Here is a 72,089-nt window from a genome sequence, read left to right as displayed (position 1 = left end):
GTAATTGGCAGGCAGATAAGGGAAATACCAGTGATAAAGAGTATCTGGACTTTATCAAAACCTTAGATAAGATTCCTTTGATAATTTTTTGAAAAAGTTGAAGAAATATGGGCTGGGTAATAGTATAAAAAGTTGAATAAATTTTCTGAAAGAGTGTTGTTTACTTAATGAATTATTAACATCTATCTTGAGGGAGCAAATAGTGACATGCCTCAGAATTCCGTAATGTCCGTCATTTTTATCGATGACTTAGTTGAAGAGGTCACGCTCATCAGATTTGGGGATAACAGGAAGCCAGCTGGAAGGGACAGTAAATATACTGGATAACAGAATCAAAGCTAGAAATATCTGGGCAATTTGGCAAGAGAGACTAAATTGAACAAGATGAAGGGAGTAATAAATGCAAGGGCTCTATATTCAGGTCCCACGTAGCATCTGTACGAGCACGGGGGCGTGCGGCAGGTGATACAGTTCAAGAGGAAGTTTAAAAGAGAGTTGCTTTGTTTCAGTTGGCACTAAGCTCAACAGGTATTACTGGTATAGATTGCCAATTCAACCTTACAGCGTTTTAACAGAAATATGAAATGGAAGATGAAGCAGGTAATAATCTCTCTCTATTTAAGACTAATTCAGCCTCCCTTGAAATTTTGCATTTTATTCTTTAAGAACAAAGACAGGGAAAACTGAAGCAAGACCGACAATGATAGTGATGACACTGAAGCCAATGACGTAGGAGGCTGCATGGAGCAGTGCAAAGGGCACTGGTCAGGGAGACCGGAGCCAGGCTGTGCCATGAACTGGCTGTGAGATCCTAGCCAAGCCAGTATTTCCCTCAGAGCTGGTGACAGGCCTCCCTGAGTGGTGGTGGTGGGCTGGTCTGCTCTCCTCAGCTTTGGCCCTCTGGTCAGACCATGCTGTGGGTGGGTTCCTTTCTCCCTTGTCACTCATCCAGGGACAAGGCCTCTGGAGCGCCCAGCAAAATTTTGCACTCCTGAAATGCCATTAACATTCACAAATTATACCAATTATTTCCCTTGGGAAGCCTTCAAAAATACCCTTTCTTTGGCTCCATGGGAAGTCAAGCTGATGGCAGTTCACATCCACAATACCACACACGACATTTACTGAGGCAGGAAAGAAAAAGGCCTAAGACAGCAGGCTCTGAAATCCCCAGACTCGGAGTTAAAACGCAGCCTCTCCTACTAGCTTCGTGAGCACTTACTTAGACTTCCTGAGACTCAGTTTTCCTGTCTGTACAACAGGGTTAATACCAGGCTCAGAGAGATGTGAAGATTAAGTGAGACAATGCATATACAAAATATAGCACCATGTGGAGCACAAAGTAGGAGCCCAATAAATAGTATACCTAATATTACTACTCCATTTACTACCACTATCCCTCCCCTTTCTTCCTCCCCGCTCCCATCCTCCTCCGGGGCCAGGTACTGTGCTGGTTGCAGGGAATATGGTGGACTCACATCCCCTGCCCCCGCCAAGCTCACAATCCAACCAGCACCGTCCAGATCAACTTTCTGCCACGATGGAAATGTTCTACACATGCATTTTCTAACGTGGTAGCCAGAAGCCGTATGTGGCATTTACATACTACAAATGTGATTGACGTGACTGAAGAATGGAACTTTAAGTTTTATTTAATTTTAATGAATTAAATGAAAATGGAAATAGTCCCATGTGGACATAGACAGCACAGCTCTAGATACTTTCCTGGTACATTTCTGAGGCTGCCTAGGCTGAGCAAATAAAGATACATTATATGTTAAAAAAAAAAAGAAGAAGAAGATAGCAGGAGAGGAAGAATGAAGGGGGGTAAATCAGAGGGGGAGATAAACCATGGGAGACGATGGACTCTGAAAAACAAACTGAGGGTTCTAGAGGGGAGGGGGTGGGAGGATGGGTTAGCCTGGTGATGGGTATTAAAGAGGGCACGTTCTGCATGGAGCACTGGGTGTTATATGCAAACCATGAATCCTGGAACACTACATCAAAAATTAATGATGTAATGTATGGTGATTAACATAACATAATAAAAAAAAAGATACATGGAAAGACAAATGCACAAAAAGCACACAGTACAGTACCTGGAAAATTCTCTTATTTGTTCGTTCACCACATTTAATTGTGGTGCAAAAGTTCTATCTCAGGTGCTGCGGCCATGGTGACGGCTGTACCTTCAATGAGCTCACAGCTTAGTGGGGCTATGCAGAGAAGTGATTTCACCGTAGTGAGGGAAGTGTATGCACAGGTGCTATGGGTGAGGCAGAGAGAGGTCTCTAACCCAGATGAGCAGTCAGGGCGGGCTTCCCAGAAGGATGGCTTCAGATCTGAGCAGAGTCCTGAATAGATTTCAGAGAGGGGACTCAATGAATATTTATTCAATTTACAACAACAGGTTATACTCCAGGGCCATGAGACCCAGTGCTGGTGGCAGAGGCGGCTATGGGGCAAACACTGTCTTAGGGAAAACTCATAGCCTAGGGCCAATTTGTCGTCTTCAAACAGTTCCCCTTTGTGTCTTTTTGTATTGCTTAATTTCATTTTTCTTCTGCAGCCGTATCTTCTCACCTGGGGGCATTGTTTGGGGATGTTGTATATAATCTTACTTTTTATTGCTTTATTAGTAGTCACTAACCATAACTGATTTGGTGGGGGGTAGGGAGGCAGAAGAAGTCTGTTACATATAAGGTGACATCAACTCGCACTGTGGTTTTGATGCGGAATTCTTTTCCTTGGTATAAACAAAAGGCTCCGTGAATATGGCCAGTACGTGAAGAAGCTGTTATGGATTGGTTGGACTGGCTGCATCTGGCTGTGACAGTGATGCACTCTAATAGGAGTAAGGATTATTCTAATTACTTACATGGAGCAGTGGGATCTTACGAACATTTGTATATTTTACACGATTTTTGATTTGCCCAAAGCTGATATGTGACATCTAGCCAGAGAATTCTGCCACTGACAGTTGCTCACATAAAAGCAGGTACGGCTCTATACTGTATAGTTTCCATAATCACAGGTGTGTGTGTATACAGCTGGATGATGTAAGACCCAGGATTTAAACCCAGGCTGAGTCCTGAGTGGTTGCCTAGCCTCTGTAACTATTGCTTCCTGCTCTCCCTGTCCCCTCAGTTAGTGTTGTAGCAAAAGTCCTTGGCGAACATCATTTTCATGGCTGTGTATTATTACACTGTCAGTCATTTAGCAACTACAAATAACTCTGCACAACATCCCTGCTGCATACATTTCCCAAATACTTTCTTTGGATAGATTCCCAGAAGCAGGATCACTGGGCTAAAGGGCATGAAAGTTTCAAGGCTCCTGATATATAGGACAAGCTGCTTTTTGAAAAGGCTACACCAATTTACACTTCCATTACACTGCTCTGCCGCAGTCAAAGCAGATGACCTCTAAAGACTCAAATAGACCAGGGCCTCATGTGACCAAACCACACCACCCGAGCATCCCCCTGGCCTTCTGGACGAAGGAATCACTAGCTGTGTGGCAGGGGCAAGTCCCCTGAACTCTGTGGCTTTGATTATAATGCTTGCCTCAGAGAGTCTTCTGAGGATTGAATGACACAATGAATATAAAATACTTAGCACCTAAAACGTACATTTAGTAGATACTCAATAAATGTAGGCTCACTATAGGTTATATGATTTCAAGGCAAAAAACGGATAGAAAAGAAATATGCCAATATAGTAACAGTGAGAAAATTGGGTGGTGGAACTGTGGGTGGTTGTTTTGATTCTTTGCACACTTTCCAACTTCCCTAATTTTTTTCATTCCACTCGAATTACTTTTACACTAAAAAGATATATGTAATGATGGAAGACAGTAAGATGTTTTTAAAGAATTTTACCACAACTCTCCCTTCTTCCAAAGCAGGAGCTGGGGGCAGCCTCCTCCCCTAGGGATCAGCAGGAAGGGTTGTTCCCCTGGCAGAGCCTCAGAGTGCACAGCTGGGACCTCTGGGTGCCACCTGTTGAAAGTGCTCTGTGGAGAGTTGGTGGGGGAATCGGAACTGGTGTCCTTAGTGGTTTTTCGTATCTCTAAGAGTCTAGATTCCAAGATGCTCTGATATTTATCCTTTTCTTCCCAGGTCTTGATTGATCTGAACCAAACACTGAACTAAAAGTATAAGGTGACCATACAATATTGTATGGTGACTAACATAACAAAATTAAATTAAATTAAAAAAAAAAGTGTAAGGTGGGAAAGACTCATCTACTTGCACCCCTCCCAGAAAAATACCTGAGATAATGCCTACAGTGCTACACATAAACGCTACACAGACACATAAATGTTAAGGGTGACTGGCAAAGAGAAGACTTAGACCAGGGGTACAGCAGGGAAGTTAGCTTAGTTGCACCTGCTTTATTTAATGCGTATAATTTATATTCAGAACAGACTCTCTGGCAAATACAGTCCTTTGTAACACGTCGAGCGGCGAAGTCCCTTCCCACGTTAATCAGGACATATCCCTGGAATGAGAGGATCATAAAGCACAAAGGTAGGGGTGTGTGCGTGTAAGTACTTGACCAAACCGTGATGACAACTGCCCTTACGATCTAACGTCCTTCACTGACAACGAGGGTGCCTTGTGCTCCAGCAAGTGGCTCTGGGGGGCTGTATTTTACAAAAAGCATCCCAGGCACCGAAATCCCGGATTCATTCTCCCCACTTGAACCTGAGGGCCTGTTCCCAGCCCTGTGTCCTGACCGATGCCCCTCATCAGTGACTACCCCCGGTCCCCACCTCCAAACCCAAGGCGCGTGCCCCCAGACCCCGAAATGAAAGAACGACAAACAGCGCTGCCGGGCCCTCGCTGGACGGCGAGGTCATCGTACGCTAATGCAGCGGGAGGAGCGGGCCTGGCCGCGAGCGCGTCGGCGGGTTCTCAGCTCTCCCGCGCGCCACTGCGGTGCAGCCACACATCACCGCGCGCTGCCGCAGACCCTCGGCGGCGGGGAGGGGAGTCGTGCCCGCCACTCTCAGTTCCGCCGCTGGATCGCTCACATCTGGAGACACCTCCTCGCTCCTGTCCCAGGCTTCCCACTGCAGTGATGGCGGGGGTAGGGGCGGCGCAGCAGAGTCACCTGTAGGGCTTTCCGGAACTCCGCGGCCCCCTCCGCAAATTCTAGTCCACCCATCCAGAGGAAGAAAATGTCAGAATATGCAGGGTGAGGTGGCCTAGTGGAGTTTTGGAAAGCCCCACAGGTGATACTAGATGCTCGCCCTTCAAGACACACACACACACGGACACGCATGTCGTGACTCGGTCACTAAACAGGTCAGCTTTATGTTCTCTCCCGACCTTCCTCTCCCTCCCTAGCTCGTATTTGTCAAGGTGTCAGTGTTCTCTCCAGCCTCCCTTCAAGCTCCCCTAGCCCAGCGGCTTTGCGGACTGTCCCAAGGTCCTGGAACCCCGCGGGACGGTCAGAGGCTTTGGCGGCCAGACGTTAGGAAAAGTGTCCCCGCTCCTCGCCGCCCTTGGGCACCCTGGCGCGCGAACTGGCTACCAAGGAAGCAAGGTGCGTCTAGAAGGCGAAAATCTGGTCAGTGGCTGGAGCCAAGTGCCCGGAGCAAAGCTGCCTCCCACCCGCACACCTTTGGGGTGTGGAAGATCTTCCCAGTCGGAGAGGGAGCCGCTGCCCCACCCGTGCCGCTCCCGCGTCCTCAGCCTTCCAGCGGGGCATCTCCTCCCGCAGGGGCTTTGCGGCAGGTGGCAGCGCCAGGGTGGGCACAGGGGCCTCGCCCGCGGCTCCCTTCCCTGGCCGCGCGACTGGCTCCCGCTCTGCCCTCCTTTTCCAAGTTGCGGCCGCCCGCGAGCCCGAGCCCCCTCCGCTGCGCCGGCGGCCGTCTTACCTCACCATGCAACACTTGGTTGCGCGGTTCCCCGGGGCGCTCCTTCCTCGGGGCTTATTCCCTTACTTGGGAGGAAAGAGGAACCGAGAGACAGACGGGGGACCAAGGCTGTGGTCTGGGCGCCTTCCCGCCAGCGCAGCCCTCTGAAGGAGGGGGGCAGCCCGAGAGGGCGCCGCGGAGCTGGGGCGGCGGTGCTGGGGAGAGGCAGAGCCGGGGTCCTGCGCCTGCCCGCGTACCCGCGCCTCCCAAGCAGTGCGTCCCGGCTGCCCGCTACTACGGCACTGCGGCGCCCCGCCCCTAGCCGCCCGGCGAGTCCGCCTGCCACTCTCCCGCGGAGCCCTGCCCCCGGGCGCAGAGCCCGCCCCGCACCTCCGCGCGCGCGCGCGCGGGCGCGCGCGTTCCGCACACGCGTGAATGCGGATCCGCTCGCTGCGACCCCGCGTCCCTTTGGTGTAACTTGGGCGCGGGCGCCGCGCGGTTCGGGCACTTCTCCCTGATGGAGCTTCGGTCCGGGAGGAGGAGTCAGAGGCTTAGGGATTCGGGGAGGACGCAGCAGTGGTGGGCTCCTCAGGGCGCCAGAGGCCCGCTGACTCCGGGAACGGAGGACAACTGCTTGACCAACCGAATACCCACTGGGCATTTCCACATCTCAGCCGAAGTCTAGGCTGCCTTAAGATCCCGACCAAATCAGAGGGAAAAAAATGCAAATTAAAAATCAACAAGTTCTCTCCGTTTCCTGGGGACTCAATGTCTCTAACCTCCAAATCGCTTCCCCGCCCCGGGCACATTATCTGACAGCTCTGGCCCTGGTGGCAGGAGACTGGTGACTGTTCAATCTGAAACGATTTCCCCCTCCGCAGGTATGGTGGGGACCACCGCATCCCGCCGGCGCTGGCCGGATCACACCTCAGGACTGAGAGCTGTTAATTCCCTTTCTCCTCTGGACAGTTTTCCCGCGCAGCAGTCTGTTCTTTAAAAATGTGGAAAAGCACAGAAAAGGGGCTGCGGGTCAGGGGTTAGGGATGAAGGCCAACACTGGCCAAGGCACCCTGACTTGTTGCTTCTTTTTCCCGGACGTGCCTGTCCGCATGGGTTGGTGGTGGTGGGAGTGACACTATCTAAGGCATGTCATACCAGCAGGATGACTTCTGTCCATTTCACACCACATTTAGAGTCATCGGGAGTTTGGACTCTCATTTGTAAAATATGTGGAGTTTACCATTTTCCACAACTGAGAATTCTTTCCCGCCAGCAGGCAGTGAAGGTCCCCGGGTCAGGACTGCAGCCAAGAAAAGCTTTCTGCAGATGTGGAGGCGCCAAGGGGCCTTGGGTGTCTGGGCATTTGGGGTACAAGACTCAAACATGAATGTCAGACAGCTCTGAGCACCCTGGTGATCAGTGTCCATATTAGACCGTGTGCAGGCAGGCTGATGGGACAGATGAGGAACTGAGCTTCAGAAATTTCCCCAAGGTTCCACGTGGCAGGGAAGGCAGAGCCAACACCGGAACCCCGTGTTCACACTTCACCCTATCACTCATTATTCTCATTTCATTCTATCACCCCTGGTTGGTTCTCAATGCTCCCTTTAGCTAGACTGTTACAACCCTAGTGAGGGTGCTCTTGACGTTTTTCTTGTATCTGGTTTCCCTTTGATTCACTGACTCATTCATTTCACAACTATCTGTTAAGCTTCTACTGTGTCTTCAGGCACTTTCCTTTGACTCTAGTCCTGGGCTTTCCTTGGGAAGAGAAGAACCGAAAAACAGAAAGGGCTTAGAACTGTCCCTGTCCCCGCTAGAGGAGAAGGCTGCTCACAGGCTCACGTTGTATATTCTCAAAGTGCTAGCTTGGGTGGATGTGAAAGACACGCTCCTTGCCTTCTGAACTGCACTATCTGTGGAGGAAAACACACTCATATGCATGTCATAAGAAAAACATTCTTTGCTCTGTCTATTCCTGACTCTTTCTAAAGAAGGCAGAACTGATGGAGAGCCTCCATTTGCCTGAGCATCAGGATGGATTTGGGGGTGCATGCTTGCAAGTATGGGGTTCTGCCTCTTAGAACAGGAAGGAAATACACTGGATGCAAGGAATGCGGAAACCATGCAGAGATAAGAGTATGGAGGCCTGACTTGATCTGGAGCTCACTGAGGAAGACTGAGGAGAGAAACTCCCTGAGCAAAGATTTGGAGAACAGAAGGGCTTGCCGAGAATCGTAAACAGTTTGCTAGGAAGGTGGGGGTGTGTGTGTATGGCTATGAAGTCTCTGCTCTCCGCCTTTCCTATAACACAATCATTTGTAAAGGCAATATTCCCCAACTTGTTTGTGAGGGGATGCCTTTGGGGAACTCAGGGTAGGGCTGCATTTAGCATCTGGGCTGATGCAGGGTGAGCACCGAGAAGCCTATGTGGACAGAGGGCTTGAAGACAGCTGACCATTGGGTTGCACACTAATAAAATTTGGGGGAAGGGTTGTAACAGAGGTCAAAGCAATGGGGAAGGCAGGGAGGGCTGTGGGTTAGGGAGAAGCACCAAGGAGAATGGTTATTTGGATTGCGACATCAGGGAGGAGGTAAGGTTTGTATTTGAAAGGGGAGTGGGGATCTGATACAAAGCTCTGCAGGACAAGGGCACTCTAGGCTGAGGGCAGAGTAGGAGGACAATCCAAGGTGAGTTCTGGGTCTTCGGTACAGGGAAGGAAGGTTGGGACCCTATTGGAGAGGGGCCCCAAGTACCCTGCCCATAGTGTAGACTTCAGTCCATTGAGTACTGAGGAGCTCTCAAAGGGGGACCTTTTCTGTTGTTCTTGCTTGGTTTTGACAGAGAAGAGTCTGGGAAGTAAGCTGGGGAAGCCTCTGATGCCAGTTTTCCCAGGAAAGTCCGCCCCTGTGCCCCTGTCAGAATGGAGAGCGGGGGGAGGGCCTAAGCCAGTGAGATCTGCTTGCTGCCCTCGTGAGGGACCAGAGCCCGGGTGGTGCAGGGGGCTCACTGCATGGGACGCCCAGCTGAAGGGCTGAGGTCCAGTCATGCTCCCCAGAGCCATGCAGCTTGGCAGGGCTGTGTCTGCCTGGAGGAAGGAATTTTCCCTGATTTGCACAGAGGCTTGGTGTGGGCTGACAGAGGCTCTGGCTGCCGAACTATCTTTGAAAATGCTGAAGCCACAGGGAAACAAGTGAGGATTTATTGCGCATTTGCTGTGTGTGTGAAGGCAAGGTAAAGTGGAAAGGGTCTTGAAGCCAGGGGTAGCTGTGAGCCTGAGCATGTCTCTGCTCTGCAGTGACAGAAGTAAGGAAGCTTACTTCTTCCCCTCGGAGCATCTGCAATCCATGCAGCTATGGAACAAACACTCAAAATGATTAAGAAGGAATAAAAGACAGTATAATATCAAGTGCTCAATTATATAGAACAGATTCTCAGGGCTTGAGAAGGGAGGGAGACCTTCTCCAGGTTTGAATAGTCAAGTCTTCAGCGAGGAGGGGGTCTGGGCTTCCTGGGGGCGGTGTTTGGGCTCTAAGTTGGAGAAGAGAGCTGCGAGCAAGGGGCCAGGGGCAGAGAAGCTGGAGGCTTGTGAGCATGAGTTTTTTAGCTCCTCTGGCCACTGTAATGCCATTCCCAGTCATAGCCCAAGCACTCCGATGAGTCACCCTTGTTTCTGCGAGACAGGGCATTTTTGGATATTTAACTGGCTCAACACTTAACGTTCCCTGAGACTTCAATGTTGGCAGCTCACACTCGCCATGTTGCTGGGGGAAGACATCATTCAAGCCGGCAGCTGATGCCTGATCTCCACTGCCAAGGCAAAACCAGGGCTGAGTCAGGTACCTGTGTCTGGAAATTTTTAAGTTGGACAGTCTGACAAACTGGGCGAACAGCACGCGACACTGCAGACAGCTGAGGTTAGAGAGGTGGGGTCAGTGACTGGGGACGCGGAGACATGGGTTCAAGTCTCTGCTCCAGGGGCTCCGTTTGCCTTTCTGCACCTCACTTTTCTCACCTACAAAACCAGAGGATTCTACCTGATGATTTCCAAGCTGCCTTCCTCCTGGTAGTTCATGATTCCATAATTGATGGAATCTTTCCATTTCATCAAACAAGTACAGGTTGGGGACTGATCTCAGCCAAGTCCTGACCTTTGCTTTCCTCTTTGCTTTGATTGTGAGGGCTGTGCTCAAGAGAGGTTGTGAGACGGTGGGATGGGGATGGAAGAGCTGGGAGGCTCGCTCCTGGTCACAGTTTATCATGAATGGGATTTGTGGATCCAGCCTGGGAATGTCGGCAGGTCAGCTCCCTTTGTGGGTCTCAGTTTTCTTACTGGTAAGATGAGGAGTTTTGGAAATGGTCTCTACAACCCCTTCTGGCTCTGATACTCTGAGTACTATCAACTGAACAACTTTTAAGTACTGCCCCATCACCAGGGTGGGAACCCCCTCACAAAGCAAGCTGGGAAAATTCCCATAATACCAACTGATAAGCTTGGGGAAAAGCACGAGAGAGAATCCATCAGGTTAAGAGTAATAAATAGACCATTTATATGGAGCTGGGAGACCCGCGTCTGTGTCTCTAAGCTGCAGTTCCCTCTTCTGTAAAGTGGGGATAGAAAGACCTGCATCACTGGGTGGGGTAATGATGAAGCAAGTGTGAAAATACTTTGTATATTTAGAAGTGCTATGCAGAAAATGTATAGTTAATATAGTCCGTTTCCATAAGACAGTCTGTTTTAAAAACAAACAAAACAAAACAAACCCAGTTATATCAGTTACTCACTTGTCTGCTTCCTAGGAAGCAACAATTTGGGTCAGCAAATTGTTGGCTCCTAAGGATAGTATTATTTTAACGTGAAAACTTTAGGACTGAGTAGCAAGACAGTGAGCCTGCCCCCCACCTAAGAATTCTGCATTGTCCCTTGAGTTACTCACAGTGGATTTCTCAGGAACTTTGATTGAGTTTACTTGACCGTGAAAAAGATACTCACCCATCCGAAATCCCGCTTTGATTATTGCCTGTCAGGAGAGAGATGGTGGAAAGAAGGGAAGTGTGAGTAAGCAGGGAGAAAAAGAAAGAAAAGAGCCTTTCGCCTTCCTGTTATATTTTGGGCAATGGATGCTAACCTTTATGCTCTAATGAGCTTGTAAAAAGGCTAATTTTGGTTCACTCACATTACTCTGGTCAGGGACACTGCTGTAGAATTCTTCACTGTGTTCCCTGGAGGGGAAGCTTTCATGGGGGCCCCTGGGAAAAACCACAGGGAGGAAAAGGTTCTCATTCCATAAAAGACCATATGCTTCCAAGCCTGCCCAACTCAAAACTTTTGAGAGCATCAGTCCATTTTTAGAAATATCAGTCACTTCTTTATCTCTTGTTAACCAGTTTGGGGGGACCATATATCACAATATGTTAGAAGTGAAGGGAGGCCCCTAAGTGCTGGCACCTACCTCATCCGTCCTTCTCATTTGCTGCTGCCGGAATTACTTTCTGAAGGTATAAATCCCAGAGCCCTCCCTTCGCTTAAAAACCTTCAAGCCTTCGGCTTCTTCATCCATAAAATGCACTAATGATATTTATGCATATGCTTTTGTGGGGTTTAGAAGAAATAGTTATAAAAAGTTTAGCAAAGTGTTAGTCACATAGTAAGCTCCTGATAAATGCAATTATTGTTATTACTGCTTTAGAATAAAATGGATATTCCCTAAAATGGTATTCGAGGCTCTCCATTAAGTGGTGCCAGTTTAGTCATTTTACTCATACATCTGCTAAGCCCTTCAAGGACCCAGTACACCAGCTTCATCATCCAAACCTACCTCGCACTCATCCCTCTCTGTATGCTACTCAGGCTGCTCCTATGGACAAGAGAACTGCCTTTCTTCTCTCTGGCTCTTTCTGTTGTGTCACCTCTTACACATACCCCACAGAAGTTCATTATCCTCTCTCCTGTCCATTGAAATTTGTTTATAATTTGTTCTGGTACTTACAACAGGCTACCCCGCCCTATTCCTGTGAGGGCAATCGATCTTCCTTAGACTACGTCTTAATCATCTTCCTATCACCCACACAGTATTGTACATAATAGGGGATCAATAATATTGGATTGAATTTAAAGAAGGCAATTAAATGTCCCTGTTGGCCCTGAGATTCTACCATTGAGGGAAGGTTTATTCCCACTTCCAAATCGTCTATGGAGCTATCATTCATTGAGTACCTCCCATGTGCCAGGCGCCAGGCTTCTTAACCCTCCCAAGAGCCTTGTGAGGAGAGAACCATCAGCCTCGCTTTACACTGATGTTGATTGCTCAAGGTCTCCCAGCCAGTAAGGGTGGGGTGGGGGGGAGCTGGTATTAGAAACCAGAAGCCTCAGCATGCAGTCTCCACTTCCTCTAAGAGAGCGTCTCCCACTCTGAGCTTGCCTTAATTCTCACACTATAGCACTTGTGAACAAATTGAACTGTATTATATAAAACAGGTTTATTGCTGCCCGGCTGTATTTTTTGAAATTTTTGTCTTGATTCTCCAAGTAGTTGCAGAGCAATATAATCATAGAAATAAATAACCATGTATTAAGCACATGTGTATTTAGCACTTTACACAAACACGTTAATTCTACAAAGAAGATGTTATTAATCCCATTCTGCAGAGAGTTTAACTGAGGCAGCTGCAGGCACTGGAGTGCTCGGGATGCGGGATACTCAGGGCAGAGGCTATTTTCCAAGAGTTACAAAGTGGTTTTTTGTTTGTTTTGCTATTTTAATCACCAGCATACCAGCTGAATCTCAGCCCTAAATGTGTGATGAATGAGTGATGGAGTTTCTTTCATCTTTGTAACCTATGCTCTTAACCCTAAATCCCTGATGCAAATGTATCCTGTGGAGTGACAGGTAGTCTTACCGGTGGAGGAAGGAGGGGCATGGCACTGGACCAAACAGAGAAAGCTCAGGTGATGACACCTCAGCCCAGTTGAGGTGATGGGGCGTTCCCTCCAGGCAGGCAGAGGTGTGGTCCTCTTATCATCTGGGTCAGTCTCTCCTGAGTGCTTGTGAGAAAACACGTCCCTGGGGACACCTGGGTGGCTCAGTCACTTAAGCGTCTGCCTTAGTTTCAGGTCATGATCTTAGGGTCCTGGGATTGAGCCCCACAGCAGCTCCCTGCTGAGCAGGGAGTACTTCCTCTCTGCCCCTCCCCCTCCCCTGCTGTCCCTCTCTCTCCCCACCCCCCACCCCGCCTCTGCCCTCCCCCCACCCTGCCTCTGCCCTCCCCCTGCTTGTGCCCTCCCCCTGCTTGTATGCCTGCTCTCTCTCTCTCAAATACATAAACAAAATCTTAAAAAAAAAAACACATTCCTGGGTTCTTTCTCCCGGGGACCCACTGAATCTGCATTTTAAACAAGTCTGGCAGGGGACTCACCACAGCCTATGCTGCTCCCCTGAGGGATCCATTCTAACCTTTACAACTGTTCTGAAGAAAACTGACTTTTTCTCAAGTATCAGCATCCATAATAAATAAAAAGAACCCATTTATAATTTCGCTTGATTGCTTCCCAGTGTTGCCTCTTGTCCAAAGGCTACTGTGTAGTTTGATACATTCCATATATTCCCTATGTCTATTTGATGATGTTTAAAAGAAAAGTTGCATCTCCGTATAGTTTTATTGCTTCCTATTATTTTCCTTTGCAAATGTGTCAAGTTGGAGCCACATTCTTAAGAGGGTTCTATAAGAGAGTGTATTCTGAATTTCAAACAACAATTTCATAAATAGACTTTTGGAACACAGCATGTTCCTAACTAGGGAACTGTCTGTATTTTAAAGTTTTTGTAGTTATTTGTCCCTAAGAAAAAGATTTTTACAATTGGCCCTAGAAGGATGTGGGTTGGGGGACTCTGAGTTTTTCCAAATTGACTTCTCACAGAACTCTGGCTATAGCGTGGTAGCTGACTTGATTTGCACATTGTTTTTATGTGTTTCTGGGAGTTTTGCCAATTTGGGACGTATACGTTGAAGGTGTAGGAAGTGGATTTCTTTTTTCTCGTTTGCGAATTTGTTCGTTTAACAAATGCTTCTTGGGCACCTCCAATGTACCAGATGCTGTGCTAGGGATTCAGACAGTAATCTCATTCCCAAGAGGCTCAGAGTTCTAGTAGGTGGAGCAAAAATTACAGACCACACAGGGAAAGGCGTTGGTGGTGAGACGGATGCTGCTGTGGAGTTAAACTCTAAAGGGGAGAGAGTCAAGCAGTCAGTGGAGGGAGGATGAGAGAGAAACCCAGAACACCCACCAGGAGTTCTTTAATTCATTTATATACTGGGAGGAGATACTCAGGACTGTGACTTTGTTCCTTTGAGTAATGCCAGCTTCTTCTGGGCTAGGCACACACCTGGCCATGTTCCCTCAATGTCTGTGGCAATAGTAAAAGCTCCTTTCCCTGTGCAGGGGTGTGGGTGCCGGGCTAGAAGCCGGAGGGGTGGGTAGACTGGAGCTAGTTTTCAAGTGGGTGAGGGGCAGGAGATGCTAACTTAGAGCCCTGCACTCTATCACTTTGTAGGGGCTAGGAGCTTTATTTATTTTTTTCAAAGACCCTACACCTGCTTTCCTGACATTTCTTCTTGTTGGTTCTGGCTTTGATCACTGGTATCCATAAGATTAGAATACACCCCTTTTTTTTTTTTTTAAATGACACATCTCTGTAGCTGCCTGATGGCAGCCCCTGTATTCTTCCTCCTCTCCTCCCCAGACTATTTACTCATTCATTCGGGTGTCCATCCAATAAACATGTATTTACTAGGTGTTCTTAAGGAAACTACTTGTCTTGGCACTCTGCTAGGTGCTGGGGATATGGGAATGAAGATGAGGTCCTGTGTTTAATGAGAGGACTGGTATGTGGACAAATGATGACACCAGGGCTTTGCAAGCGATCTGGGAGACAGAGAGGCACAGGGGATCCAGCCAGGGTGGGTTGGTGGAGGGGGGCTACAGGGACACTTCTTAGAGGCAGGCGACAATCCCTTAGCTGTATCTTGAAGGCTAGTCAGGACTTTCCATGTGGGACCTATTGACAACTGCAGGCAGTGGTGGTCTCGGAGCCCTACCCAGTGGTGTGCTCGAGACAATAGTGTGCATCTCCTCCTAATTCTGCATTGTGTGACACCATGTTGGTAGTTTGAAATCAGCCATGGTGGGAGCATTTACACCACTGCAATCTGCAAATGCTATAAATCAGGTCCCCCTGCTCTCTTCCCACCAGAGGTGGTTGTCAAATATTTACTAGGACGACATTGGCCCTATCACCCTATACCTCATGCCGTGATAGAAACTGTCACAGGGAAAAGGAAGAGATATAACTTAGTCTCTGGTTCTAATATGTGAATGGTCTGCCTACCCGCCTACTCCTACCTCTCCCTGGCTCCCAGGTAAACACTTCGTGGGGACACTCACAGTGACCACTGGGTCCCTCAACAGAAGCTCAGCTGAGTCTCTAGGAGTGATGGAGTGTACCACTGTGATGTGAGTCCTTGAGCTGGTTTCCAACAGTGGGTCTAAGGGTAATGAAGGTAGGAAGGTAGAGACTATAGGCCACACAGCTCTTGTCAAACATTTCCCTCAAAAATATCACTGTTGTTGGAGTGTAAACTTGTGTCTTTATTCTCAGGTCTTAAGGCAAAACTTGAAACACATCACTGCAAGCTTTCGATTTCTTTATCACCCCCATGTTTGGTCATTAAAATGTATATAAATTTGGACTTCAACTCCATGATCTTTTCATGATTTTTTAAAAAGATTTATTTATTTATTTTAGAGAGAGAGAGAGAGCATGCATGAGCAGGGGGAGGGGCAGAGGGAGAGGGAGAGAAAGAGAAAGATAAAGAAGCAGACTCTCTGCTGAGCATGGAGCCCAGACGCGGGGCTCGATCTCACAACCCTGAGATCATGACCTTAGCCAAAATCAAGAGTTGGATGCTTAACCAACTGAGCCACCCGGTCACCCCTTCATGGTTTTTTAATACAGAAATAAACAGAAATAATACTAAAATATGCTGTTTATCCCCTTGCTTTTGGGCAGTCGGGGGGCATAGCGAAGAGTCCCCAGCTGAGCTCCAGAAGCTGAGTGTCTCTATAAGTGGAGAGCATCACTGGGCTGCTTTGTTCTATATGGCTGTTTGCTCCTTGTATTTGAAAAGTTGACACTCAAAACATAAATACACTGAGACATTTTCTCCTGCAGCCTGGGCATTGGTGTTACCTCATATCTGCAGCATGAGAGAAAGGGAAGAACAGGAACTGGGCCAGCTAGTCATCAATCCCCAAAATCAGAGTCAGCTTATTTTGTTGGACTCCGGATGCTTGTTTTTCTGTGCTCTCTGCTGACAATTACATTTAATAGTAATTTAAGAGATTGATGCATATCATTTAGCCCTGTGCGGTTTCATACTTAAATTCTAATCTTCTCGGGGATCTCAAAGATCTTGAGAGGAGAAGAAGGGGAAAGAGAAGAGGTGCCACGGATGGAAGCACTGTCTTCTAGGTTATATCACTTCATTCTTACAATGCCCGTCAAGGGGGGGGGACAAGGACCCTGAAATTCAGGGGGAGGAGGTGAGTTGCCCAAGGTCACATGGCTGGGGTGGTGCTGACAGTGACGTAGTAAGAACTACTGAAATTAGCCCAGTTCCTCCCCAGCACTGTCTCTTTGCTGGGCCAGATCTCACCCTGACCCTGCAAGGAAGGTATTATCCGAAATATTCTACAGATTAAGAAACTCCGCCTCAGAGAGCTTCCATGACTTGGCCAATGTCACACAGCCAGGCTTCCCCCTGAAATTTGAACCCAAGACTGTGGAGCCCCAGAACCCATGCTCTTTCTATTAGGTCAAGCCATCCCCTGCAGGCAACTATGGGCTCTACTTTCTTTTTCTCTCCCAGTGTAGATCACTTTGGGGTCTCCTTTATATATAGGTTGGTTGTCATCTTTTGTCCTGTCTCATTGTTCCTGCTTATCACTGATCCTTCTGCTTTGTCCTGACAGTACCCCCCACCCTTGTGACTTTCCCCTGAGGTAGGAGCAATCCTGAGTCATCTTTGACCAGTTTCTTAGGACCACTAACCTGTCCCTATATCCTCCCTCTCCCATACCTAGAACCAGCAGAGAAAAGGCATATTCACAATGAAGGCAAAATAAGAAATGGTAGGTTTTTGTGTTCTGCACAGCGAGTGAGATTTCCTGCTAGAAAACTTAGAAGCATTTCCAGACCCAGCCATGGTGGTTGATAGCTTCCAAAAGGACTTTCCAGGGGCACCTGGGTGGCTCAGTCGTTAAGCGTCTGCTTTCGGCTCAGGTCATGATCCCAGGGTCCTGGGATCGAGCCCCGCATAGGGCTCTGCTCCGTGGGGAGTCTGCTTTTCTCTCTCCCACTCCCCCTGCTTGTGTTCCCTCTCTCGCTGTGTCTCTCTCTGTCAAATAAACAAAACAAAACCAAAAAACCAAAAGGACTTCCCAGGGAAGGGAAACTTTCAGATTGGTCTTAGCTAGTTTGGCTGTTCATCTTCCTGGAAATAGGGTCTGGGGAGATGAACTTTTCAGACGGAGTCTGTCTAACTGTGTACCCCAGCAGTTGGATTCTATGCCATCAAAAGGAACATTGGCAATATTATCTCCAATTCAGTATGTCCCACACTCAACTTGTCCCCTTGGGTTGCTGTTCAGTCCCTCAGCAAGGACAATTTAGTTTGTTTCCTAGCTCATTTCCAAATCTGCTGCAAGAGAGGCAGATTCTCCATTACTCCACTCCTTGCCTTCACTTAAGACTCTTATCATGTCTCCTAGGGTAACTCTCCATGTCATGCTCCCTTCCAGTCTAGTGCCAGTCCAATCCATACCTTCTGCCCTGTAGCTAGAGTGAGCTTCCCCAAATGCAGATTTGATTTTATCACTGTTGTGCACGTTTACCTTTTGATAATTTTATCTTTTATCTGCCCCATTATTTCAATATAAAATCATAAACTCCTTTGCCCAGCCAAAAAAACCTTTTGTGATTTGGCCCTGCTTACTTGTTCTGACTCATTTCTCACTTCTGCCCACTCCTGTCTATACTTCAGACATTCTGAACCCCTGCTTTTGGAGCTTTAAGTAGTTATTAGTCCTTATGATACTCTACAATATGTATTTTTACACCCTCTTTTAGGTGAAAAATGTGAGCCTCGAAACACACAGCTGGTAAGTGGCACAATCTGACTTTAAAGATGAATCCTGCCGTCTCTGAAGACCAGGGTCTTCCTAACAGACTTGGGTAGCCTGGCATACCTGTGGAGTCCACCAGGCCTGCAGTGAGAGAGAAAGGGAAAGACTGGACCACTTCTGCTCAGAAAGCCCTGACATTTTCTCACCATAGCCCTGTCCTGTCCCTCTGCCTCACGTGATTTTGCAGAGGTGAGGGGTGACTGAGCCCCATGATTAAAAATCACTGCAAAATTCACTGTGGCCAAGGAGAAGGCACACCATTCATCATGTGAACTGTGCTCAGATTCCATTGCTTGAGTTTAATCAGACTAATGAACCAGCTGGCTTCCTTTCTAAAGTGATTTCTGCTGTTTCCATTACTGGGTAACAGCACAGCAGGATTTGAAAGGGAGAAAGAAGAAAATTCAGCTGGGGGGAAAGGACACCTTCTGAGTGTGCCAGCTGAAGGCTTGGCTGTACTGGGGGAGGTGGGGCAGAGTAGCTGGGGTATGGAGGACGAACTGGCCAGGATCTTGTGGTGTCTGGGCCCAGCCTATCACCTCCTAGCAGATGATCCCAAGGAAGGGAGGAGGTATGTATGTATGTATGTATTTATAAGATTCCATTTATTTGTCAGAGAGAGAGAGAGAGAGAGCCCAAGCAGGGGGAGTGGCAGACGGAGAAGCAGGCTCCCCACCGAGCAAGGAGCCCAATGTGGAACTTGATCCCAGGACCCTGGGATCATGACCCGAGCCGAAGTCAGACGCTTAACTGGCTGAGCCACCCAGGCATCCCAGGAGGAGGTTTTAAAGTATTGATGAAGACAGCTCCAGGTGACTTAGAGGCCAATACCCCCTTCCCCCACCAAGGGAGTCCTTATCCACAGGCCTTGCTTCAGTGAGTGGCCTGGGACAGTCATATTGAACTAGCCCATTCTGGTCACTTAACATAAGGGCAGCCAGCCAATCTGGAGGCTGGCAGTGGCTATAACCTGGGTTTGTCCTTGAAAAGATGAGCGGGGACAAATTCTCTATCTCTGAAAACCTGAGCCTAGAGACACAAAGAGAAGTTGCTAGTTAGGTTCTGGGGAAGAGAGAGAAAAACTCATGTACATGTGGGGTCTGGGATGGCCATTATGGATTAGATGACATTTACGTCTGAGTGTGCCCCGGGGAATCCCAGTTTATCCCAGTATAATTATGACTGAGGCCTCTTTTCACTCTCATAAGTATTCTGGTTTGGAAGAAAAAATATTCAGTCACTCTAATTATGGATCATAATGAGTTGTGGAGCGGGGGGAAGGGGAGGGAGGAGAGAGAAGACTGGGGTCAGGCCTTGGAGAGCCTTGTGGGTTGGGCTGAAGAGTTTTGGATTTATGCTAAAGGCAAAGGGGATTTTAAAACATGGGAAAGTACAAGATCAGATTTGGCTTTTTACAAGATCGTTCTGATAAAATGTGGACAGCAGATGAGCTGTGTGCTGATGTGGAGGCAAGGACATCAGCTGGGAGGCTGATGGAACAGTGGGGGCAAGAGACACAGAGGCCTGAATTAAACCAGGTGACGATAGAGAATAGAAAAGCAGATGTGTTCAAGGACTGTGCTGGAGGAAACTCTGAGAAGATTTGGAGACTGATTAAACTGGGTGGATGGGGGAGAGAAAGGTGTTAAGGGTGAACGGCAATGCCTTTCCTTAGGACGGGACAGCTAGGAGCAGGAAGATGGTGAGTGGAGCTTTGGACGTGTTGGTCTCAAAGGCCATCAGAATGGCAGCTGAATGATTAGGACTTGACTAGGCAGAGAGGCCTGGGCTGGAGACACTGAAGGGGGAGGTAGCTTCATTCGTGGAAATGGAGAGACCACACAGAGAAGAGGGGTAACGTGAGGAGAGGGAAGAGGGAGAGATGGTGGGTGAGGATAGCACTCAGAACTGTCTGTGCTTCTGTGTCGCGTACCCTGCCTTGCATTATGTTTTACTTCGTCTTCTCATTCCCCACTGCCAACTGTAATCCCTTTGAGGCCTGGCACCTTTATAAATGTTGAATCATCTACCACAGTGCCTTTGTGTAGTACATTGTTAGCATATATCTGGTACTAAGTGATGGGAAAGTTTTTAAAGGCCCATGGTCTGAGCACCAGGAGATCACTGAGGTCCTCGGGAGAGCATCTTCCCCTGGTGTATTGGGCCAATGCCAGACTGCAGTGGTGCACAGACTAGGGGACGAAGGGAAAACAATCTAGTGACTTCAGCCACGCCCTGCGTTGCCTCACTTTCCACTAGCCCATCCTCTCCCTCCTCACCTTGAGGGCAGTATTATTTTTAATTACTTTTGAAGGAAGGATTTGAGATACTTAGTCACTTGGGACAGGGCAAGCGCCAACGGGGGAGTTAGAATGTCTGCTTTTCCTCCTTAAATTCAGTGCCCTGAGGAAAATGGACAGCACCACCATGCGACGGGAAGGGCTGCACTGTGCTCAAATCCCAGCTTTGCACTTGGGAAGGGCACTGATGAAGTAGCTCAGAACAGTGGGAAGAGCTCTGGAAATTGAAATAGGATCAACCCAGAGCCAACATCTGGCTCTGTTGTTAACTTACCTGATAGATTTGTAAACTTGTAAAGTTGCAATATCTTTGAATCTTGATTTACTCAGCAGAAAAATAGGGATAATGATGAATATCTTTCAGTTTGCACAGCTAATCCGTGGGCCGTGGAAACTGGAACTCACGGAGGTTTTATGTAATACTTCCTAGTCACTGGGCTAGTAAGTGATGGGGCTGGATTCCAACCCAGGGCTCATCGACTTTGTTGCTTTTGCACTTTTTGGGGCATTTTGCTACCTGGCACATGGGATGACTTACAGATACCCTCAGCCCTTTTTGAATGAAGCAAGGCATCAATAACTAGATAAATGCCAAATCAGGAATATGCAAAGTTCCCTTGCTAACCCCCATTTTCCTTGGGACCTGAGGAAAGCCCCCCGTGTCTCATCTATAAATGGCTGCAAAATTACATGTCCGACTGCGAAGGCTAATTGTGAGAGCTAGACGAGTCAGTGTCCACAAAGGTACCCAGCAGAGTGTTCACATAGTAGGCACTAATTAAACGGTAATGAAAGCTGATTGTAGCTGAGTTTTGGGGTGAAGTCTTCCAACAGGGTTTGCTGATAGTGGCAGTGATTGTTGTAGTGCTGGAGGTAGCTGTGGTAAGAGCAGCATTCACTAACATTTATAGAACACTAGGAAGTTTTCAAGTGCCAGGAATAACTCTGTTTAAGTCTCATTTAAATAATCTCATTTAAATTCACAACAAGCTTCTTAAACAGATATCATTATTTATTTCCATTTTTACAGATTAAGATAGCAAGGCACAAAGAAAGAGGATAAGTCCCTTGTCCAAAGTCCTCTAACTAGTATGTGGAATAATAGGGGTCAAATGCAGGGCTTGGGCCTTAGTGAAGTCTCCACCTTCAGTGGATGCCAACACATGAACCCTAAGGTCTGTTGGAATTTATTCCCACGCAGAGCATTGTGAGCCAAGATGGAAATGAGAAGGCACCTTCCAGGAAGTACCATGACTGCTAAAGAGTGGCAGACCCCACTGGTCTCCTGCTCTGATTCCAGAGCTGACCCTGGGTTTCCAAGGACAGTGCTAGCAGCTGGGACAGAGGTGAGGTTATTGTCACAAACCCCAGCCTGCACTTTTATGGCCCCCTTACCAGCCAGTCCCTCTCCAGAGATCCTGCCAGCCTTGCTTAGGCCAATGGGATGGAGAAAGAGACCTGGGCTAAAGGCTGGTGAGAGACTCACAGAGTCAGAGGGAGAGATGTGGAGCAAGGAAGCCCACTAAGAGGGGCTGGCAGGGAGGCCACCAGCCTGCTCATCTGTATGCTCTGCGGGGGAGTGCTACAGCCGAAGGCACGGTCTGGGCCGCCATTTGGATGTGGGCCGTGAATCATTCAAAGCTCATGGGTACAAGTTCTGGGCTTCTGGGGGCTCTGATCCCCCTCCCTACTTGCCTTTGCCTTCTGCCCCAACAGTGGGATTGGGGTGTGTGTGTGTGTGTGGTGCATTTCCATATTGAAGAGGCAGAAAAGATGGAAGCCCTAGGGTCCATCCTTATCTGGGAGCTCAAGCCCAAGACCGTGTCCTCTCACTCTCTCCTTGTAGCTGCTCTGGAGTCCGCTCCCCCAGATTGTTGGCAAAGCCACTAAGCTGCTGATTCAGTGACATTTTCCAGGATCACTGTGTTCTTTCTTCAGAGCCGTTTGAGATAGAACTGGGAACAGGAAGCCCACTGTCTCAGAGGATTGGATCAACAATGGTGCTCCCCAAGCACCTGAAGGCTGCGGGATCTCAGAGCTCTGGGGAGGAGGAAGGAAAGAAGGAACACCCCTTGGGTTCCAGGCCTGGCATCAGGTATTGTCACAGATCGTCTTTTCTTTTCATCCCCTCAGTAATACTAGGAAGTGGGTAAAATTGTCCCACCTCTCGGGAGAGGAAATTGAAGCTAAGAGAGATCAAAGTGACCCACCTAAGGTCACTTGGTGAGTAAGAGGCCTAAATGATCCTTCACACCAGTCTTCTAATTCTCTGTGATAACTCTTCCTTACGTCGCACACCCTCCAGTTTTTACCTCAAGCCAGGATTTCTGGGAAGCATCACTGGTTTATAAGGCAATGATGAAGGAATGGTGTGAGCTTGTAGGGGCTTACACATGCACAGTGGGTCATTGTGCCTTGTCTCCTTCTATGCCCTCTGGATCTAGAGTCTATCAGAAATTCTCATGGAAAGTCAGATGAATCCCAGACCTAATTGGCAGCCTCCATGCGTTTGGGCACGGACAGGTGTGAGAATAATCAGACAGACACACGCACCTACCAGAGAATCTTGGAGCTGGAAGAGAACTTGTAATGTAATGTAATGTAAATCCCTGATTCATGGACTAAAGTTCCAGGAATGAAACCAAACAGCTTTGTAGTCTGTGCTTGGAGATTTATAGACTACGAGTTGTCACAAAAGGAGAAACTATGGTAAGAGATTGTGACAAGAGATGTGTGGCCCCAACAACACACAGGCTTAGGCTGTAGGCACCCCAGTGATGTGATGGTGGTGGTCGTGATGGAAACGGTGTGGTGTTGGGAATAGTGGTGGCCGTGATGGGGGTTGTGATGGAGATGGGGGCTGATGAGAGTGGTGGTGGAGGAGGTGATGGTAGTGATGGCGGTTAGAAATGGAGGGGAGGTGTCTCTAGAGGAAGAGGCAGGGGTCCAGGTGGAAGTGGTAGTGGTTTTGGAGGGAACGGTGTTCTACCCTCTGAGATTTAGGGTAAATTGAGCTCCCCAAAGCCTGAGAAGCCAGTGCACACAGGGGGAGCCTCAGGCCCAGGATTGGCAGAGGGCCAGCTCCTTCCCAGGACACCAAACAACTGCCCCGATTGCCTCAGGGTGGCTCATTGCTGGGGGGAGAATGAAAAGCCCATAGCTCCTGCCTGGCCTGTCCAGCCCTGGGTGCTGTGTGGCTCTGGTGGCTGCCCAGGCTTGGGGCTGCCCAGATGCAACCAGCATGGCCAGATGACAGGGCTCTGAGGCCTGGCAGAGTTCAAGGTTTCCGTAGGAATGGTTAGGATGGAGCCATCATCAGGTCCTCTGATAAGCACACCCACACTCATACCCACCACACATACTCACATTCATGCTCACACACAGTCTCTGCAGAAGCTCACGCTCTTTGTCTTTAAAAGCCAGGAGAGACAGAATGGAGTGCGCGCTTACCGTGCCACATGCCCACCTCCGCCATCCTGATCGGGCTGCTTACACAGTGCTGGCAGCTCTGCTACCCACTTAGTCACTGAGACACCACCAGCGAGGAGAGTCAGTATGTTATTTCCCTCTGAAGTGAGAGCGCATCAGATGAAGAGTCACAGAGGGCGGCCCTGACAACAGCCATCATGGCTCCCAAATGGCTTCCTGTTAAGTTTTAGCACCTCTCAGGGCAGAGGAAGCCCCCACGCTCTGTTATCTACATTGACTGGTATGATTTACTGGCTTCCCTTGGTGAGTAAATATTTGCAAGGCTGATTCAGCATAGCCTTGACCCCCAAGGACTCCTGCCGTTATGGTGCTCCCCAGCACCCCTTCCCCACAAAAACACACGTGGTTCCTATTCCGTGCACGCCTCCATCCATCCCGTGACCCCATTCTCCTGGCCGTACCACCCCAATCACAGACTCACGAAAGCACCTCCTCTAATACGATCCCTTACTTCCTCACATGGGTGAGTAATAATTGCGAGGGCAAGGACGTGGGAGGACATGCAAATGCCATTCCTTCTTGGTGCCTTGTTCGTGGGAGGTGCTCAGAAAACGAGCAGTCACTGATGGGAAGGAGGGCTAGGGGGCACAGATGTGGCAGCTCCTCAGTGTTTTCAAGGCCATGGTAACTGCAGCGCCAGGAAAGAGCCAGCTCAAAGCTTCAACAGCCTTTAGGAAGCAGAGGGCCCAACTCAGCATCGCCAGACCACAAACAGAGCTTCCTTAGGACTTCCTAGGGCCACAGGCTGCGAAGTCAGCCAACAGGCAAAGCCTCTGCGGGGACAGGTTTGCACAAGACAATGGTACACGTTGGTACCTGGGCAGTTCTCCAGAGACCCAATTTGAAGGGTTTCTTCTGTTTCCTGGTTACCTCCATGAGGACTGGGTCAGTCATTGCTGGCTACAGCCCCTTGAAACTCTGGACAGTGACTCAGAGATTAGCCAGAAACAACAATTCATCTGTGGGCATAGGCTTAGGCACTGTGTGTACCTGGCAGCAATGTCCCTGCTGCCCTGCCTGGCTCCCAGCCCAGATGCAAGGATAAGCCCCCACGTTCTAGCCAACTACAGAAGCAAAGACCGGTTTTAAGGAAATTGTCACTTTGCTTGATAAAATAGTACCCAGCCTCTCTGCCACAGATTGTATTGGTTGCCAAATGAACCTCCCAGCTGGGTCCTGATTTCATTCAGGCATCCACCGGTTACCAGCTCGTGGTATTCCACTGGTGTCTGTTACTGGTCCAGGGGTTGGCATGTGGAAAAGGTTTCAGTCAGCTAAGGAATTATAGTCCATGCTCGAGAAAACATCATACTTCTTGATATGCACAACATGCATGGAGCCCTGATAGCTGTTAGCAGGTATCTTGAAACCACAAAGAAACCCAGCTCTCGGGGGTAGAAGCTGACACTGAGCACAGCCAGGTGGGCCCTCAGAAAGAACTTGTGTATCCGATGCCTTCACTGATACATGGATTATGTCATGCCTAGGGCTGTTCTCCTTTGGCCCCCCTTGCGTCCAATAAGACATTTTCTCATTGTTGACAGCAGTTTAATTCAACATGCTCAACATCCTTGCAACCAAAAGGATCCTAAGTGATACCCATTGTGTTGCAAGGCTGGCCAGGGAAGAAGACTCTCCATGTGGAGAGAGGAAGAAAAAACAATGCAGTCCAACTCCTGTTTCCAACGATTCACCTTTCATGGTAACCTCCAAGGGCACCTGTTTAATGCCGTAACCACAATCTCCCTCTTAAAAATTCCTCTGTAGAGCAGATGTCAGGGTGGGGTATTTAAACAATCCTTCACGCGATCTTTAGAGATGATAGCAGGCAAATAAGCATTGAGAGTAATTTGCAGCTAGATAATCTGGTTCTCAAGATATGGCTTAGTCTTCTTCAGACTGTGGCTTTAGGTTTCAGTCAGTGTTCACATGCTGGGCGCCATCGAGCATCCCAGAGTCATGCCTTAGAAATCCATGCTTTCTGGCATCTAGTCTGGGAGGGGAAGTCTCTCTCCCACCTTCTTAGTTTTCTGTATCAGGTCCTCCCTCTTGCTCCAGTGATTGACTCAGAAAAGGCCACATTTCTCAACTCTAAGAAGAGGCACTGCTTGAGGCCACAGCAGCTACAATGAATAATGTTGCTGAACAATGAATTCCAGGACTGTGCAGTGATAGAAGCATTGACATGAGAACCAGAAATCAGCTAGAAGGGGTGGATACAGGAATTATATCTTTATAAGATATGCACTGGATCATGGCTCCCTGCCTAGCATGGAGTCCCGAATCCACTGGGCCCATGCCTCTTCAGCCCATGCTGAGTACAATATAAAAGAGACATCACAGTCCATACCCTCCACTCCCATGTTGGCAGTGGAGTGTGGTAGGAGCAGAAGACTGGGGCCCACTGCCGGGGTTTGACCCCATTTCTGTCACTTGCTAATTGTGTGACCTTAAGCAAGTCACTTAGTCCTATGAGCCTCCGTTTCCTTTCGTGCAAGCCTACTACATAGGTTGTTGTGATGATTCAAAGAATAAAGTATATAATGTGCCTGGTACATTAGTAGTTTCCCAATACGTGGTAGTTTTAGTTATGAGTAACCATTCAGCCAGTTTCCCACTTCCTTCTGTGATCTGTCTCTTTTAGAGATGCCTGACTATGTCTTTATGGCTCTTTCTTCTGTGGGGCTTCCAGGTCACCCTCGGATTTGACATACAGCTTATTCTTTCCTGAGTTACTCCATCCTGACAATGTCCCACAGACATTCTTGAATGGCCTCCGGCACTGTCAGGCCCAGAACCCTTCCTGTCTACCTGTGTGACCCTGGGCTGCACTCCTACCCATCACATCTAAACAGGACCAACCCCAAAGCTTTTGAAAGACTCTGGAGATAGCCAGAGAAGACTGTCCCCAGGCAAATGAACTTATGAAGTAGTCCCCTTGGAAATGCAGGAGAGGTGCATGGCTCTCCCTCGAGCCTTCGCCATTTCGATGATATGATGGCATTGAATGGCAAACCATGTTCACTTGGGAGGGAAGCAAGGCTGGGCACTGCCTGTATAGTAAACAGTTTGATCTCTCTTACTAAGGCCCATCTGCCTGAGGTGGACCAGGGCCGACGGAATCTCCTGGGGCTACTAGAACCAGATGCCTTTCAACAGGTTTTGCCATCGATCTTAATAAATAGAAGGAGGCAGCCATTGGCATGAGAAATCCAAAGCAATCTTGGCCTGGAAGGCTTATACTCAGAAACCCTCACCATTTCAAATCAATTCAACCACTATTTCCAGGGCATCTCCTATGAGCCAGTCACTGCACTAGGCACTGGGATTACACAGATGAACCAGAGGTATCTCTGTCTTGGAGATGCTTAGAGCTGGAAAGAGAGGTGAAAGGGTGCCAGATGGGGGCTGAGTAGGGTAATAAAGTATTACAGGTTCTAAGGGGGGGTATAAGTAGGGTATAAAGGGCACATTAAAAAAGGAGGGGTCAGTCCTCCTTGGAGTAAGAGGTCAGAAAAGTCTTCACAGAGGAAGTGACCCAGATATCAGTTCCACGAATATTTACTATCAACTGGCACTAATTTCTAGGCTAGAGGATTTCACAGGCATTATCTCATTTATGCTTTACAAAAACCCTGTGAGGTAGGTAGTATCAGTCCTGTGATTTTCAAAGAGGAGGAAACCTAAGTCCAAAGGCCACATGCTAATAAACGAAACTGGAACTTTGGTATAATTAGAATTATCTGACCACCTGGGGTAATGGATATCCTACCTTCGAGGGTCTATTTTGCTGATGCACACAAGTTTCAACTGAGCAATTATATAAGTAAATGCCCAGAGATCTACTCATCATTCTGGTGATAGGAAAATTCATGCAAGTGAAACCCACAAACAGAGAAGCTAAGGTAAACCCTCCTCCTTCATATCCCCACTTCCTTCCTCATTATCTTTCTCAGTTTTAGAAGTCTTAAACTTGACCAAAAAAAAAAAAAATTGCCTCCAGAAGCCACTGTGCTTCTCTATTTCATCATGTTGGCCTTGAAATTGACCAAGAGCCTACTGCCAAGGAGGAGGGGACCAGGGTGGGCTGGGAAAGGAGGGTTAACTGGGGAAGACAGAGGGAGAGGGCAATAGGAGGAAGTCCTGTGGGGCTGCTGGGGGAATGTAGGCCTAACAGATGAGTGGATGAGCCAAGAGGGTGAGTGGAGGCAGAGAGTATCAGATAGGGACAAGAGGATACAGAGAGGAAAGAGGAGATGGTTGAGAGATCCAGAGAGGATGAGCAGGAAGAACCATGGCCAAGTTCCAAAGGGCACAAAAGCAGAATGTCCTCATAGTTAGTCAATCCCAGTTTACCCTGCCTCAATCCTTGTGTCCCAGCCTCTCTGGGAGACACTGTGCTGGCTCCTTAAAAATATAGACTCACATATTAGAAGGACTGGTTTCTGGGGGAAGAGACTCAGCAGGCCTGGTTTCACTCAAACCTCAGGCTCTCTGTCAGTAAAGGAGGGGAGTGGGGATCAGCGAGATGATCTTTCCAGCTCTGACATTCCAGGATTTCAGGGCCAGCCCATCTTCCCTGAACTTGGCTGGAGAAGGGGAGGCTAAGAGCTTGGGGACTTGAGCCAACTTTGCAGGAGCATGGGAAAAGGCAGCAGCTTTAAGATGGAATCAATAAACAAAGTGCTACATCAGGAAGGCAGTCTTAGTCCTACCCTCATCCGTATAGTTTTCTCAAAATTATTTTGTCACTATACCCATGTTTCCTTTTTCCCCAAGTAGATTCAGCTTATACTGAGTGATAACCCAGAGGCAGAAGAGGTTACAAACATGTAAGCCCCTAGCCCAGGGTAGTAGGCTGAATTATATCCTTCAAAGATATCAAGTCCACAAGCCTGGAACCTGTAAAGTTACCTTATTTGGGGGTGCGGGAGGCTTTGCAGGTACGATTAAGTTAAGACTTTAGAGATGAGGCGATTATCCTGGATTATCCAGATGGGCTCTAAATGCAATCACATATATCCTTATAAATGAGAGGTGGGGAGATTTGACACAAAGTCCGTTTGAAGATGCCGGCCTTCAAGACTGACGTGAATAATACAACTACAAGCTAAGAAGTACCAGCAGCCACCAGAAGCTGGAAGAGGCAAGAACAGATCCTCTCCCCTAGAACCTCCAGAGGGAGCACAGCCCTTTAACACACTGATTTTGGACTTCTGGCTTCCAAAACTGAGAGAATAAATCTCTGTTGTTTTTTTAAAGCATTAAATTTGGGGTAATTTATTACATCAACCATAGAAAACAAATGCACCCAGCCTCCTCCTTCCCCCCAAACCTACACATTCTGCATGTGTGCCCCATGTTCCTAGTGTGACATGGGCCTGCTATTCCCTCAGAGGGATAGAGCCATCTGGACTCTCTGGATGAGCTGTAATGGAAAAGCCACGGACTAGGAGGTATGGAGAGGACCTGAAATGGAGATCCCAGTTCGTTACCTCTTTGTGGTAGGAGAGGACTCCACCTCTCTGAGCCTGTTTTCTTGTCTGTAAAATTCAAACGGTAATCCCTGACTACTCACTTCCATCATGTGAGGACTACATGATAGAACGGATTTAAAGGCAGTTTGCCATCTTTAAAGCTCCGTCCACGTACCCTTATTATTTTTCATTAAATCTTGCTTCCTGGACACAATCCTGGGAAGATCCCTAGTGATATCAACACACAATCCTTAGGAAATGCAAGTAAGAGTCCGGTTGATAGAATCTTCTATGGTCCTTGCTAGCTCACACATTTCCCAATGCTTGTTCTCTGATTCTGTGTGACAGGGAGCAGTGGAGAATGTGTGCATGATCTTGGGGCGGGGGGGATGTTTATGGATGTTAACCCTTTCCCAGCTCCCCTAACCTAGAGTCACTGATGTGCTTTATCCACAGATTGCTCAAGACCATAAAAATCCTAAGTGTGTTCATGACCTCTGCACCACCCAGATGAAAGGACCTGGCATGAGTCTGATCACTTGTGGACAATGTCTTATTTGCTTTGTGTCTCCAGTGCCTAGCATGGAAGGCCCAGTAAATGTTTGTTAGTGAATGAAGGAATGGACTGATATATGAATGGTTGCATGCATGAATGAATGAATGAGTGAATGAAAGGAAATGAGTCTTAAACATCCACAAAACCTTTAAGTCACAAACTTCTCATGTCCATTAATACTATCCCTGTCTATACAATTGGGTTTTAACCTCAGTTCCACTGTCTCACATTGTCTATCTGGATCTCTGTTCTGAGCTTGGCTGGGACACATTCTAGCAAGTCTCCTTCCAAGAGTCCCTTCCAATATATATAAGCACAGTCAATGGTGCTCCCCGGAATCTCCTGCTTATCTGTGATGGGTTTCCAACCACTGCACTGGGCCCCACAGATACAGCAGCAGCCAGGCCTGGTCATCCAGTGGGTAGAACCCTCTCTGTCCTATATCCTGGTAGACCACCCATCTGCACCTCGGGCCAGTAGCAGCGCAGAATTAGGGTCCCCAAACTCCCCTCCCACCCGGCCTAAACTCTTTCACCTGGGCTGCTGGGGTCCCATCATGGTTTCCCCAGATTCCAGTAGAAGTAAACTTGGGAGAGGAGGGAGGAACAAACATTTCTCGAATGGAATCTGAGAAGCCTGATGTCTTTCTTTTATATTGGTTGTTACAGTACTCCATGCTCATCGTATAGAACTTGGAAAGTACATAAAAGCACAAAGTATTAGAAAAAAGTCATCGTAATTCCACTATCTAGGGTCAATCACCATTAACATTCTGGTACATTTCTATTCAGTCATTTTTCTATAATTCTTACATAATTTAGATCACAGAATATATGCAATTTTTTTTTTAAAGATTTTTATTTATTTATTTGACAGAGAGAGACACAGCGAGAGAGGGAACACAAGCAGGGGGAGCGGGAGAGGGAGAAGCAGGCTTCCCGCGGAGCAGGGAGCCCGATGCGGGGCTTGATCCCAGGACCCTGGGATCATGACCTGAGCCGAAGGCAGACGCTTAACGACTGAGCCACCCAGGCGCCCCGAATATATGCAATTTAAACCTTGCTTCCTAAATGTAATATTTAGCATAAACCATTTTTTCACATCACCAAAAATACCCCATAAAAATCATTTTTAGTGGTTGTATAACATTCTTCAGTCCAATATTAATAATGATTTACAGGCATAATCCACAGTTGGCCTTCCCTCGGTACTTTAACTCCGTCCCATTTTCTTTGTTCCCTGGACAATCCATTTGCAGAACTCAGCAGCATGTCCTTGAGCTCCCTAAGAAGGATTAGTTCATTCCAGAGCCACAGTGAGCATGAGCAGTGTAGACTTTCACTGAAGATTTCACAGAGAAGATAGAAGAAAGATTTTACATTGTATATCCTACAGCAAATAACTTTAATAAACACATCCCTTCGACACTTCTGATTTATATTAAGCCCCTCTGTGGCCAGACCGTCAGCAGGAGTTTTCTTGTTTTTGTTTTTCCCGGTTCTTCTTCCTAGATACCACTCGCCCAACCCACCATATTTTTTAACTACTGTTATATGAGCTCCTAGCTTCATAGACTTATACTCATCTTGGGACTTGGGAAAGCAAAGGGTCTCTGAATACCTGGACCCACCTACCTTCTGTAGAAGACAATTTAGTGAGAAATCATTTGATACTTGAATAGGCCTTAAAATAAACGAGTCCATCCCCACTTCCACCAACCTCACCTATCATCCTTAAAGTATTTCCTCCAGACATATAAAATGCTTTCCCTAGGAATAAATGACTTTCTCAATTTCATTAAACTGGTATATAATAAAATCTTGATTTTTTTTCATGGGATCAATTCTGTCTTATTTAGAGCTGAATAAGAAACACTTGTTTTAGGAAGGAGAGGGAAAACTGCCCATATGCAAATATGGAACCTGAATATGAGAATCCCATAGATGCCCAGGAAACAGTGGTACCTACCAATTCTCAGCAAGGGATATTTGATTGGGGAAAGGAGGAGATAAAATTTAAATAAAAGGATTTCAGTCTGTCGATATACTGGGTGAAAGAGAGTAGCAGTGGCCTAAAAGCAAGGCCAGCAAGTGTGTTTTATCCACTAGGAAGTTCCCCTCACTGTCAACAGTAGTGCTTGTCCCTGTATACTTGGAGGCCCCCTCTGCAAAGAGCACTGCCCAGAACGCTAGGTCCAGGAGAGCACAGCTCATTTCCAGAAAGCCACAGCAAACTGGGGTGTGTGCAGAGGGAAGCTACAATAACCATTTGAAGGGCTGTAAGAAAAGCCTGAAAGAAGGGGACAGTGGCTCCATGGTAAGCCACTGGAGGCAGCAGAAGGGCTGACGTGATACCCACTTGCACAATCAGGTGAAGACAGCCGGGTGTGACACGGACAATCCTGAGAGGCTCTATAAAATGGAAGAGGCAGTTGGTCCCGGAGAACCCAGCTCCAGGTGGGAGATGAAGGGTGCTCTGCTCTGAGAGCCCAGCTTTCATTTGTTTGTGACCATGAACACAAACCACTCTGCTGGGAGGGGGGTAGCCAAAAGGCCTCACCGAGGAGCACTCCCTCCCCAGGGTGACTGTGCTTAGTGTGTGGGAAGAACTGGCAGTGGGGAGGAGAGGGCGGAAGCTGGGGTACCCCCTTCTTGGGAGTCCGGGGAACCCAGCCAACTAGAGGCAGGCCCCTGTCCCTTGCCCCACCCACTAAGTGTCCTCTTCAGTACTGGAGGCTCCCAGAGGAAGGGGATAGGGCAGGAGCGGGCAGGGTTGCAGATTTAGCACCTCCTCAAAAACCACCACCACAAAAAACCAGGAGGCCCAGTTAAGTTTGAATTTCAGATAAATCCATTTTTTAAGTGTAGCTATGTTGCGAATGTTGCACGGCAAGCCTAAGATGACAAAATCAGTAACTGCCCAAGTTTTCCGTCAATAATAGAAAAAGAGGAAGTTAGGGAAATAGGGAACTCCAGTCGTTGGATGACCTGCATAGGCATCTGCGCATGCGCACCTGCTGGAGAGTGTGGGAGGGAGAGAGGGAGGGAGAGAGGGAGGGAGAGGGAGGGAGGGAGAGGGAGGGAAAGATATTAAACTGTTGGCACTGTCACTGGCCCAAGACAAATACTTGGGGAGCTCACAGGAAGATAAAAATGATTAAAAAAAAAACAAACTTGGTTTCACTGTAAACCGAAAACTAGTCATTTATGTGAATTTTCCACCATTTCTGTCTTTTTAAGCTACCCCCACCTCTTCCTCATTAAGACCTTTTGTACTCACAGCAGCAGAACTGTTTTATGAGAGCTCACCAATCCTCTCCAGCCTCCCTTTCACGGTAAAATCACACCTAGTCTGTGAAGGCTCTGACATCTGCCTGTCCTGGGTCCAGGGTATCTCTGACTGCATCCAGCTGTCTCCTCCCCTGTCATCATGAACTCACTGTGAGACTACTCGGAAGTTTCCCCCAAAGTTCCTCTCCAGGATACCCCTCCTCCCACGTCACCAGCCCGGCTTCCTTATTGGTTGGAATTTGGTTTAGGACCGTTTATCTGCTACTTCCTCTACTTTCTGGGAGATAAAATAGTCAGTGAGGCAAATTATGAGTGTGTCAGATGCTCTGCTTTTAGCCAAATAATGTTTCCCCAGATCTGAATAGTCTGAGTTCCCAGCTGAGTGTATTTTCTCTGGGACCAGTTTTATGATTGTATCAGAAAGGAACCCTCCACTGCCCCTAACCAGGTGCTACTGTGTCAGTCCCTGTCTTGAGTTTTCCCACTTGCTCCTTTGGCTGGTGCTACTCCCGTGTATTTCCAGGCAGCACGAAGCCTTCTTGGCTCCCATTTCTTCTCTAGCCTCTTGGTAATGGGCATGTTCTTCATGAATGGCTCCCATCCTTCACTTATCCTGTATCAGCCTTGAAGACCGTATTGCTGTGGCCCAGAGAGTCATACAAGAGCATGTGGGCTGCCCTGTGGGCGACCTACTTCACTTTGTTCACCGCCCCTGCTCTGTGTTGTGTGAACAGACACTTTGGACCTCTCTAAGGAGAAATATGATTTCAGGTGCCCGATGCAGGCACCTCAGATCGTCTTACTCATCTTGCCATCATGGGCGTCTACTCAGGCTTCCTTTCCTTCTCCCGGAGATAACACCTTGCTCTTCATTTGGGAACTGCAGCCCCCCACCCCCACCCCCACCCCATCCCGGAGTCCCCTCTTGTGAGCTGGAACCATCAACTGCAACATCCCACCTCTGGTCACCCGGGAGGGAGAGCAGCTCCCCCACCCCCAGCGGTTTCATCCCATCTCCTTATTGCAGACACAGCATGTGCTCCAGTCTGGGTCAGTCTTCCTCTGGGAGCATCTATGAGGTCGTTAATGGGGGTGATACAGGCCTGAATGTGGGCAACAGTGCTTGCTCTCCTCTTGCTGAAAGAACCCCATTCTTTTTTTTTTTAAGATTTTATTTATTTAATTGACAGAGAGAGAGGGAAAGGAGAGATGGAACACAAGCAGGGGGAGCGGGAGAGGGAGAAGCAGGCTTCCCGCTGAGCGGGGAGCCCGATGCGGGGCTAGATCCCAGGACCCTGGGATCATGACCTGAGCTGAAGGCAGACACTTAACGACTGAGCCACCCAGGCACCCCGAAAGAACCCCATTCTTAAAGGCAAGTAGAGCTGAGGGGTGGAGGGAGAGACCAAGAGATCCGGTGACATCATTTGACTCCCTCTATCCAGTTATGCCTGTGGCCACCCCACTTCTGGACTTCCATTTTTTTTTTGGCTTTCGGCACTCTATGTTGGCTTTCACATTTGCAGCCGAAGAGTCCTGAACAACACGCTCTTGGTACCTTCGGTTCTCCCCACATTTAACTGGCACTAAGTTGGTACCTACTATGCGCCAGCACCTGCATTCTCTCCCACAGTTCTCACCTCAGTCCCATCAACTAGGCAGATCACAGAGAGGAAACAAGGCTAAAATAGAACGCACAGCTAGTAAAGACCTCTGCTGGAATCTAAATGCAAATTCTCTAACTCCAAATCCAATCGTCTTTTTCAAGTTTTTAAACTTGAACGCACACAAAGAAATTTTTACACGTGGCCAAATACATACGTATCCTGTGTGGTGAACCGTATAGAACTGCAGTTGTCTGACAGCTATGAGCTGACAGTGGCAAGTTCCTATAGTTCCATCTCTAGGTATGATTGACAGAAACAAAAATATCACAAAACAATGCTCGTCCTTAGTATGTATAATGCACCCAGATAATTCCATTCTATCCTACTCCATCTTTTCAAATGCTGGTCACAACCCACTAAACTGATTTCATGACACACTAGGGAGATGTGACCTGTGGCCTGAGAAAGCCTGACCTACACAAAATCTTTCTGGGACCTGCACTTCTCTGGAGTTTTTATCTCGCTCCCTTTACATTTCAGTTTAAATTGCTTGTGGTGAACTTTCAGACACAAACGTCTTTCTCCGTCGTTGTTTCAGCCAGAGGTCATCCTTCTGGATTCTCTTCAGTGGTATCTGGAAGGGCTGCCTCCTGGGTCATGTGTGGGGTGTGGGAATATGGTGAGCCCCACACTGCCAGGACCGTTCACCCCAATTCAAGAACCACAGAGGGGGTGTTGCTACTTGCAGTAATAAAAATGGAGACTTGTGATAAATATTGTAGGAAGCATACCACCCACCACTCAAAATGAGATCCAAATTTCTCTGAGCATGTCTGGTTAACTTGTAGACAGTCCCAGAAGAGTTCATTTCTGTGAAGTAACTTGCCCACGGCCTTTCGGTTTGGGTGGGTGAGAAGGCAGATTTGATACAGGAAGAGAAGTGATGAACAGAGCAGATGGACATCTGTCCCCTGTCTGGCCTTGGAAGTGCTGTCTGAGCCCTCAGGGGAGAGAGGCTGCAGGAGCTGCTCCTATTCAGGGCTCTGTTGACACCCAAGGCACCGTATGTGACATGGGGTTGGGGTGGTGGGGGGGGGGTTCCTTGGACACTGGCAGCTTGCCCACGGTGGCAGCCCCAGAGCAGGAGAGGAGCAAGGCATGCCCAAGGGAATCACGTTGCGTGGGGTGCCTAATGGATGTCCCCGGGGAGTGTGACAAGTCCCCAAGGGGCTCTTCATAGGCACCAGGGCCTAGCTTGCACTGCAAGGGTATTGGCCAGTGGAGCGTGGGTGGCCACTGCTAACTGCTTTCCAGGCACCTCACTGGTTGGCAGGTCTGGGGAAATTCAGCTTACATTAAGCAAACACAGTCACATTACAGAACATCGTGTTTGGAAAGTACATTACACAAATTGCTTTCATCTATGTATTTTGCAAAGCTCCAAACAACTCTATGGGGTGGGTGGGAGGGCCCAGGCTCCCTATTTTTCAGGGAACAAAGGGTGTGGAGGGTGGGTAGTGGGCATGAACTAGCACAGCAAGGCCATATGGCCAGAAAACAGCATAGCCGGGATTCAAACCCACGTCTTCAGGCTGAGGGTTTTTTGTTCTTTCCACCGCAGGTTGTTCCCATGGCAACCCTATTAAACTGCCCAAAGAGTGCTGAGCAGCAGGAGGGAAAGAAAAGCAGGATGGAGGAAGGCGGGTGCCAACTCCTGCCACCCTCCCCTATCTCCCCAGTGCCTGTGGTCCTGACATGAGTGAGTCATCACACAGCGCTCTCCCTCCTTCGACACCTCTGCTCTGCGATCCCTCTTCAGGATGGACAGCAAAGGCTGGATTTTGTGGGCACCTCCCCCAGGGGCTGAGAGAGCGGGGCGCAGGAGGCTGCTCAGCCAGATCCCAGTAGCTGCCCTGACCCATCGCCCCTCCCCAGTGTCGCCCACCCAGCAATCAACCTTAGAGTAGATGGCACTGGACCTTCCAGAATAAAAGTCACCCAGGGCGGCTTCTGTGTCTCTGCGTCCCTTTGGAGGTCTGATGCCATTACTGAGCACCTACTATGTGCCAGGTCTTGTGTATGGCACGTTATATGCATTATTTTATTTGATTCTCATACTGTCTCTAAGGGAGCATGACCATCCCATTTTACAGGTGAGGAGGTTACTGTGCCCGGTGTCACACAGGTGGTAGTAAGCAAAGCCCAGATCAGGACCCGAAGTCCTGCCACCCACTCCAGACACCTTTCAACCACACTATATTGCTTTGGGGGCTCATTTTGCCCACTCTGAATGGAGAGGGCATGGACGTATGGGAAAGGAAGCAATGAAAACTGCTGAAGAGGGTGCCTGTAGGTGAACAAACTCACCGGTGTCTTGCTGGTGTGTCAGATACACACTGGTAAGGCTCAGCTGGCTGTTTAAATGTTGGCCAGCTTCTGCACAGCAAAGGAAACAGTCAACAAAAGAAAGAGGCGACCCACAGAATGGGAGAAGATATTTGCAAATGACACTACAGATAAAGGGCTGGTATCCAAGATCTATAAAGAACTTCTCAAACTCAACACCCAAAAAAACAAATAATCAAGGTAAAAAAATGGGCAGAAGACATGAACAGACACTTCTCCGAAGAAGACATACAAATGGCTAACAGACACATGAAAAAATGTTCATCATTATTAGCCATCAGGGAAATTCAAATCAAAACCACATTGAGATACCACCTTACACCAGTTAGAATGGCAAAAATGGACAAGGCAAGAAACAACAAATGTTGGGGAGAGGTTGTGGAGAAAGGGGAACCCTCTTACACTGTTGGTGGGAATGCAAGTTGGTACAGCCACTTTGGAAAACAGTGTGGAAGTTCCTCAAAAATTTAAAAATAGAGCTACCCTATGACCCAGCAATTGCACTACTGGGTATTTACCCCAAAGACACAGATGTAGTGAGAAGAAGGGCCATATGCACCCCAATATTCATAGCAGCAATGTCTGCAATAGCCAAACTGTGGAAAGAGCCAAGATGCCCTACAACAGATGAATGGATAAAGAAGATGTGGTCCATATATACAATGGAATATTACTCAGCCATCAGAAAGGATGAATACCCAACTTTTACATCAACATGGATGGGACTGGAGGAGATTATGCTAAGTGAAATAAATCAAGCAGAGAAAGTCAATTATCATATGGTTTCACTTATTTGTGGAACATAAGGAATAGCATGGAGGACATTAGGAGAAGGAAGGGAAAAATGAAGGGAGGGAAATTGGAGGGAGAGATGAACCATGAGAGACTATGGACTCTGAGAAACAAACTGAGGGTTCTAGAGGGGAGGGGGGTGGGGGGATGAGTTAGCCTGGTGATGGGTATTAAGGAGGGCACGTTCTGCATGGAGCACTGGGTGTTATACGAAAACAATGAATCGTGGATCATTACATCAAAAACTAATGATGTATTGTACGGTGACCTACATAACATAATAAAATTAAATTAAAAAAAAGATTAGTGGAATGAGAGGGGATGTATACTTAGCACTTATACCAGTATCTAGTAGTAGAAAACATTTAATAAATATTTGTTGATTGGATTAAAAAAATAGCTGTTGCCCAGTTGGTAGATGGCCACCCGAGTGACTTTGCAGCACCCCAGCCACCCTGGTTGGTCCCTCAGGACGTCCTCACAGCCCAGCAGCTAAAGGGTTATGGCTCGAGCCGCAGGGGTCTCAGGACTATGGTCACCCCAGTGCTGTGGTCACTGTCCACTCTGACTGGCCATCTGTGCCCCTGACCCAATGAGAGCTGCGGAGTTGGGGCTCTTGGATACTGAGCAATGTCTGAAACGCTTAGTTGGATTCTGGCTTAAGAGAGCAGCCTCTGTCAGAGATAACTTGGTAACTTGTGACCAGAATGAGAGGTTCTGAGCACCGGTGAAGGTTTTCTCAAGGATCCTTCAGGATTCAGAGAAGATGTGTCTGCAAAAGTAGACATGTGATTTGATTCTTCAAGTGAGCCCTATTGTCTTATTGATTCTCATGATAAAAATCAAAATTACACTCGAGTGGTTAGCTCATTATTGACCGAGGGACACGTTTCTGATCAGGCAGGTCTGGAAATGGACCGTGCCTGAACATGCTGGCTGTTGGAATATGGGATTGCTCTTGTAGGACTTTGTGAACTTAACACTTTACTGACCTTGGGAGTTCCCGTCTGCTGCCACCTGTCAGCCCTCAGGCGATTCATTTTGTAAACCGATGGTGTAATTATTATCAATAAATATGGTACAGTACTATAAATGCAAAAAAAAAAAAGAAAGAAAGAAAGAAAATAGGGAGTTCTCTAGTGCCTGAGGATATTGACTCTGCATTTGGGACTTCTGGAAACTGGCTCCCTTCCTTCCATTTCTGCTGGGAAATAAACCTAATATCTCACATTTAATGAATCCCTCTGACACGCCTCACACTGTGGTTAAGTGCTTAGCATCCCTTATCTCATTTACTCTTCACCACAAATTTATTAGGACCATTTTATAGACAAGGAAACTGAGGCTTGGATATTTTTTTAGATTATTTATTTTACAGAGAGAGAGAGCGAGCACACGTGTGCAAGCAAGGGAAACGGCAGAGGGAGAGAGAGAATCTCAAGCAGACTCTCCGCTGAGCATGGAGCCTGACATGGGGCTAGATCCCAGGACCCTGAGATCATGACCTGAGCTGAAATCAAGAGTCAGACACTTAACCTACTGAGCTACCCAGCTGCCCCGAGTCTTGGAAATTTTAAAAATTATCTACCCAGCTAGTAAGAAAGCCAATTGTCAAACTCATGTCTGTTGAACTTCAAACCCCATCTTCCCTGCTTGACAGTCCAGGTGGTCAGGGCACCTAATGGAGCTCTGAGGACCTGGCATGTTCTGGCTGCTGCCTCCCATGTGTCCTTATCCTATACTTTACTGCTCCAGCCACACAGACCCCCTTTCTGTTCCTCAAATGCACCCAGACTGTTTCTGCTAATGTGCTTTTGCTCTTATGGCCTGCTGTGCCTGGAAGGTAGGAACTTTGTAAGGTCTGGGGATGAGCAGATATTTAAGACACATTCCCTGACCTTAAGTATATGCAGTCAAGGAGGACGCCTATGTGGCTCTGTCGGTTGAACGTCCAATTCTCAGTTTCAGCTCAGATCATGATTGCAGGGTCATGAGATCTAGCCCTGTGTCAGGCTCCATGCACAATGGAGAGTCTGCTTGAGATTCTCTCTCTCCCTCTCCCTCTGACCCTCTTTCCACTCTCTCTCTCTCTAAAATAAATAAATAAATAAATAAATAAATAAATAGAATCTTTTTTTTTTAAAAAAAAAATCTACAATCTAATGATGGGAGGCACAACCATAGAGAGATAATTATAACACAGTCTGACTAAATGCATTACTAGAGCTCTCTAAAGACATACAGAAATATGGGGAAGTGAAACTGAGTACATACATGTGGGTGGGGAAGGACAGCCAGGAAAGACTTTATGGAAAGCTGACGCCAAACAAAGAACAAGCAGGAGTGAACAAGAGTATGTAGGAAAGGAGAGGTTGTGACATGTTCCAGGCAGAGGAGACAATAGAAGGAAGCGCATAAACGGGAGAGACAGTGGTACCTATGACGTGGGTGGCCAGTACTTTGGCGTTGCTTGAACCTATGTACGAGATGAAGCTGGAGAGGTAGGCAAGAGTTGGACTGTGGAAGGCCCTATGGCTAGGGAGACTGAATGATGTGTTGTCCAAACCAGGATACTTTGAGAGTGAGAGAGGGCACTAAGCCTGCTGGGACCTCAAGACAGGAGGAATAAACTGGAACTGTCCTGGGGCCCCTGGGGTGTATAGTCATTCTCACCTGGAGTCCACACTGCAGGATTTAGACCTCAGCCTATGCACATGAAGAAACACTGAAGGTTTTAATAGGGAGGTGGCAAATCAGACTTAGTTTCTTTAAAGGCCATTTGGACATGGATATGGAGGATGGATTGGAGGAGGAGGACCACTTAGGAGGCTGTTGCACTAGCATAAGAGGGAGTGGGAATGCATTGGAGATGATGGTGGTGGAGAAAGGCAAAAAGAAGGATATTTTTCAAGGAATGAAAGCATACTGAGGGGGTAAGAGCTTCAGGATTTTATGATTAGTGAAGAAAGGCAAGAGGGAAAAATGAATGACCCCCACTCAGGTGACTATCTAGGGAACTGGGCAGATGGCAGTCCCACCCACAGTAAAGTAGAACAGGCTTAGGAGCCATGTGTTGAGTGTGTTGAGTTGGGCAGGTTGAGCTGAGGGACCCGTGGGGTATCTGGGGGAGGTGTCCAGTAGGCTGTTTCTTGTGAGTCTGAAGCTGTGCACAAAGGGCTGGAGACTTACCTGGAGCTCATCAAAATGTAGAATATCAAAAGAATGAATAAAAAAGGGGGGGGGCGCCTGGGTGACTCCATTGGTTGGGTATCTGACTCTTGATTTCAGCTCAGGTCATGATCTCAGGGTTGTCTGCTTGAGCTCCCTGTTGGGCTCTGTGCTGGGTGTGGAGCCTGCTTAAGATTTTCTCTCTGCCTCTGCCCCCCACCCACCCATGTGCACTCTCTTTCACTGTCGAAAAAAAAAAAAAGAGTAAAAAAGAAAATTCTCACAGAGAGTTCTGTTCAGGGAGAAGAATACTGGGCTAACATGATTCTCATTCCCCTATTGTCAATTTTCTTTCAAAACATAAACTTTATTTCAATAACAGGATATTTAATTAACACTCTAATAACTTGTGAAAATTAATAAGCTTATGATTGTCTCTTGGAAAAACCTGCCTCAGGTTCTCCACATTCCTGATTACATTATTATTTTCCACAAGCTAAATTTATTTCTGTCAGTTAGGTATGGCATGGCTCGTTGCCCGGTGTTTGTAGAGCTCAGCGCTTCGTTCACGAGGTGGCCACTGGAGACTGCTAACGATGATGGGGCTGCAGGAATGAAGCTGGGTTGGGGCTTCTATTTCTTTAACTTCTTTTTTTTTAATTTTTCAATTTTTAAAAAGATTTTATTTATTTATTTATTCGACAGAGAGAGAGCTCACAAGCACAGGGAGTGGCAGAGGCAGAGGGAGAAGCAGGCTCCCCACTGAGCGGGGAGCCCGATGCGGGGCTCGATCCCAGGACCCCGGGATCACAACCTGAGCAGAAGGCAGGCGCTCAACCAACTGAGCCACCCAGGCGCCCTACTTCTTTAACTTCTTGATTCACCTTTAAAAAATTTTTTTAGTTTTGAATATGTAATACATTCACATGGTTTATAAATTTTAAAATATATAAGTATATACAGCAAAAAGTCACTCATCCACCCCATCCCTCATCTACACAGCTCCCGTCCCTGCTCCAGGCAACCACTGCCAATTTCTTGGATGGCTTTTCCAGTTTCCTCAGCCTATGTGAATCAATGCAAATTTATATTCTATCTCCCACCCCATGTTTACACAAACGTTTTTAGAATCTCCTTGTAGTTTTGACCTTGTTGCTTTCATCTCATACATCTTGAATATTTTTCCATCTCGGAACACAGAATGAAAATTTTATAGATATTTTTTCATCCTTTCCAATTTTTATAGCTTTAACTTCTTTGTATTTTCTCATTACTGAGGTTAGTACAATATTTCAAGAAAAGTCATATCAGGGCGCCTGGGTGGCTCGGTCAGTTGGGCCTCTGACTTCTGATTTTAGCTCAGGTCATGATCTCAGGGTCATGAGATCGAGCCCCACATCGGGCTCTGTGCTCAGTGCGAGCCTGCTTGAGATTCTCTCCATCTCCCTCTGCCCCTCCTTCCGCTTGCACTCATGTCCTCTCTCTCTAAATAAAATTTAAAAAAAAGAAGAAGAAAGAAAGAAAAGTAGTAGCAAACCTGGACTTGTCTTCTTCATAACTTTATGGGAAATGTCTAATGCCATTTAAGCAAGCAGTAGGTTCTTGGGCTCAAATAGTTGTATTTCATCACATTAGGGAAGAATCCAGTAACTAAATTCTACTGTTTTATTGTTTTTTAATCTTTTTTAAAGGTATTTATTTATTTATTTGAAAGAGAGAGTGAGAGTATGAGTGTGGGGAGGGGCAGAGGGAGAGGGAAAAGCAGACTTCCTAATGAGCAGGGATCCCGACTCTGGGCTCCATCCCAGGGACCCAAGATCATGACCCAAGTGGAAGTTAGACGCTTAACCGACTGAGCCACCCAGGTGCCCCTATTTTTAAATTTTTTTTAAAAGATTTTATTTTTAAGGAATCTCTACACCCAACATGGTCCCAAGATCAAGATCACATGTTCTTCCAACTGAGCCAGCCAGGTGCCCCCAAGTGTTTTAAAGCAAGAAATGGTATTGATATTACAGAAGGATTTCTAGGATACATTAAGTGAAAAGAGAAAGGTGGAGAAAAGTATATATTGTATACTATTATTTATTTAAGAAGAGGAATATCAAGGTATTAGATAGAACCAAATGAAATTACCCATAAGTGGACTATTTTTGATATACAAAACAAAAATGTTAGGATCATATAACTCAACTCAATTTATACATACTTGGTCATATTAAAATATGCATGGATAAGCCATTAAAATAATAATAATAATTATTATTATTATTATAGTAATAATAAAGCTACCTATGGTGTGAGGAAGGAACAGAGATAGAATCTACATAGAATCTATACACACACACAACTTAAACTGTTCTCAGTAATCATATTGCTGGTGGTCCTGATGGTATTATTATTTCAAGATTATTGCATGTGAGTATGTGAAAGAAAATGAGTAATTATGTAGATATTGTTGAGCACTGGGAATTTTGACATGGGAGAAAGAAGTACAGATACAAGAAAAATGATATTAAGTAAAAACCTTGAATTTGAAGTATCTGTATAAATTCATGATTTTTTTTATCATATCATAGTATAAATGCATATTTCCTAGTCTACTCAAAAGGACTAGAGACAATGACCAGTCGGTAGCAATGAGGGTCCCTAATGCCCAAATTGTGCCCCTAAATTCTATTTCCCATGACAAGGGACCAGGGCTCCTTGGAGAAGTAACTGATTACAGGTCTATAGAAGGAATGGTATAAGATGAGACTAGAATGACTTACCAGAGAACAAGGAAGCTAATAAAGACCTACTGAGGTTGTATCAGAAGGATTCAGGAGCAGGGCGCCTGGGTGGCTTGGGTGGTTAAGTGTCTGCCTTTGGCTCAGGTCATGATCTCATGGTCCTGAGATTGAGTCCTGTATCAGGCTCCCTGTTCAGCGGAGAGTCTGCTTCTCCCTTTCCCTCTGCCCGCATCCCCTTCTTGTGCTCTCTCTCTCTCAAATAAATAAAATCTTAAAAAAAAAAAAAAAGAAGGATTTAGGAGCCAAACTGAAGAAACCCTCACTGACAAAAGATAAAACCAATTTGTGCATCAACAGGATACCAACCGCAATAGATTGAAGTAGAGCATAACAACACCACAGACAGTGAGCAAGTCCCAGACAATAGAAATGCTACAAGATTCTTCAACAAATAAATTGACAGAAAACAAACAAACAAACAAGATAAGAAGAGGGTGAGGGAGGGAAAAAATCTATAAATTAAAAAGAACTTAAGAGACAATACCGATAAATTGCCACAGATGAACTTCATCTGGATCCTGGTTGAAACAAACCAAAATGTAAAGTTATAATAATTTAATAGCCTCCTTTTAAGGCAAAGAGGGCACTCATTTATTTACCCAATGGCAGTCAATAAACGGGAGAAAGGAGCCTGCATGTAAGAGCAGCTAGAGCTAAAATCAGAGGGCTGCTATCCCAGGAGCCAACGGCTCAGACAAGGTGATGTGGTCACCGAGGAAGACCGATGGCATGTTCAGGTGTACAACTTCTTTCAGCCAGAAGTATTTGCTTGTGTAAACCACAATTTCTATCACCGTTGAGACAGCCAGCAGAACAGTGATAAAGAGCAGGAACTCCACTCCACTAGGGCCAGTAGAGTAAGAGGTAAATAGGCCCCTGAAATCATGGCTACCCCTAGGTTCCTTAGCTCCAAAGTCCTTGGTCTCCTCAGGCCAGTCCTGGGGCAGCACCCACCTTGTGTTGCAGCATCTGAGTAAGGGAGGGATTCTTAGCCACCCCTGGAAAAAGTTAGATAAAAGTCCTACCTCCCACCCAACTGAAGAGTCCAGGACTGAGGGAGGGCTGAGATGGGAATAAATCATGTGTTTCCAAAGGCAAGTGACCCCCTGCTGATAAACAGGCTAGTTTCCCAAGGACTGCACTGTGATAGATGTGTCAGGAAAGAGAAACTTGTTCCCCTGCCCCTTGCTGGGAACATAGGTCCCTCTATCTGTTTTATTTGGTCAAAAGCAGATAACTGGGTCTCCTCCAGTCAAAATCAGGCCATTCCTCAGGAACTGCATGAACCTGTTTAGATGCAAGTGAATACATGTGCATCTAAGGTGCATGCCTGGGTGTTATTCCCTGAAATGGTAACTGGATTATTTCTGGGTAGTGGAGTCTGGGATGCTTTTCTGTTTCACAATGCAAGTAAATTATTTTTATACTTAGAGCACAAAGCCACTCCTGTTTTGGAAAAGAAAAATAAACGGTCCGTGTATCCCAAGAAATACCGTCCCTTCTGGCCGAATGCTCAGCACTTTTGAGTACTCTCCCCGTGCGAATACCTGATAAAGGAGATCAGATTCTCCCACATTTCTAACTCTAACAGCTCCTAACTAGAAACTGGGAACCAAGACTTCATCATCCTAGATGTCTCTTTCTGGGAGTGAGATTAGGTGATAAGAAACCAGGGATCAGGTCTCTCTGCGGTCTATTTTGGGGGGACTCTGTCATGCTCGATTGCTCCCCAACACTGAACCTCATCCCAGCTAGTGTTGAGGTGCTGGACCTCAATACTCCTAGGTCTGGCCACTGGCCTGGGGTTTCAATCCCATTTATTTATGTTTGTTCTCCCCAGTTTTCCTAGTGACTTGCCACCACCAAAGAAGCTTCCACCAAAGAACCAAAGAAGCTTCGTCTACTGGAATCAAAGGGACATGTGACTCTTTGGGTTTGTATTTAGGAGCAAGGATCCCAGATCAGACAACATTTCCCCATGACTTTAGTGCTGAGGTTAGTAAGGATTCTTAGGCTAGCAAATAATGAACTGGTTCCTCATAACAACATGTGACCTGGATGCAGATCCATTAATGTATGAAAGTTGCCCTGTTCTGATATGTCTGCAGCCCAGAGAGGCACAACAGACCTAGGGCTTTGCTTGGCGTGAAAGATGCTGAGCTGTGGGAGGCAGGACCCGCACACGAGGAGCCAGAAAGAGGGGAGGTTGTCCCCCATAAACTCCTCCCTATAAAAACAGTGACAAGGACCAGGAACCTTTGCCATATGCCAGGGGATTACTCTGTGAAAAAGCACAAGGTTGGCTGCCCACCAAGGCACAAGGTTCCCAAATAGAGCCTGAGTCCTGGAGGGAGAGAAGATCCAGCTAAAAATAGCTATGACGTCCCAACGCTGATTTTCTTCTTTCCTTCTTTTTTTTTTTTTTTTTCTTCAGTGAGTTCACCTAAAATAGCCTGGCAGTAGACTTCTTTGCCCTTTAAGTGGAAAAAGAAAAACAGAGAGGTCACTAGCTGAAGTGAAGCTTCTAAGAAGCCTGAAGTTTTTGCCCAAACCCACGACGTGTCACTCTGGGGTGGTGACCACATCCATTCCCGTGTGGAGGCTACCCCCTAAAGAGAAGGGTCAGGACCTGGGGATTTTCAGGGAGCAGCACAGACTCCCCTGGTCCTGAGATCTGAGCAGACGCCAGACAGGATTCCATCTCGGGAAGTCGCCAGGATTTGAGATCCAGCCCTGAGCCTAACATATCAGGGAACCTAGGACGGGTCTGACATGTTGGGGAAGCAGCAGCCTGGGGCTCTTATTCAGCCAGTGACTGGAGCCAGAAAGAGTCAGGATGGCCCATATCAGTAGCAGAAAGATCCCTAACCCAGGACATGGGTTTACCTAGAGCTATGGTCAGGTGAGGGAAAGGCCTCCCCCAGGCCGTCAACCACCCAGAAGTACATGGAGAATTTCCATCTCTCAGAGGGTTTTCAATTTCTCCACCCTTGCCTTAGATGGTGAATGGACATCTCCTTTGTCCTTGCCTCCCTGGGCCTGGACTGTCCCTCCCTATCTGTCAGGCCTGGCTCAGGTCCCTGGTAGAGTCCTCACTGAGACAAGACCACTTTCCTCAGGCACTTGTTTGAAAGGTAGCCCTAAGTCAGGGCTTAGAGAACCGGAAGAAGCAGACAGCACTGTGCTCTTACAGTCCAAACCATCTCAACAACAGCGTGAGGCCATAGAACTATGATACAATTATAATCCTGTCTCTTATATTTTGTAGAGTGTTGCTGTCTACACTGTTTGACTTCTGCAGTGGGGTTGAGGTAACGAGTCATTCATTCACTGAGCAACTGTGGCTACAATTCTTTTATAGTTGAATAAAATGAGGCTCAAAGAAGTGGGGTGATTTGCTCAAAGCTATATAGTCAGCAAATTCTAGACAGAAAGGTCAAATCCTGGCTGTGGGTGGCACAAGCTTACCCCAGTCCTGTCCCAGGATGACAACCCCTGTAGCCCAGTGTTTGGGGGATGCACCCTGCTACCTGCTCTCCAGCACTTCTGCCCACATGACCCCGCTGTGGCCTCTCTGGCTCTCTCCCCCCCCCCCTGCACCCCCCACCTCAGCTGCCCTTTCCTTACCACCGCCCCCCCCTCCCCGCCCCCTGCCGTATCCCATCCTGGGCCTCGCTTGCCCCTGTACTCCATCTTATGCTCTTCCTGCAGACCCCAAGCTGCGAAATCTCGGCTCCTTGCCCATGCCTCCTCTGGCCTTGGTGGTCCCACGGCTCCCCCTCTCTAAGCCCCACACTTCTCCCAATCCCTGAGGTTCCTTCTCCAGGTGCAGCCTTGCTGACCTGTCTCTTCCTCCACCAGTCGTCCTCCCCACCCTGTCTTCAGGACATTAGAGTTAGCGGTGTCCCATCTCCTGCTGGATTTCTTTCTTCCTCTCTAAGCCTTACACCCCCCTGCCCACCCCTTCCCTCTCTCCTCCACCAGCTGCAGGCCCTCCCTGCTCTTGGTCCTCATCATCTACTCTCTCACTCTGGGGGAGTCGTCTTTTTTCTGGGTCTAGGATCTGTCCTGATTTTCATATATGTATTTCCCACTTGTACAGGAGTTTCCTTTTCAATATTTTAAATTTTAAAAAAGTATGCAGGGGAGTGGGAGGATGGGTTAGCCCGGTGATGGGTATTAAAGAGGGCACGTTCTGCATGGAGCATTGGGTGTTATATGCAAACCATGAATCATGGAACGCTACATCAAAAACTAATGATGTGATGTATGGTGATTAACATAACATAATAATAAAAAAAAAGGAAAAAAGTATGCAGGGGGTGGTTGTCAATTTAGAAGGAAATATTACATAATGCTAGTGCAGAGGGTGGGCAGACATTTCAAGAATTGAGACAATGAGACAAAGATGGAAGCTTGGGGAACAGTGAATGAATACACTAAGTTGGGTACCAGTTAAATCTGCAGACAGAAGTGCTGGACTGTCTCTTAAGGGTGGATTTTCCTGTTGCCCATCAGATCATCTGTCACATATGTTGATTTTAGAGTGACCACTCACTCAGAGGACCCTCATTTCAGGTTCTTGAGGAAACTCTCCCACTAGTGGCCACATCCCAACAACCACACCTTGTCCATGAGGATAGACAATTTCTCCTTAAGAGCAGGTTTTCCTTCCAAAGTTGGTTTGTATAATTAAACTGGAGCTCCTCTTCCTATAGAAACACTTAGATATAACATAAATTCCAGACCAGTATACAGAATGCCACATCAGCCACAGAGTAGCTGCCCAGAATCGAAATGGTAGTCTAAGCCCTTAGCTCTTAGCCTGACTGCCACCCCAGGCTTGCCGGCAGGAGACGGAGACCTGGGACTCTTAGAGAAGCATTTATCCAAGTGTCTGGTGTGTGTGTGAGCCACTTACCTCATGGGGGAAGACTATTACAAATGTAGATGTCTAGCCTCCTCATGCAACTGGATAATTGAGAATCTGGAGATGGGGGGGGTCTCCGGAATCTGTTTTACAACAAGGCCCCCAGGTAATTTGTATGTATTCTAGATTTTGAAGACCATTGCTGTAGAGGCTTGGCAGCCCCCAGAGCAGCCAGGGTGTGGGAGTGGGAGTGGGGCTAGACTATGGCTGGCAGAGGCCACCAGGCCATCAACAAACCAAAGGTCTGTAGTAGACAAAGTTGATCCACCTAGAAACCCTCCTCTCTTCTCCTCTTTGTACATATATCCTGCAAGCTGCCTTTTGTAATTTTTTCTCCTTCAAAACTGCCTTTGGTATTCAATGGAAGCTAATTCAGTTCACCTCTATGAAATCCTATGGAAATCGGTCATTATGAAGCCTGTGGATAAAAGAAAGCCTCAAAGGAAGCTCTTGGTGAAGGTTACACCAGCTTCAGCAAGAAATAAACATAAACTCTGGGGCTTAACACAATAGGAGTTGCTTTCTCTCACACACAATAGTTCAATGCTTTAGGGGGTGGGGGTTGGCGGAGGGGCGATCTGATCCACACAGTCCTTTGTGACCCAGGCTGCCACTGCTCTGCCATCTTTACTACGTGGCCTCTAAGGTTGCTCTGGGCAACGGGCATCCAGCCAGCGCACGTGCAATACACACGGGAGGTTTTATTAGCCAGGCCTGGCAGGGACCCTCACCATTTCCACTAACATTCTAATATCCCATCAACTAGAACCCACTCACGTGACCACACCTAACTGCAAAGGAGGCTGGGAAATGTTGTTTAGCTATATGCACAGATTAAAAGAGGAGACAGGCGTGCCTGGGTGGCTCAGTTGGTTGAGTGTCTGACTCTTGATTTCGGTTCAGGTCATGATCGCAGGCCCCACCTTGAGCCCCACGACCGGCTCTGAGCTTAGGGGAGTCTGTTTCTTTCCCTCTTCCTCTGACCCTCCCCCCTTTCATGCACACTCTTCTCTCTCTCTCTAAAATAAATAAATAAATGTTTAAAAAAAAAAAAGAGGAGACAGTTTGGTGAGCCCCTATTTGGCCTTTTCCCTTAGACTCTTAGTTCAAACTTGAGGGAGAGGTCTGGGAAGGCTTTCTGGAGGAGGTAACACTGGCAAGAAGAAGCGTGGCATGTTTCAGAATAACAGCTTTCTGGTCAGATAGAGCTGGGTTTTGCTAGCTGTATGACTATAAATCAAATCACTTAATCTTTCTGAGCCCTCTGTAAAATGGGTATCAGTAAGAGTACCTATCTTATAGGATTGTTGTGAGAATTAATAGCAGTACTGCAGATAAAATGAGTCCTAGCAGGGTCTGAATAAATATTAGCTAGATGTGAACACAAATTAGGTGGACAGAGAAGAGAGAAAAGTGAGTTCTAGGCAAGGAGAACAGCAAGGAGGGCTGAAACATTGTTGCCCACGCAGAGAGGTAAAAGGGGCAAGAATGAAGAGCAGCTCTGGGGGCTGTTGAGGAAGATGCAGCCAAAAAAGGCAGGGCCAGGCCATGTGTGTATTTGAGCTGAAACCCACATCTAAGTTCTGCTTCTGGGAAGCTTCTATCACTCACTTGTCCGCATTTCCCTGGCCTTGGAGTAATGACCATATGGTGCATTTGGGAGGCTCCTGGTCTTGGCAATGGCACTCATGCCCAAGTAACACAAATGTAGCTGTCCCATTGGACGTCCTGGACTTCAGCAGGAACCACTGTGGCTTGATGGACTGGAAGACCTCCCAGAACTTCTTGTTCTGCTGAAGAATCCAGAGGTTTCTGCTGTATCTCCAGGAGGTGGGGTTCGGGCTGTGAGAGGGGAGCCCTAACAGAAACAGAGTGAATTATTGTAACCCAACAGAATAAAGTCTCCAAGTCAGGCTTAATTATTTAATTTAATTTTAATTTTAATTTTTTTTTTAAAGATTTTATTTATTTATTTGAGAGAGAGAGAATGAGAGACAGAGAGCACGAGAGGGAGGAGGGTCAGAGGGAGAAGCAGACTCCCTGCTGAGCAGGGAGCCCGATGTGGGACTCGATCCCGGGACTCCAGGATCATGACCTGAGCTGAAGGCAGTCGCTTAACCAACTGAGCCACCCAGGTGCCCTCATTTTAATTTTAATTTTAATTTTAATTTTTAAGTAGGTTTCATGCTCGACATGGGGCTTGAACTCACCACCCTGAGATCAAGAGTTGCATGCTCTGCCAGCTGAGCCAGCCAGGCATCCTTAGACTTAATTTAATTAGATGCAGAGTAACACGATTTTCCCAATTTTGTGGACTGAGCTTCGTACTCTCTACATATATATAGGAAAATGCTAGATACCTGTATTAACCACGTCTTTTATTTTCTGTACACACACACTTTGACATCTGGGGCCTTGTTGAACCGGGGCAACTGCCCCTCCCAGTGTTAATCAGTTCCTAGAGAGAGTCCACAACCTCCCCAAGAGTATACCTTTCCAATGCAAACCGACCAATCAGAGCCCACAACCCCAGCCACCTCCTTTACCTAATCACCTCAGGGCCAGATATCAGACAATTAGGGACATCCCCTTCGCCCTAGGGCCCCCGAAATTACTCAAACTTGCCAATCCTAAACTCCGCCTTGCCTGTTCCTTCCTCTGGAAACCACAATAAAGGCTCTTGTCTACATCTTCCCCTCACTCCCTCTGCCTCCACCCTGGAGCTTCCCTGTGTGGCCCCCAAGGCCTAGTGTACCCCCTCCTCTTAGGAACTGTAACAAACTATCAGTTCAATGGCCATCATCTCCTGATCTGTTGGCCTTCCTGGACTTTACCTTTTGTATAAATACACTATATTATTTTGAAACAATACTATTTGTACTCTGTGTCAGCCAGGAAGACAACTGAGTTAGACACATTGTCTCATTCAAGCCTCAAAGGCACCCTGCGAGGCAGAGTTTTTCATTGACCCTGTTTGACAGGTGGGGAAACTGAGGCCTGGAGCGGTGAGGTGTCGCCTGTATGTGGAGTAAGGCAGATCTGTCTGATCCCCAAACCCATACTCTTAACCACTACACCCTCTCACCATTTGCTGAGTGCCTAGTAGCTGCCAAAATAGAGCATATGACCATCCTAGAAACACAGCGGCCAAGGCCATGCCTAGGGGCTTCCACCCCAAGGACAATACTCTCCCCTACCCCAGCCCCTGGAGGTAGCTTTGACCTTGTCTGCTCTTGAGCTGTACTGAAAGACCCTGAGAATGAGCTTCCTGCTCCATACCTCCCAGGGCGAATGAGGAATTGCCAACAAACTGCATTTATTCATCTGTGAATCTCGAGCATCTGGCTCAGTACCCAGCAGTATTTCGCATAGCACATAACACCTAGCAGGCATTCAGAAAATATTAGCGGCTAGATGGACGGATACCCTGTCTCCCGGGCGCACCATGCCAGGCAAGGAGAGCCCTCGGGGAGAAGAGGGCCAGAGCTGTGGGAAACGGGACTTCTCCTGACAGCCGGGCTGGCGAATTCACAGCACATCAATGTGGCATTACATTTCTTGTGAAATGCGATGCCAAATCCACTTCCTCCAAAAGGAATGCCAAAGTGGCTCCCAGAACAGGACTGGTTGTACCTTCACGGGAGATGGGGAAGCTAGAGGGGGGCAATACCATCGTTCATCCACAAGCAGCAGGGGGCAGGGGGCTGGCCTCCACCGGGCATGGCAGGGAACATCAACAGCACTTGCGTCGTGGGCCTCCCCTGTGTCCCCACGACTGTGAAGGACTAAGGCAGCGGAAACAGTTCCAGTTCATTTACAAGCCTCGGGCTATTTTTAGCTCATTGATCCCTGGGGGGCCTTACCGGGCTCGTGGTTGGAGGCAAAAGCTGGGGAAAGCTTTATAATCCGCCTCGCTTCGTAGAACAGGTACTCCCTTCCTCACCGCACCTACCAGCCTCGGGAGGCCTACCGGGTCAGGGAAGGGAGGGGATTAAAATAAGAAAGGGAAGCCGAGATATGGCAGGAGGCAGTGAAGCCTATGCCAATGGCCAAATTGGGTCAGAAGGAGCGTCTTTTGAATGCAGATCAGGAAATGTGAAAAGCTGTCTTAGCAGGGCCAGGTGCTCGGCTGGTGGGTGCCTTCCCAGGCTATCAGGGCACAGTGGGAGACCTCACCTCTGAGGGCTCTTGTGAACCAGACTGCTGACCATCTAGAAGCCCTCTGCTCTCATTTCTCCTTTCCCTGTGCCCTGAGGTCATTTTGTTTCCTATTCTCTCCCCTTCCTAAAAGCAGTGAGGAAAAAAGAAGAATCAGCTCAATTTAAGGCAGTTTTCTTATCATTTCTGATTTCAAATCTAAATGGTGGAAGAGATGAAAACCATTGCTTAGAAAGACATCATCTGTGGATTGTGTAGTTACTGATGGGTTCTATTATCCCTACCCTGTGTGTTTCTGATTGGCTTTGATAATCAAAAACTGGCTTCCCCCCCCATCTCTGCAGTTCTGGAAGGGAAAATTGTTGTCTACCCCCGCCCCTCCCCCAAGCGTAGGCTGCTTAATTTAAGACACTTTACAAAATTGCCTTTGTTCCAATGATTTCTAAGCAAATAAGTGAGTCATGGTAGTAACTCAATATGTGTTGAGTTGATTTGATACCAAGAAGTTGTGGGTAAACTGAATTCTTGTATTTTTGCAGGTTGAATCATGTTTTAAATGTCTTGCACAGCTCAACAGTTATGGGACTCCTATAGTGAACCCTCCAGAGAAAGCTCCTCTTAACAGAATCACTTGGCAACTTTGGATGCAGTCGTCCATCACCTCTTTCTTGAAATAAGGGTGATTGCTTGATCCTCACACTCACCTGACTTCCCCCCAACCCCAGGTTGCTGGCTGTGCTTTCTCAGTGTCCTCTGCTGGCCCTCCTGCCTCTACCAGACCTCGAAGTCCTGGAGGGAGCCAGGGTTCTACCTGCAGTCATCACATCTTCATTATACCTAGGAAGAGTCCTCGGTAATCTGCGCTAAACCTATAACTAGATTGTTCCGGGGTCCCCTTCCTCAAAGCCCTTTTGGCTCCAGGGTGTCCTGCACACAGCTGCTGGGTTAAAGCATAGCTCAGATCAGGTACCTGCTTAGAGGACCATCTGATGAGGTCACTGCTCAAGCTAGCTCCTTCCCAGGCAAGTCCTCTCCCGTGGCCACAGTGCTAGGCAGACTTTCCAGGTGGGAGAAGTCAGGAATCCTGAAAGGCAGGTATGTGATGCTGGGGGGTTTCCATAGTCACCGTCTGATACCTTGTTGGCTCTGAGAACCAAGGAGTCCAGTGGCCTGAGGTATCCTTGCAGGATGGCAGCTTTAGGAATAGCTCCCTTTGGTCACACTCTCAGAGCCGCTCACAGTGAGTTAGGGGTATAGATAGAACAGCCTCAGGGCACTTAATGAAGGGCACTTCCCCAGGTGGTTCCCAAATGCCTTGAAGAATTTCAGCTGCTGGGCTTCCAAAAGAAGCAAAGCAGTGGTGGTAAAGGGAAGTCTGGGGCTACAAAGAGCCTCTTCCCTCCCCCTACCACAGGCACACAAACAAGCCTTGGGGAAGCCTGATGACACTCTGGGAAAACATTAGGGGGCATTTATCTCAATTACACATTTTTCCTGCATTAGCCTAGAAAACTTTCACTGGAAAAAGACAGTCTGCTTAGCATGCAGGCCACTTATCAAATCAGGCTGCAGCAGTGAACATTAGTCTCCTGCCGCAACGTCCATTTCAGCGGGTGCAGACCCAGAGGAATCTGGGATAATAAAATATCATTAAGTGGGAAAGTGCTTGTTGTAAAGTAGGAGAGTCCACGTTTGTAAAAGAATGTGAAAAATATTTATATACTATGCAGTGGAACTTGGTGCAGCCAATGTTTAAAGCGGTGATATTGATCGGCTGGAAAATATGTACGTGGGTGCCCACACGTTTTCCAGTACTCTTAAATATTCTCTACCACCGATGTGTATTATTTTTGGAAATAGATTAAAAACATTCATGCCTCTGGAAATTAAAATTAATAAAAGATGCCAAAATAGGAACTTGCAGTTTTAACAGTTCATTAGACAATTTTCTTTTATGTATGTTTATAGTTTTTACAAATTTAAAAAATCATCTATAATTACACCACTTTGACGTAAACGTTAATATTTTCAATATTGCTTACATTAGGGTTCCTACCCTTCTATGAACATAAATTCATACTATATTCAAAAAGCTCATTAGACATATAAGGGCTATCTGTATCTTTGCTATATTTTGTGTTCACAACCAGTATCAGGTTGTAGCTTTAACAGTTTTGTCTCTGAAAGCTAAGGATAATGTGTGGTGTGAAGTGTTTTAGGGTCTTCTGCCACCAAAACAGACATGTTTTACAAGAATTTATATTAAAGACAAGACTACCATGCCTTATCCAAACCATAAACAGTTTCCATATGAATTATTTAACAGATATTTGAATAAGAGCCTGGTGGAGAGTCTTGCCAAAGTCTGAAATGGGTAGTCAGTGGGGTGTGGAGGGGCATGACCCAGTTCTGGTGTTCCTGTTTTAATAACACCTAAGTGAACTTCTCAAAATTTAGGAAGCTGGAAACAAAGGAAGACCGCAAAATACTGTTTTTGAAGTCAAGTTTACTGAGATATAATTTAGAGTAAAATTCACCTTTTGGGAGTACAGTTCTGTGAATTTTAACACATACAATGTATAACTACCTTCACAGTTAGGAAACAAACCATTACTGTCACCCCCAAAATACTTTCATGCCTTTTGTAATCTGCCTCCATTCTTAGCCCCTGTCAACCACTGATCAGTTTTCTACTAAGTTTTACCTTTTCCTTAATGTGGTAATCACTCACTATGGAGCGCTTTGAATCTGGATGCTTTCACTTACCAGAATCCATCTGAGATCCAGCTACTTTGTGGCATGTGTCCTTATTTTGGCATTGCTAATCCGTGCTGCAATTGGGTGCACATACCACACTTTGTTGATCCAATCACCGGTGGAAGGACCCTTGAAGAACATTATTTCTGGTTTTTGGCAATTATGAATAAAGCTACTATGAACATTCCAGTACTGGTTACTGTGTGAACATAGGTTTTCTTTCCTTCTCTCTTTTTTATACTCGGGATCGGGATCTGCTGGACCATGTGGTTAGTGTATGTTTAGCTTTATTTAAAAACTCAGATTGTTTTCAAAATGGCTGCACCATTTTGTATGCTCACCTGGAGTGCAGGAGAGATTTATTGTTGGTGGGTTTTTTTCATCATTCTAATAGACTCATACACCAGGCTCGTGGTTATTCAAGGGCACGTCATTTGTATTTCCCTCATACCTAATGATGCTGAGCATGTTTGCGGGTGCTTATCTCCTAGCCACATTCTTCTCTGCTGAACAGTCTGCTAAATCTTCTGACAATTTAAAAAATTGGGCTGTTTGCTTTCTAATTATTGTGTGGAGAGTTCTTTATATATTCTGGAATCAAGGACTTTATCAGATATGGGCTTTGCAGATATTTTCTCCCGTTCTGTGGCTTGTCTTTTAATCTTTTGAAGAGCAGATATTTTAATTTTGATAAGGTCCAATGTAATGCTTGTTTTCTTTTATGAATGATCCTTTTGGTATCATACTTAAGAAATCTTCCTCTAACCTAAGACCACAAAGGTTTTATCTTATGTTTTCTAGTAGTTTTATAATTTTAGGTTTTATTTTTAGGTCTATGATCTATTTTGAGGGTTGTTGTTTTTTTTCCCCCCACATATGATGCCAGGCATGGATCAGGTTTCTCACATTTGGCTGTCTGATTGCCAGAACCACTTTTGAGTGGTCTGTAACATAGGTTACTGGACAGCAAGAACACACAGAGTTAATTGTAATTTATTTACCGATGTGTCCTCGGTAAGTCCTTTAATCATTCAGTCATTCAAGTGTTTGTCAAATCCCCGCCATAATCCAAGACGCTAATCAGGAATGATCGCTGCCTGTAAGGTGTTTATAATCTAGTATAGGAGAAACACAGGTCAATGAGAACTATGACAAGATGCAGAAAGAAACAGCTGCGTATCCTCTGCCCAAGCATAAAGTCTGAATCATTTCATCATTCATTGTCAAGGGCCTACTAGAATATCTGGAAGAAGCTATATGACAGGTTAAGTTTAGACATGACTGAATAACCGACCCATCTTTTTGGACAATTGGCCCATGAGGGACATGGGCAAAGATGCCGAGTCTGAATGTTTCAATGCTTCCTCATAAATGACAGGCACCTAAATCTAAATGGACTTATTGAAATCCTGGAGAGCCAGTGAGAAACCTGATCTTGGAGACAACTCATTCTGCAGCTTTAATCAAGCCACTTCAGTATTCTGGGCCTCAGTTTCCACATCTTTAAAGTGAGCTACTCGGGGGGCACCTGGGTGGCTCAGTCGTTAAGCGTCTGCCTTCGGCTCAGGTCGTGATCCCAGGGTCCTGGGATTGAGCCCCGCATCGGGCTCCCTGCTCGGCGGGAAGCCTGCTTCTCCCTCTCCCACTCCCCCTTCTTGTGTTCCCTCTCTCGCCGTGTCTCTCTGTCAAATAAATAAATAAAGTCTTTAAAAAAAAATAAATAAAGGGCGCCTGGGTGGCTCAGTTGGTTAAGCGACTGCCTTCGGCTCAGGTCATGATCCTGGAGTCCCGGGATCAAGTCCCGCATCGGGCTCCCTGCTCGGCAGGGAGCCTGCTTCTGCCTCTGACCCTCCCCCCTCTCATGTACTCGCTCTCTCTCATTCTCTCTCTCTCAAATAAATAAATAAAATCTTAAAAATAAATAAATAAATAAATAAATAAAATAAATAAAATAAAATAAAGTGAGCTACTTGGACCAGGTTCTCCATGTATTCTTTGCAGGAAAAAAAAAATGCCAAAATTTGCAAGTTTGGTGTTACAGCACTGAAACATGGAAGGTTGTGGTCACATCAGGTAAGTTGGCAGGTGCTAGACTAAAAGATTAATTATTGAACCCTTAGGCAAAAACAACATATGGGTAATAAAGGAATAAATGGATATTTCTCATAGAATGAAGACAGACTTACATACTCTATTTTTTAGAGGGGTAAAGAGCAATCATGAGAAAATGAATTAGCGGCCATTATTGATATTTTCAATAACACTGTAGTAAGATTCCATGAAAAGTTAATGACAGTCTTTTTCCCATATCAGTGATAATTCAGTTTCCCCTGATTATGTCCAAGGACATGCCTAAGATATAGGACATAAGATGTATGAAAAAGGACACTTTTCTGGATGACAAATTAGAAAGAGCAGGTATCCAAGTCAGGGATTGGCCTTAGTCAACATTTTTATGTGTCATGTGGAAAAAAATGAAATTGATATTGAATATCTCTGATTTGTGAGTGCTGATCCAAATGGAACAAACTCATGGAAACTTACAGAGGTGGTGGTAGGTAAGTAAAATTATACTTATGAGGTGATTGGCAGCAAGGGACAAGACCAAGGACAGTGACTTTGGTAGTCCCACAAAATAATGATCTCTAGACTCTGAGAGCTTGTACGATCCAAAAAATACACAGGCCAGGCCACATCACTTACCCCTGACGGGGTGTGGATTACCTCTGAATGGAGTATGGATCAGAAACATTATCCTGTCATTATAAAACCATGGGGACCTCCAGACTAGAATACTGTAAGTCAAATCTTGGCTGCCCTATATTAGGGAAGATATAATCGAGCTGAGGATTTATGTAGGGGATGGAAATGCTGCCACAGGAGGCCAGATTGAAAAAAACAAAAACCAAAAAACAAGAAAAGGAGGTTCAACCTAGAAATAAAAAGGCTTGATGTAGAATATGATCAGCCATAGGAGTATTAACTTTCTGAAGAGAAGGCGCTGGTCCTTTTTTTTTTTTTTTTTTTTTTATTTTTTTTAAAGATTTTATTTATTTATTTGAGAGAGAGAGAATGAGAGAAAGCACATGAGAGGGGGGAGGGTCAGAGGGAGAAGCAGACTCCCTGCCGAGCAGGGAGCCCGATGCGGGACTCGATCCCGGGACTCCAGGATCATGACCTGAGCCGAAGGCAGTCGCCTAACCAACTGAGCCACCCAGGCGCCCGGCGCTGGTCCTTTTTGCAAAATGCCGGAATGTGGAGGATGACCAGGGAAGCTTCAAAGTACAAACACAGTAGATCCTAATTCCCTGAATCTCATTACCCCAAGAAGAGTAAAGATGATAATTCCAACAATTTCATGTATTAACTAATAAGTTTTGGGCTCAACCACCCATTGATTTAAAGGACTCAAATACTTTCAAGATGATTTCATGGAAGGGCTGGTTGTCATCTTGATTTCAGGAAGCCAATAGCCAAACAATTTTTCTTTCACATTCTACCAGATCATAAAAAGTACTAACTTTTATGTTGCGTTCTGAGGAATCACATACAATCAAAGTGGCTACGGTTTGTCAAGTCTAAAATTTACATTTGGAGGAAGCAATTTCCTGCAGATTGACTTTTTCCATGCCAGTCTCCTAACAAAACGTACAATCAGCTCCCCAAGATCATACCCTACACTTGCAGTGGTGGTTTTAGCTGTCTCTCCAGAGAAAAGAAATCTAAAGGGTCCTGTTCATTAGCTGCACGTTCCTGTGTGATTAACAGGACCCCACCTGACCCCACTGCAATATTTATATAGTCATAATGAGCACCCAAGTGAATTATTATCATCTCACTGAGATTCTGAAAAAATATACTTCAGGCAACTAACAATAAAAGTGAAATTTGAAATTTCACTTTTTTTTTTTTTAAGATTTATCCATTTATTTTAAGGGGAAGGGGAAGAAGGAGAGAGAGAATCTCAAGCAGACTCTGCGCCTACTGTGGAACCCACCACGGGGCTCGATCTCACAACCCTGAGATCACCAGCTGAGCCAAAACCAAGAGTCAGACGCTCAACCAACTGTGCCACCCAGGCACCCCTGAAATTTCACTTTTAAAAACACCGTGAGGGAATGATGATGCTACACGAACAGAAGACACCAGATGCAAACCATTTGGTGGTATAATCACTTGAAACACAGTAACGATACCCCAGCGCATATTTAGGCTATTGCAATGTAATTGTGATTCGTGTGATTAGACTCACTAAATGAGTTAAATCTTCAAGCTAATCCTTCTTTGGAATCCTTTTAAGAAAGCCCAGATGGTCCCAGAAGGCCTTGAGGAATTGGTAGGTGGGCAATGCTTGGTCAGTGGTGAGAATGGCTGCAAGGGAGGAGGCAGAACACAGTCTTGGGGTCGGGGTGGGGGGTCCGGTGTCTGTGACTCTGCTCAGCTGGTTTTTCTTAAGGCTGCACCTGAGCACACAGCTGTCCTGAGAGCTGTCTTTATATAATTTCTTTCTCTGAAAATGAAGTTTCTGAAAGCAAAGTATGTTTCCTCAGTGGGTCTTCATCCTTGACATGTGCTCAGGGCATGTATGTACGAAGTGCAGACCCAGGTCTGCCCACACTCTCCATTCTAGGTCGGATTCTGACCCTCAGTTGGCTACTTGTGTTCCCAGGGAAGAGAAAGAAAAGACAGGGGAGCAGATCCAACCTGAGCCCCACTAAAGAAGACACCAGAGGGCTGACATAACTTTGGGGCCAACTACAGAGAGAGCAAGAGGGGCTGCTGTGGTCCTCTTTGAAGAGGGAAACTTATGTAAGATTCCTTCTAATTTGCTGGCAACCAGCATAAACCCAGCAAACCAACTGACTAAATTACCTTTGTTGTCCCTCAAGGGATATCTACTAAGAAGTCTAGTCTTTATTCTTTGGTAGGGCTGATATTCAGCCACCATACACAGGCAAAGCTGTCCCAGGTGTTCAAAATGTTGAAAATATTTTTGTACCCCTTAGACACAGAACTGCCGTCTGCGCCATCTTGGGCACCGCCAGCTACCCCGTTGGTCCTGGCTCTCCCCCGGGACCCAGACTTCTGCGCCCTGCAGCATCTAAAGAGTAACTGCTTGGCTCCGAAGGGCCTTGATCTAGCATCGCAGTGCCCCTTCTCTACTGGCTGTAACAGATTTCAGTTATCCTGTCTGTTCTCAGATGGTGGTCACGAGTGACACTGGCTACCCAACCAGGAAGTTATTAAAAAGTAACCTAGTGCAGGATGACAATAAGGTGGGTAGAGATGGAAGGTTGCCCAGGGGCTCTTGGTTCTGAGGGCTCTTGGGCAGATGATGGGAAGGATTCTCCTCGATCCTGAGTGCTGCAATAGTACCCATTTGCTGCCATGAGGAGATGCTGGGAACAAGAACGAATCCTTGTTGAGAAGCAGTAGGAACCCCAGAGGAGGAAAGTCCTACGTAAATAGGCAAGATGATTAAAAATAGAAAAAGAAAATTAATCCAAACCACAAGTGTATTTTCAGCCTGCCAAGTTCCTGAACGCCTGTTTCTTCTGCACCTCGATGTGAACGGTGCTCTTACCAAAGCAAGAGGGAATTTAGCTCAACTGAGGGACATATAAGGGAGGGTAAGGGAACAGTTCTAGATGGTGTAGTATAAAAATGCAGAAAGAACATAGAATTCCTGTAAAGGAGTAAATGCTACCAAACGCCCTGGTTCAGTACATTCACATGTGCGCTCTCAGGGCTCACTGCACTTACAAGATGTCCTGTTGCAGTACAGTATAAAATGTGGCCGTGTGATAAAATTTCACCTAGCATGTATTTATTGTATTTACAAATTTGGTCTCAGAACTGAAAAATGCAGGGGTAGGCCCCCCAAAATGTTCAAGCAAATGATTTCCTGATTGTGATCGTGTCTTCCATCCCCACTTCTACCAGAAATTTTCTCTTCTGTGATCAATCCAAGGCTTTCTGAGGGACCAGTGCTTTTTGCTTAAGGGGTAATCCCTTTCACAAAAAATTAGGAAGTTCACATTCCACTCAGGCCCCAGAGGAGTGAACCTCTCTCTGCCAGCAGGCTTGGGGCACCATCATGAGGGGTGAGAGAGGGCATCGGGGGTGTTCAGCTCACTGTAATTCATTTTTCCTGAGCTTGGCATGAAAAGGTCTGGAGCCAGTGGGCATTTTATGTTTCAGGGGTGTGGTTGTTGTTGTTCATGCAGCCAGGAAGTCTCTGTTTCTCATAGCCAAACACCAGCATGAGGAATTTGTCTGAATCAGTTCGGGCTGCTATCACAAAAATACCATAGACGGGTGGCTTAAATGACACACATTGACTTCTCACAGTTCTGGAGGCTGGCAGTCTGAGATCTGGGTGCCAGCTTGGTTGGGTTCTTCTGAGAGTCTTCTTGCTGGCTTAGGTGGCTGCCTCCCTGCTGAGTCCTCACATGGGGGCAGGGTTTGGGGGGGGAGAGAGAGAGAGAGCGTGTTCTAGTTTCTTCCTCTCAGGGCACTAATCTCATCATAACATATTACCTCATCTAAACATATTACCTCCCAAAGGCCCCATCTCCAAATACCATCACGGTGAGGATTAGGCCTTTGACATATGAAGTTTGGGGGAACACAAACATTCAGTCCAGAGCAGGACTGGATAAAATATGAGCTGAGCAATGTCTTGGTTTCCTAGGCATTGGCCCCGTGAGCTGGGTCATCACGGGACCTGAGTAAAAGGGGAGCACCTGGGCAGGGAAGCCAGCAAAGCAGCAGGGTATGAAAGAGAGGGGGACCATCGGGGAATATTTATCACTGACGAAAGAATTGCTGGTCCACGATGATAGTAAAAAGCAGATCAGCTTTAAGTTGGTTTTGTTACTGATTCTACATACTCTGCAGACATCGTGTACCTTTATTTACTGCATGGGTCGGGCCACTCCCATAGCTGGTTACCCTCAGTCCCCTGTCCAGCTAAGCCCTGCCCCAGAGGGCGAGGTTCGATCTCAAGTTTCCGAACACCTATCACAGTTGTCCTAAGAGCTAAAGTCTGAGAAGCTTTCTCAGAATAAATTAATGATGGCCAACTTAGGAACGGAGGCAGAGGTAGGGCAGGGAACTTGGTATCACTCCTGGCAGGGGAGGAAAGAAACAAGCTCTTGTACCACCTTCCTGATCAGTCTCTGGTGACTGCAGCTTCGCAGGAGGCCCTGCCTGTGTCCTCCGGTTGCCAGGGCGATTTAAAAATAGCTTCTGCAGCCAAAGAAGGGGGAGGGGGGTACAGGGAAAGAATGAAGATGAGTAGCCTTTTTCAGGAAAACTACAGGCAATGAATCCCGCCTACGCTCAATCTGGACTGGGAGGGGCTCTTGAGTTTACTATGCTTCTTGCCTTGGGGACAACCTTTCTGCACGGGGGTCTGCTGCGAGCTTTTTCTGGGAAGGACCCAGCTGCACATCTGGAGAAGGCCCTGTTTACTCCTTGCGCCAGCAGCCAGGAGGACACTGGCAATCTGGAGAAGGAACCCTCCATGTTCAAGTTCAGACCACCATTCTGCCTGCACAAGGAAGGAGGGTTTTGCCAACCAGGATTTGTGGGTACAGTTCTATCGGGAAGGGGCTGTTTGCTGTGGAAGGAACATGGGACTTTGTTGACCTTGAGGCCAGTGACCTCATCATCTTTTCACACCAGGAATTCCCATTTTTGGTGTCAACATAAATGGGCTGGTGCCCAAAACAGGGTAATACCAGCCAAACTCCCAGGCAGATGCCATGCCAACTTTATGAACTTTTCCCTATTCCATATGAGGGTTTGAGGCCAAGTGTCCCAATAAATTGACCAGCTGATTTTGAAAATTACTTGATGGGTGTCCTAGAAAGCTGCTATGGTTTAGATCTTTCTCCATTTCTCCCTTCTCCACTTAAGACACTGTATCTCACCATTACCAGGTTTTGGGATAAATCAAAAGCAGTTCTTCCTTCAGGAAAAGATTCAAGATCCTTGCATTGAACTATGTGAGAAACTTTCTTGTTAAGCAGGGTTTTTTTTTAAAGTATCTTTTTAAATATTTTATTTATTTGAGACAGAGAGAATACAAGCCAGGGGAGAGGAAAGAGGGAGAAGCAGACTCCCCACTGAGCAGGGACCCCGATGTGGGGCTCAATCCCAGGACCCCAGGATTATGACCTGAGCTGAAGGTAGAAGCTTAACCGACTGAGCCACCTAGGCACCCCTGTTAAGCAGTTTTTGACCCCTCAGAAATGCCACCAAAATGAGTTATGGTACTCCATTTCACGGAATATGGTAAAGCCATTAAAAAATTATAAAAGAATAATTAAAAACATGTAAAAATGTAAAAAACAGGTTACCAAAGAGTATGTAAATATTAATTTTTAAAATTATGAGATATATGTATATAAGTATTATATCTTTATGTATTACACATATAATTATATATATATATATATAACTATGTATATAAAACACAAATATGACATCAGATTGTTTCTGGATAGCTCAATTGTAATAATTTTTTTCTTCTTTATCCTTTTCTTTATATTTCATATTTTCTATAAGGGGCCTTAAAAAAATCCTAATGTGATTTTTTAAAAAGTCCCTGTTACCAAGGCGAAAAAATTGTGTGCTCTTCCCTTAGATATGTCCATATAAAGACAGAATAGCAGCCGAGTGGCAGAAGTGGCCTTCCCTTGCCTTGGAAACTCCCTGAGAATGTAGAGCAAAGGCAAGGCTCCTTGGAGGCAGAGGGATGGACCAGACAACCTTCCTAGCTCCTAAATTCAAATCACTACTGAATGGCAACTTGCCCAGAAACTTTCCAGAGGGAGCTACTCAAAACCTTCTCCACGATCTGGTTTTGTTATCCATCAAAAGGTACTTCCTCACATTTAAACCAAATCCCTCCACACTAGCCTGCAAAACATTCCTAGCGGGCTCAGGGATGAACAAGGGCCCCGCGGCCAGGCATTCACCCATCAGCAGCTCAGGGGCAGACACTGCATCCCAGGGCACGGGGGCATGGCACTGCTGAGGTGTGACAAGGTGGGCAGCCACTGGGCTGCCTTCGTTGCCTGATGTGTCTTCTGACTCCATATGGTGACTTTGGGAGGACAAAATCTCACCTCTGTGCTTTGACTTCAGCTCCTTTTCCTGTAAAATGAAGAATAAATTTGATGAACTCTAAGGTTCCTTCTGGCTCCAGGATTTGACAAGAGTTGTTTGCAGGTAAACAATTAATTATCAAGTGTTTGGATGTGCCCAAACCCCATTTGCCATCTGAAATCTTTGCCATAGTATTAACTTCACATCCAGGATCCAAGCACATGCCAGAGGCCCGAGGACTGTATCCAGCCTGTAGAGATGGTTTGTTTGGCTCACAGTGTTATAAGGGCAAAGAATTAAAAAACAAACAAAACAAAACAAAAAACTTACTAATATTTAAAAACAGGCACATTTGGAATAAAAACCTGTAATTCTGGCATATCTTAGAAAAGCATAAAATCTGGCAGTACTGGGTCCGCTAGGCAATAACCTGCTGGATCTGAGTGGTGGCTGTCCCTTTTGAAAGACGTGGTCTCTCCAGGTGCTCATAGTCCCTGTCATTTCCTACTGTCTCTTTGACTCTGAATGGCAGGGGCCCTCATAATTTTTCTTACATCAGGTGTTCCTCGTTTATTCATGCTACCTGTCTGACCCTTATAAGCAGCTGAGTTTCCAGTTTCTAATAAAATAAAAGCCACTTGGGGACAAAGATCACCTTTGTATCCTAGACAAAGCTTAGCTCAGTAAGAACACATGGAGTCCTTGATAAATGTCTGTTAAATGCAGGTATTATGTTGTTTCTAGCTACCTAAAATGAAAGGTTTGGCAGACAAAGTCAATCAAGCCTTGGATTTGGTGTTTTACTGTGCTCGTCCATGAACCTCTCTTTTTTCCCATGAAGGCAAAAGGATTTTTTCCTAAGAGTAAGCCCCTGGCTACCACTGGCCTTCCTTTCATGCAGCCTTATTCCCAGCCCTGATATTTCCCCAGCCCATGTCTAAGGAGGTTGAGCTTAGCCCAATTTCTTACTTAGGAGAGAACTTGGCAGTTATCTCCATAGAGGCAGAAATGGGATTCTGGGCTCCCCCAACAAATCACTATTGACACTTTCAAAACACAAGAGCATATTTTTCATGACAAGCCCACAGTTACCATCATACTCAACGGTGAAAGGTTGAAAGCTTTTCCTCTAAGATCAGGAACAACTCAAAGGTGCTACTCTTGCCACTCCTATCCAATATAGTACAGGAAGTGCTCGCTAGCTAGAACAATCAGGCAAGAAAAAGAAATAAAAGATACCAGAATTGGAAAGGAAGAAGTAAAATTATCCCTGTTTTCAAATGACATGATTTTATATATAGAAAATCCTAAAGATCTAATCAATGGATTCAGTGAAGGTGCGGGATACAAAATTACAAAATCAGGATACAAAGATCAGTAGGGTTCCTATACCCTAGCAATGAATTTTCTGAAAAAGAAATAAAGAATCCATCCCATTTACAATAGCATCAAAAAGAATAAAACACTTCAGAATAAATTTAACCAAGGGGGTGAACGATCTCTACTCTGCAAACTATAAGACAGTGATGAAAGAAATCAAAGACACAAGTAAATGGAAAGGTATCCTGTGTCCACGTATTGGAAGAATTAATGTTGTGAAAATGCCAATACTACTCAAAGCCACCTCTAGAGTCAATGCAATCCCTATCAAGATTCCAATGGCATTTTACAGAAGTAGAAAAAAACACTCCTAAAACTTATATGGAACCACAAAAGACTCCTAATAGCCAAAGAAATTCTCAAAAAGAAGAACAAAGTGGGAGGCATCACCCTCCCTGATTTCAAGCAATATTATAAAGCTGTAGTAATCAAAACAGTATGGTACTGGCATAAAAACAGACACATAGACCAATAGAACAGAATTAAGAGTCCAGAAATAAACCCAAGCACATATGGACAAATCACATTTGATAAGAGAGCCAAGAACACTCAATGGAGAAAAGCCCGTCTTTTCAATAAGTGGTGCTGGGACAATTGGATACACACATGTAAAAGAATGAAAATAGATCCCTATCTTATACCAGTACTCACAAAAATTAACTAGAAATGGATTAAAGACTTAAATGTAAGACTTGAAACCACGAAACTCCTAAAAGAAAACATGGGAATAAAGCCCCTTGACATGGGTCATGGTAATGATTTTTTGGATATGACAACTAAAGTACAAGCAACAGAATCAAAAATAAACAAGCGGGGTGGGGGGGTGCCTGGGTAGCTCAGTCAGTTAAGCATCCACCTCTTGGTTTTGGCTCAGGTCATGATCTCAGGGTCATGGGATCAAGGCCTGCGTTGGGCTCTATGTTCAGTGGGGAGTCTGCTGGAGATTCTCCTTTTCTATCTCCCTCTGTCCCCCTCCCCCGCTTGCACATTCTCTGTCTATCAAATAAATAAATAAATAAATGAGAGGGACCACATAGAGCTAAAAAACTCTGGATAGCAAAAGAAACCATCAACAAAATGAAAATACTACCTATGAAATGGGAAAAAAATATTTGCAAACCATATATCTGATAAGGGGTTAATATCCAAAATATATAAAGAATTCATATAACTCAATAGCAAAACAAAAAACAAACAAAAAACAAAAACCACCAACCCCAGTAACTCAATTTAAAAATGGGTAGAGGAACCTAAAGAGACATTTTTCCGAAGAAGATACACAAAGGCCAACAGGTACGTGAAAAGATGTTCGACATCACTTGTCATTAGGGAAATGCAAATTAAAATCATATGCCTGTTAGAATGACCATTATCAAAAAGATGAGATAAAAAGTGCTGGCATGGATTGTAAATTGGTACAGCCACAAGGGAAAACAATATGGAGAACCCTCACAAAATAAAAAATAGGTTTACCATATGATCCAGCAATCCTCTTCTGGGAATATGTCCAAAGGAAATGAAACACTAACTTGAAAAGATACCTGCCCCCACCATGTTCATAGCAGCACTATTTACAACAGCCAAGACACAGAGACAACTCAGTGTCCATCAGTGGTTAAATGGATAAAGAAGTTGTGAGATACATATATATATAACAGAATATTATTCAGTCCTAAAAAATGAGGAAATCTATCACTTGTGACCACATGAATGGACCTTGAGGGCATTATGCTACATGAAACAAGTCAAATGAAAAGACAAATACCGTATAATCTCACTTATATGTAGTATCAAAAACAAACAAACTCATAGAAAAAGCGATCAGACATGGGGTCCTAGGGGATGAGGGTAGGGGTAGGGGGAATAGGAGAAAAATTATCAACAGGTATAAACTTGCAGTTGTAAGATAAATAAGTACTAGGGATGTGACGTACAACATGATGACTACAGCTAATGCTGTATGATATACAGGGAAGTTGTTAAGAGGGTAAATCCTAAGAGTTCTCATTATGAGGAAAAAAATTTTTTTTTTCTCTTCTTTCTTTTCTTTTTATTGTATCTATTTGAGATGATGGATGTTAGCTGAACCTTTGCAATAATCATTTCTCAATATATGTAAATAAAACTGTCCTGCTGTACACCTTAAACGTACACAGTAATGTATGTCAATTATTTCTCAATAAAACTGGGATAAAAGGAATATTGTGTGTGTGTGTGTGTGTGTTTAAGATTTTACTTATCTATTTGTCAGAGAGAGACAGAGAGAGAGAGAGAGCAGCAGAGGGAGAGGGGCGAGGGAGAAGCAGTGGATGAGGGAGAAGCAGACTCCCCTCTGGGGGGGGAGCCCGACACAGGACTCTATCCCAGGACCCTGGGATCATGACCCGAGCCAAAGGCAGATGCTTAACGACTGAGCCACCCAGGTGCCCCGAAAAAAAAAAAAGAATTTAGAAAAATGTGCCAATCATCCAAATATAGAATCCTCATCCTGTCTATTTTCACTATGGGTTTAGATAAGCTACCAATAAATACAGAGATGGCAGCTTCTAGAGACCTGGGCGGGGGAGGGTGAGAAATAGCTACTCCTGTACGTCTTATCTCTGCTTTTGTTGATGCCTCCGCTCCTTTTTACTTCTATTCCTCTGATGAGTCTATCTTTAGTCAAAGGGAAAACATGCTGTAGAGTAAGATCGATGGTTCAGAGAGTAAGTCAAGAACAGTTCATTAACGTAAAGTAAATAACTTGAGGAAAATAATATTACACATAATAGTACACATTTTTAATTTAGAAATAAGGTAGCCATATAATTTATCACCCAAACTGGGACACTCTGGAGAGTGAGAGAGGGTGCTAACTGGGTAGGATCCTGGGACTACAGGCATAAACTGAAACTATCCCAAGAAAATTGGGATTTATGGTTGTCCTATTTAGAAATCAGATGTCTTAATTAAAACAGCCTAGGGCAATAGTTTTCATTCATGTCAAGGCTGGATGCTTAGTAGCAAAAATATTTTGAGCTGCTTATAGCCAAACCTGCTGTAGAGGGGAGAAAGGGGTCACAGGCTGTTAGGAGAAATTTCTAAGTGACTACAGGCAGTTCCCAACTTCTACTGTTGTACATTTATCTGTTTATTTGAGGCTGTGTAAAAGTCGTCCATGCCTTAGCTCATACCTCTACTCCTTCATTTTGAGCTTTATGTCCCTAAGTGATGTCAAACAGGTTTAAGGAGTCAAAATACCTACAATGCTGGTACTTGGCAGGATCTTAGGAAGGCCGCAGCAGCAGGTTGGGGAGAAGGAGGTAGCTCTCATGGAAACTGATAGAAGTAGTAATCACTATCATATGAGCACTGTTATGTGCTAGACTCCCTTTTAGGCAGAGGAAAGTGACCCTCAAGATAGACACACCATAAACAATCCTAAGGCCAGCCCTGTAAGGGAAGTTAATCGTTATGCTAACTGCTGTAACAAATAAACCCGAAGTCTCAGTGACTTTACACAATTAAGGTTTGATTCTTGTTCATGACAGTCCACTGTGAGGCAAAAGGCTTTCCAGAGCAGCTGTCCTCCATATGGTGACTCAGAGATTCCACTCCTTCCATTCTGCGGCTCTACTATCTCAGAAGCCTTCACTTCTAGCCACATGACTAGGGGGAGAAAGAAGATGGACATCACACTGGGGCTTTATGGCCAAGCCTGAAATTGGTAGTCATCACATCCACCCAATTATGTTGGCCAGATTTGTCACATGGCCCCAACCTGACTGCAAGGGAGACTGGGAAATGTAGTCTTCCTTGATGCCAGGAAGAGATGAGTAAGCATCTTATTAAGAACAGAATCTTGTTAGGAACAGAATGCACTAGTGTACCTCAAAATGCTTCCTTCCCCTTCTTCCTGCCAGAAGCATGTGGGAATTTCCCCCTCAGTATTCACTCTGAGGACCTGGTCAATCTCCGGAGGTAAAACCCACAAAAAGGTGGGCACCCCCCCTCCATGACTGGGTTCCCCTGGAGCTTTTGACTCTCAGAATGGCCCTCATTGAGCCTCCAGCAATTTGTCAATTTCATTTCTGGTTTTCCTATTCTCACACGATTCCTATGGAAGTTTCTGTTCATGGGCTACTGCTCCGATAAGTTGTGACTCTCTGCATCTGCCTGTCCCTCCAGTTTGGGGGAGGGGGCGCAATAGTTTTCCCTGTGACCTCGCTTCTCTTTTGGATATATGAAGAGTTGATGATTTTTTCAGTTTATTCAACTTTTTACTTCTTAGGACAGAGTAGTGACGTCCAAGCTTCTTACATGCTAGATCAGAAACCGTTACTCTATTCACGTTCTTGATAATGCTTTTTGATGCAAAAAAAGTTTTAATTTTGATGAGGTTTAATTTGTCTGTTTTTCTTTTGTTGCTCATGCTTTTGTGTCATATCTAAGAATCTATTGCCAAATCCAAGGGTGTGAAGATTTTCCCCTCTTTTCTTCTAACAGTTTTAGAGTTTTAGTTCTTCTATTTGGTTCATTCATCCATTTTGGGTTAATTTTCTTTCTTTCTTTTTTTTGAGAGAGAGAGAGAGAGAGAGAGTGAGCGGGTGTGGGGAGAAGGGCACAGGGAGAGAGAGAGAGAACTTAAGCAGGCTCCATGCTCAGCATGGAGCCCAACACGGGGCTCGATCTGACAACTCTGAGATCATGATCTGAGCCAAAATCAAGAGTCTGATGCTTAACCGGCTGATCCACCCAGGAGCCTTTTTGGGGTTAATTTTTGAACATAGTGTGAGGTGGGGGTTCCAATTCATTCTTTTGCATGGAGACAGTTGCATGTGCAGTCGTCCTAGCACTGAATGCATACCTTTTAATATCATTTTGCTTTTTCTAAACGAGAGAAATATATTACCTATCAAAAGTTAAATACTTTTTTAAATGGGAAGGATATAATCCTTGCAGAAAGAGGAGCAAATTGATAATGTGGTTAAGATCATGAACTCAGAAGCAGGACTGTTTGGGTTTGAATCCTGGCTTTTCCACAAGCAAGCTGATTGATCCTGGGTAAGTTCCTTGATCTTTCTGTGCCTCGGTTTCCTCCTATATAAAATTAGAATGATAATAGCACCTACTTCACAGAGTTATTATGAGAATTAGGTAAATGAATACATATAAGGCACAATGCCTGGCTGTTAGTAAGCCCTATGTAAGTATTTTTTAAATAATTGAATAAATAAGTTTTGAAACTCCAGATATTCCAACCAAATTTCCACTCTTCAGGCACTAAGCTTTCCAGACCAGCAGGGCCCTAGTGTGGTGAACCAGAAGAAAGACCACTGAAAGTTGTCAATAGCAGACTGTGAGAGGACAATCTCAGCCCTCTTTCCCAGTTCCCTGGCCATTGGTCCCGTGTTAGTGGACCCATGTATCACAAGCATAAAGAAATACGTGGCTACCTCTGTTAACAGCACAGCATAACCCACAACCTTAACATCTATTCCAAGGACTAACATAGGGAAGCATGTCTTTACTTCTCTTCCCTTATATTCTTGAGACAAAAGGCTACTGTGTTCAAATGCTGGGAAGGTATGTAGGGGGATTGTGTCCCTGCTATCACGATGATGGACACTGCTTTGAAATGCAGGAAACATTTGCAGGGTAGAAGCGCTCCTATAAGAGAAAAAGACACATTGATTGTGAATTTTTTCCTCTGGAGCACCTTGCATCATGAAGTATCTATTTCCAGTAGTGCTAAGCACCCATTTTCTTTCTTCTTTTTGTGTT

This window comes from Neomonachus schauinslandi, chromosome 1, assembly GCF_002201575.2.
Source record: "Neomonachus schauinslandi chromosome 1, ASM220157v2, whole genome shotgun sequence".
Lineage (NCBI taxonomy): Eukaryota > Metazoa > Chordata > Mammalia > Carnivora > Phocidae > Neomonachus > Neomonachus schauinslandi.
Note: the sequence above shows the minus strand (reverse complement) of the source record.